The 72,089-nt window shown below is 34.5% G+C and overlaps 1 protein-coding gene across 1 annotated transcript; it reads left to right on the top strand.

The window, feature by feature from the left end:
- Positions 1 to 43,422: 43,422 nt before the first annotated feature.
- Positions 43,423 to 47,170, top strand: LOC129880711 (GDSL esterase/lipase At2g04570-like). The gene is made up of 3 exons (XM_055954881.1): positions 43,423 to 43,875; positions 45,250 to 45,748; positions 46,744 to 47,170. Exons 1-3 carry the CDS (start codon positions 43,471 to 43,473, stop codon positions 46,935 to 46,937), a joined length of 1,098 nt encoding a protein of 365 aa, XP_055810856.1. The 5' UTR covers positions 43,423 to 43,470; the 3' UTR covers positions 46,938 to 47,170.
- The last annotated feature ends 24,919 nt before the right edge of the window (positions 47,171 to 72,089 follow it).

Here is a 72,089-nt window from a genome sequence, read left to right as displayed (position 1 = left end):
CTTTCAAACAGTCAGCTAGTAGTCTCAGGTTATGTTTTATTCAGATGATCCATTTATCTATTTAGTTGGTTTTGAATTTAATACATCTTTCATATTTAGCTTCCACATTAAATATTTTACAGTTATTATATATAAACATTTTAGTGTCATGTCAGATCATGGATTAGCTTGGAGTCATTTGTGGCTCTAAGCACCGTGTTACGACTAGGAATAAGTCTCAGATCGTGACAGTGGCCTTGTCGCCCTTGTTTGTATATATATATATATATATATATATATATATATATATATATATATATTTTGGATTGTTCACCTATTGAAATTATTTTCCCATCTTGTCCTCATTTCATTCTGTTGTGGTCAACCGGCCCTACCAAATGTCAGTCTCGCATTTTTAAGGATTTGGGCGTGCCATTAAGCCTAAGCATGGATGGAGTGTTATATCACCCCACATTAGTTGACTGTTGAAGGAACGGATTATTATTCCTTTTTTATCGGTTTTGCTGATTCTCGCCCATGAGATAGTTTTTGGAGCCAAGCTATGATCAAGTTATATACTTTTATTATCAAATTTGCAAGTTTTCCTCTTTTTTTTCTGCATCATGCTTGAAGTTTTTTTCCCTCCCCAAGAATTTTCATCTTTTTACTCTCTTGATAATTCAAATCCACAAATTTAGAGTTGAAGGTGAAGGATGTTTACTATCTGACAGACCCTCTCGTTTATGCTTGAGTTAAAACTAAGTTGGTTCCTTCTCTTTTTTCCCTTTACTACATAAAATTTAAAAATAATCTGTCTATGCGCAGTAGTAAACTCCATTTGTTTTATGGCATTTAACCAGAACATAAGAGATATTATTATTTTAATAATGGCAGAAACATAGAAGTGCAATTTCCGATTAAAATTAAAGAGTCCGGAAGCAGTGTTGCTGAGAAGTGAGAAACTACTGAACCAGTCATTTACGTACCTTCTTAATTAATTGTCAGTTGCCAGAATCAAACTTTATTGGACCTCCCACTGCCAAATTTTTGTTAACATTTTTTCGTAGAAATACTCAATACATTTTTTTTATATTATTATTATTATTATTTATTTATTTACACTGTAAAATTATTCAAACTAATAGAGATAAAAACAAAAAAAAAGAGAAAAAAAGATAAATAAAATCATTGGTCATGGAAATAGGTGCATATCACCTTGTCTATGTGTAGCATATATATATATATAGTGATGCTCAAAGTTATTAAGTGGAGAAGAATCCATTAAATGCTGCAACTAATTGATAATCTTTTAAGTTTTCTTTACTCTAAATACATAAGCATATATGTATAGTGATGCTCAAAGTTATTAAGTGGAGAAGAATCCATTAAATGCTGCAACTAATTGATAATCTTTTAAGTTTTCTTTACTCTAAATACATAAGTTATAACTGTGAAGAATATAGTAAAACATCTCTAAATAAAGTGTTGGACCATGAAATTATTTTGTAGAGGTATATTTAATCGATAAATTAATATTTATTAATTTAAAAAGTGTTTTTGAGATTCAATAAAGTCTCAAGAAATATAAATAAATTTACTTATGAAAATAATATTCATGAACTTGAGGTCATGATTAATGATCTTAGTTGCCGCAATGAAATAGATATCAATAGCCTATTGAATTATTCGGATGAAAAAAATAAATATCTAGTAGGTCCAAAGCTTAGAAGAAATTGTAGATGTCATCGGAGAAAACAATATTGATGATGAATTTGAAGAAGATACAATACTTTTTGAAGCCAGTTACGTGTAAGAAAACATTTATCCCATCTAGAACTCTTCACAATTTTTGGTGCAGATCGTGAAGACAACACTGAAACTTTTGAATGCAATAAGAAAAGTTAAAGATGAGCTTCAACTAGATTTAAATTTTAACAAAAAATAATAAGCACTAGAATCATATTTCACTAAATTGTCTTAGATATTTTTGTGATTTTAAAAAATTATTCATTTATAATATTAATGGGGTCATATATTTATATATGAATCTTTTAAATATATATTATCTTATTATTTTATTGAAATCAATAAATTTTTCAATGACCCAAATCAAAAATGAAGAACAGTAATATTTTAAAGAGTTTATTAATTTATCGAGTATTAATTTAAATATGCTATGTACGTACAAACATGTCCAGCCATTACTTTTGAATGGAAGGAAACAAAACGTGGGGTATTTAATTCTTTTGTTAGTTTGTTAGATAATTATTGTATTTATCCATATTGAGAAATGGAGAAAAAATGCCAAAGGGGAAAAAGATAAATAAAATCTTTAGACATAGAGAGTGTCATATCATTTGTTTATATCTAATTTTATTACTTGGGTCAGTCGGTGAATTGATAAGTTTGTCCTTTTCTTTCAACTTTTTTTATTATTTTAATTTATTTGTTTTATTTTTTTTTACATGTTATGTATTTATAAAAATAATATTAAAATAAATTTAAAATATTAAATTGACCGGCTGACCCTAAGCATCTCAACATTCACTCTTATATTAAAGTGTAAAATGTATTTGTCTTATCTTTCTCTTTATATGTTATGTATTTATAAAAATAGTAATAAAAATCAACTTAAAATATTAAAAATATGGTTTACTATAGAAATTTCACCCGCAGTGCATAATTGGAACCGTGGGAATAGTATATATTATTCAAAAATTACATTAAGAGTACTATAAATGACAATAATTAAAAACTTAAAATATTTTAAAAAATATTAAAATGTGATTAACTCTCAAAATTTCACGGAGAAACACTTTAATATTTTTTTAGTAATTTGATCCTTTTTACAAAGAAAATACAAACATTCTTAAAGAGTGATTAATTTGACATAAGACATTAAAACAATTGTCACAGAAAAATACCGATATACTAGCAGCAAATAATATTTTACTTCAAAATTTTATTTTGTCTAAAATAGTTTAAGTTAATCAAAATTAATTTTCGGGTTTTGACCGATAGGTGTGTCATTTAGGGCCTAGATGAGTAAGAATTTTGAGGTCTCAAATTCAAATCATCAAGAAGTTGTAATTTTAGCATGTAGAATTCATAGACTTTGTATCTGTTATTTGAATTAGCTTATAGTCAAGACTTACATTTCGTAAACATCATTTATTCAAAAGAAGAGTGCAATAATCAATAACATAAGCCTTAATATATAACGATATTAAATATTACTGCAACAATTTTTAAAACTTTAGACTAAAAAAAAAGAGATTTATAGAAGCAAATCTAAAGGTTAATTGAATCAAACAAAGAGATACTTAAATTGAACAATTTATTACAACTCACATTATACTATAATGATACTTTCCTTGACCAAAAAAAAAAACATGGAGTAGTTGTCCGCAAAAATCTAACAATATGCATACAAGAAAAAAGTGAGAAACGAATCAACTCTGGTGATGGACCAGGTTACTTTATCTATTTCTTCAAGGTTTCTTAGCAAAGATTAAACAGTGTAAAAATAACAATGCGATAGTTTTACATGAAAAGCACCCAACTCACAAGGATAAAAATGTTGATGTTGCGTTTTGAAAAGGAGAAAAGGAGCAATTATCCCACATCAAAGAAAAACAAAATGGATTATTGTTTTTATACTTATAAAATAAAATTTGCTCCTTTGATTTAATACTCTACTAAAAATTCAATTCCATATATATTAGAGGAAAGGTTAAGAGATAATTTTCTTGAAGATCTCTTTGGGAATAGTACTTTAGGAATTGAAGTATGGATAAAATTATTGTGCATTGTATGGTGTAATAATTTTTATATAGTGAATATTTTTCTGAAAGGCCTGTGATTTTTCTTCAATTGGGGAATTTTTCACGTTAAATCTTTGTGTTGTTATTCTCCTTAAATTTCTCTATATTTTCTGCTTGAAGGCAGTTTGGAAGGGACAAGACTTAGTCGGTTATTTTTCCCAACAAGTGATATCAAAGTTTTTGGTGTGTAATAATTCTTTTGAAATTTTAGTATGCTCTGTGGTTGCAGCTTTTTCTGATCTTCCACATCAGAAAAAAAGTTTTAATTAGAATTATTATTTTCAAACAAAAGTTTTTTCCTGGTGGAGTAGCAAGTGGAGTCTAATTCCGGTGGAGTTTGTTATTTTGGTAGAGTTGCTTTGGGATATTTGTATATTTGGTAATAGTGGAATAAGTACAATCTAAAGAAGTTCTGGCTAAGGAAAGAAGAACTAATTTAGTGGGTACTTTTCATTACTATTGTCCATTTATTAGAACTGATAAGCAAGGTGGAGACAAAATTTAAGATTGAGAAATTTGATGGAAGAATTAATTTTGGCTTGTGGCAAGTGCAATTCAAGGATGTGTTAATCCAATCTGGATTACACAAGGCGTTGAAAGAGAGATCAACTAGTGAAAAAGATGACAAGGGTTCAGAAAAATCTAAAAGCAGTGGAGATTCGAAAAAATTCAAAATTAATGATGAAGAATGGGAAGAGCTAAAAATGTTCTTATTAATGTGATTGGATTGTCTACAACAAAGGAGTTGTGGGAGAAACTTGAAGAATTGTACCAAACCAAAGCAAATGGATGAAGGTACAATTATTTGTGATCATCTGAGTATCTTGAATGGAATTATTTCTGAATTGAAATCTATTGGAGTGAATATTGATGAAGAATACCAGGTACTTCCACTCATTTGGTGTCTTTCATCTTCCTATAAGCACATGCAACCCATTTTAACGTAGTGGAAGAAAATTATGATTTTCTCGAAAGTGACGAGCAAATTGATTTCTGAGGAAAAAAAATTGAAGAATAGAGATGAAAAATCTTTAAAAAATTCAGGTTTTGTTGTTAAAGGAAATGGAAGCAAAATAAAAGTTTCAAGAAGAAGATCGTTTGCTGGGATTGTGATCAGCCGGGACATGTTAAGAGTAAATGTCCAAATAATGAGGTTAGTTCGGCTGGAAGCTCCAAAGAAAATGTTGCCAATGTTTTCTCTCCTTAGAAGAGGGGGATGATATTCTTTTGTAAGAAAGATGAAAATCCTCATTGTATGAATGCAACCTTTAGAATTGCCATGGAAGAGGATGTTTAATTGGTAGCTGGTCCAAAAGTTTGCACATAGACATTGATTGATAGGTGATGCAAGGTGTATGGTGAAAACAATGTCGATGGCTAACGAATTCTCAAGAAATCAAAAAGAGGTTGCACTATAAGTTATTAGCAAGTTTTTCGATATGAGCTGAAATTGAAATTCTTGAAATTGTGAAGTGATTTCAAATGAAAATTCTTGGATTGATTTTTTAATCTAAATGGATGTACTCTTTATGGTAGGGGTATGATAATTCTTGATATTAGAATTATGATCGTCAGTAACAGACAATGTGAAGGTTGCAGCTGTGCATGGTTGGCCTAGTTTTGAATCAGGTGGAGAACTGATTCTGTTATATGTAGCTGGACAACTATAAAGGATCAACGGACTGCATTTTTCTTCTCTTCAAAAGGTGGAGATTTGTTGATGTTGCATTTTGAAAAGAAGAAAAGGAGCAATTATCCAACATCGAAGAAAAACAAAATGGGTTACTGTTTTTGTACTTATAAAATGAAATTTGCTCCTTTGGTTTAGGACACCACCAAAAATTCAATTTCTTATATATTAGATGAGATGTTTAGAGATAATTCTCTTGAAGATCTCTTTGAAAATAGTACTTTAGGAATTGGAGTGTGTGGGAAAAATATTGTGCATTGTATGGTATAATAATTTTCATGTAGTGAATATTTTTTTGAGAGGCCCGTGATTTTTCTCCAATTGAAGAGTTTTCCATATTAAATCTTCTGTTGTTATTTTCTTTAAATTTCTCTGTTATTTTCTGCTTAAAGGCTGTCCGAAAGAGACGGAAATTAGTCAGTGCTTTTTCCCAACCAAAAAATCACCAACTACATCTCTGTAAAATTTGTCATAACTTCATTAAAACATTGAACCTCAAACACTCATTCAAATAACAAGCTTGCAAACAAGGATCTAACTCTAATCCGTAGCAAAACAATCTACCCAGATTATTGAACCCTCTTCAAATTATTCCCATTTTGAAGTTAAAATATCTAAAAGATTTTTTCCCTAAGCAATGCTAGCTTCTAGGAAAGTAGTAAAGGTTCAACAACGTCTATTCAACTTCACAAGACACATTCAGAGAAGGTAATGCCCTAACAGATTATCTAACTAATATAGCATTCACTCAGGAAGAAAAGTGTCTATTCGATAGCTTTCAATGTTTATCCATATTGTTTGCCTCAATTTAGATAGACATACTTAAATTGTTGTGTAATTTACATAAATCTTATAATGTCAAGAGCTAATTATATTATTTCTCTACTTTTTAAAAAAATTACAACAACCCCTTAAAATTTATGGATTTCAAATACATCACTAGACTTCTAGATACATCAGCAGACATTCGGTTACAAAAAAAGGGATGTATCTGAGAGCAGAGAAATGAATCAGAGAGGTGATAGGAAATCCTAATACATAGGAGAAGAATGTATTCGAGAGAGAAGGAATGTATCCGAGAGGGGAATAGGGATGTATCAGCGAGATGAGAGTGATGTATCCAAGAGAGGATTTTTGAAAATCTTTAAATGATAGAAAATTTTAGAGAATATGATAAAATAAGGTGTGTATTTAAGTAATTTTTTCTAAATTATTTACCAAAACTCTATCACAGTGGCAGAGCCACCTTGTGTTGAGGGGTTCATCCGAATTCCCTTCGGTGGAAAATTATACTACTTATACATGGTTAAAATAATTTTTTTATATATATAAAGAAGATATCGAACTCTCTTTGACTAGCTCGTGTGTCTACTTATTTAAATTTTAAACTCTATTATTTAAAATCTTAATTCCGTCACTGCTTTATCATATTACGTATTATATATTCACCCCATAATTATCACATCTTCCATGATTGAGATGATCTATATAATTATTTTAAGGAAAAATCATATTTGTTTTCAAAAAAAGTACTCTAGTAATATTTATTTTTCAATTTCCGGGCTACTTCCTTTGGCTCAATTTGACTTGACCCTTTAAGAAATTTAGTATATGTATTCATGCATTGTGCGATCAATTGATAATGTAATTTGAATTAAATATTGATTTATTCACAACTTAAAAATTCAATCTATTATAAAATGATATTGTAAATTTTACATTAAAGAATGTTAGCATTCTTTTAATTAAAAAAAATATTTTTCTTAGAGAATATTAGCATTTCGCACCTTGACAAGTTATAATAGAATACTTATGAAAATAAATTAATATATAAGTTTAATTCATATTCTAAATTTGATAATAATAATTTTTAGCATTATTTAATTTATATTTTTAAAAATTATTCAAAATCATAAATACTCTCACACAATTCATATTATCTTCTTGTTAGAATAATAAAGTTATAAGAAAATTTAATCGTTAGATTAAAATAAAATATAATTAAAAAAAGTCCTATGATTATGATAATGCAAAACTTAAAACTACGAAGTTTTAATCACTTGAATCTCAAATTGTAGACATGCTATTCAAATTTTTCTAAAAATCATACATCAATTACACGATATTTAAAAATAATCATATAATTATGTGGTATATTAGTACGGTTGTGGATGTTTCTTTTTATCTTTTTTGTTTCAAATGAATTAATTTAAGTTTTTTCGTTCCTTTATTGTTGGAGAAATGCCCATTTATTTAAATTGTTTTTTTATGTAATTTTTCTTTTCTGATTTTTTTAAAAAACATTTCAAAGACTCCAAATCTTATTTTTCTTACCCTGCTTCTATTTTTTTTTAATAGTTTATTGTGTGAGTTTTCTCTTTTTAATAAAGTGTCATAATTTTAGACTATAATTGGTGAATTGAAATTCAAGAGATCATATGATAAGATCTTCAAAGTCCAATAGCATTTGAAGCACACATTTACAGACACGTATGATCGTAAAAATACGATAAAATCTTTAATCTTTTTCAATAGCATTTGAAGCACACATTTACAGACACGTATGATCGTAAAAATACGATACAAATCTTTAATCTTTTTCGTAGATTAGAAAACTGATTAAATAATTTCTCTCTTAAAAAAATTAAGATTGTTTAAAAGAAATTTAAAAAATATGCAAATGCTACAACAGTTTTAGCCATCAATATTTCTATAAAATCTTCTATTTTTATAAAATATAAATCTTTCGAAGGTTTGTCCTATAACTATCAATTTTTTGTAGATTATTTGGTACTTTTTGGGGGGTTAAGTTTTTTTTTAAAATATAAAATTGAAAAAAAATTAAGAATAATTTAAAATTTAAATAGATGTAAACAAATAAATTTAAAAATGCAAGTTTATCTATTAGGCATATTTTGTAGAAATACAGTTTTAAAAAACGTGTGTAACTTCTTTTTGAAATGTAACGGTCTGTCCTCATCGTTAGGAATAGGCCAATGGGGAAGGATTTCAGGTCAGAAAACCTCGGGTAGTAACTTCGAAAAAACTTAGCCTAAGCCAGACTTGGACGAATTCTGAGTCAGGTCAAGTTTAGGGTGATCATGTGAATGATGTGAGGTCAAATCTCTAATTTGATTGTAAAACTGATAGCCAAGACGATAAGGAGTATTTACAGCTTCACGAAATCACATTCGGGCGAGTAAAAGTCCTAAAATTGAATTTAGCGTGAAGGGTATATTTTAATACCTCTTGAAAAGAGGGTATGTTGTGAAATGGGGACTTGGAGATCAAACTTCGAGCTCTCTATTTCCGTGCAACCCGCCAGAGCGGGGCGACGTGACTTAAGTCGGAAAAAAATAATCCATAACGATCTTTTTCGACAAAAATAGTTCCTAAGACTTTAGGAGGCGACCTAGGGCGATTTTTATCAATTTCCCACTGATGTTTACACTTAAGATAAGCATTTTACTCCCTAAATTCATTCTTTAATTCCTAGAACCTAGAAACTACGGTCGGTAATCGGGGGAGGGTTTGAACTAAAAACTAATTATGAGAAATAGCTCTAGGGTGAGGTTAGGATCATGGGTTTGGCCTAGGATGAGAATTGTTTTATATTTCATAATAATTAGGCCAGTGTGTTGATCTTTTATATGCATTTACTGTTTCTAGGCCAAGAACAAGAAAAATGAACCTGGAAAGGGAAGACTCTTGTATTGTAAAGTTATTGAAACTTGAATTTGAGGTAGGTGATAGTCTAGTTTCCCGTATATGTTTCATATGCTTGTTAAATAGCTTCATGATATTCATGTGTATATGAATAGGGAAACATGCTAGGTTAGGTGTGAAATGATCACTTACTGACCTGTTTTTGTGATGAACTTGTTATTGGTGGTATAATGCTATAAATACTGAATGTATTTGTGATTGTGGTATGTTCGGATCGGGTGTCACGTTCTGAAACATAATTGGATTGGGTGTCACGTTCTGACTCATAATCATATCGGGTGTCACGTTCCGACACAATGTTGATGATTTGTAGGTCCCTTGAGGACCCTTGTGTGAAGTTATGGCATGTAGAAGATATTGAGTTGTGATATTGCTAAATATGATTAAAATTGAGATTGGTTAACTTATTTTGTGTATGTATATGCTTATTTTGTTGAATTTACTTGTCGATGATATGCTTACTGGCTAACCACGTGATCCTACCTACACACCATTATTTTTGTGTACTGATACTACTCTTGCTCTGCCTTTTGTTGAGTACAGGGCATATTCCACCGGCTTCGGAGATACCTCATTTAGAAGAGTAGAAGCTTGTTCAAAGTCCAAGGGTGAGCTATTTTGTCATACTGCCATGGACTTTCTCATTTTCTAAGTCCTTCATCCGTGACTCAGATGTTCAGACAATCGTTTAATATTATGACTTCTTTTGGGAGTGTCATTTTTCTTATATTGACATTTGATTCGAGTTTTGGTATGGACGACTTTCAGTTTCTATAGTATGTTTCCCCATTTCTCTTGATATTTAAATTATTTTGCTGAGTTTATGGGCAGTCAGTCTTATTCTAATTTTATTACTGCTTCCGCAAGTCTTTAACTGTTTTATCTTATAAGTTTGATAATTTGGGCTGTAAATATGATTCTCCCACTAGAGGGTTAGTGTAGGTTCTAGTCATGACGGGTCGGTCATGACAAAGTTGATATCAAAGCCTAGGTTCATTTATCTTGTCATACCAAAACGATTCTAGTAGAGTCTTGCGAAACGGTATGGAGACGTCTGTACTTTTCTTCGAGAGGCTACAGGATTTTAGGAAAAGTTTCATTATTTTCTTTCCTTTGTGCTATAACTTTATTCCAATTGGTATCTGGTGATCCAAATTGGTATCTAACTTCTTTCACTCTTTTCTCCACAAATGGTCAACTTTCGCTATAAAGTGTCAAGCCCGTTGCTCTAGTAGAGCCAGAAGTAGAGCCAGTTGTTAGAGGGCATAGTAGAGGAAGAGGAAGGTAAGGCAGGGTCAGAGGTGGAGCAGCACCTACCAAGGCAAAAGTTCCTATTGAGGAGGTGCCAGCAGGTGAGGCCCCTCCTGCTCCCCGGAACAAATTAGAGGTTAGAGAGGAAGACAAGCATGATGAACAGGAGGAGGACATCCAAACTGGGGATGTTGGTATTCCCCCTCTAGTCCTTATACTAACCAAGCAGATCATGGCATTCTTGAATGGGTTGGCCGACACAGGAGCCATCCCCAGCATGCCTGCAGCACCAGCTCTTGTTGCTCGTCCTGTTGCTACTGCAGCTCAGCTAGTAGATAAGGTGGCAAGCACTAATACATTCTTCATACCATTCATGGGTCCAGTAATGATCGGTACTGAGCATGACATGCTCACTAAGTTCCTCAAACTCAACCTCCCAGTCTTCCATGGTACTGAAAATAAAGATTCTTATGAGTTTATTCTTAATTATTATGAGAGGTTTCCCAAGTTGGGTTTAGTGCACTAACATGGAGTAGAGTTTGTGACTTTTCAGCTGCAGGGTGAGGTCAAGAAGTGGTGGAGGGCTTATGTAGAGTGTCGTTTGCCTGTGTTGCCCCCACTCACTTAGGTTCAGTTCCATGCTCTTTTCCTAGAAAAGTATGTGCCCCGCACTTTGAGGGATAAGAAAAAGGATGTGTTTATGGCCCTTGAGCCAATGGCCGCTTATAAGGCCAAGTTTCATGTATTGTCCAATTATGCTACTCAGCTGGTCACTACAAAGGAGGAGAGGATCAGGTTATTCGTAAAGGAGTTGAACCCCGAGTTGCAAGTACTTTCTATCTATATGAATTTGTCTAGAAGAAGTTTCAATAAAGTTACAGACTTTTTAAAAAGGTTAAAGGTGTGAGAAAAGATGGGCAAGCCAAAGCTTTGGCTAAAAAGCCAAATAGCACAGGAAATTTCCAGGGACTCTATTTTAGAGGGTCCGACAAGCCAGTGATTGCAGCCTGACCAATTCAGTCAACATTGTTCTCTTCCACTATCAGTTTTTCAGGTACTCCACAACAGCATTCGACCCATAAGGGTTAGGAAGCATCATTTCCAAGTAGACGCCCATCTTTTGATCACAACTATTTTAATGGTGAAGAGCCATGCCATATACGGATGGAGTGTTCTTACTCTTGCAGGATAGTTTCAGCACCCTAGTAGGCCAGAGCAATGGTCCTAGCGGCTGGGAAAAGTAATGGTAGAGGGCGTCCACAGATTGGGCGAGAAGGAAATTTTAGAGCTCATGGGGGCCAAGGTAATGGTGGTGCCAGTCAAGAAGCAGCCCACACAGGTAAGGAGGTATCCTGTCAAGATGACCTAGCTTAAATCTATGCATTTTTAGGCAACACCGAGGCAGAGGTGTCTGATGCAATTATCACAGGTATTATTATTGTCTGTGACTGGATGGTTACTATTTTGTTTGATCCAGATTCCACTTATTCCTATGTGTCTGTAAAATATGCCTTGAATTTTAAGGCAATGTGTGATATATTAGATGCCTCTATTCATGTATCTACCCCTGTTGAAGATCACTCATAGTCACTCATGTGTATCGTGCTTGTTTTATTGTGTTTATGGGATACCAGACTTAGGTTGACTTAGTAATCTTATACATGACAAATTTTGATGTAATCTTAGGCATGACTTGGTTGTCCCCCTACTTTACCGTTCTTAATTACAATGCAAAGACTATGGATCTAGAGATCCCGGGGAAGGAAAGGTTAGAGTGAGAAGGGATGTACAAGCCTAAGCCAACTAAGGTCATATTTTTTCTCCAGGATATAAAGATTGTGGGGAAAGATTGTTTGGCCTATTTGGCCCATATCCGAAATATAGAGGTAGATCTACCTGACTCATGACTTGGAGTTAGCAGCGGTAGTGTTTGCACTGAAATTCTAGAGATATTATTTGTATGGCGTCAAGTGTGAGGTGTTTACTGATCGCTGCTTCTTACAGCACGTGTTCACCCAGAAAGACTTGAATTTGAGATAGCAAAGATGGATGGAGTTGCTTAAAGACTATGATGTCACTATCTAGTATCATCCAGGTAAGGCTAATGTGGTAGCAGACGCATTGAGCTGGAAATCGGTGAGCATGGACAGTCTATTCTATTTGGGGACCCTTAAACGGCCTCTGGATAGAGATATTCAGGACTTGAAAACCAGGTTCATGAGGCTAAGCCTCAAAGCAAGGTTGGATAATGACCGGAGTTGATATAAGACCCACATTTATAGAAGAGATCAAGACCAAGGATTTGAGAATGTGAACTTGAATGAAATTAGAGGAAAAATTTTGATGGGCAAGGCTCAAGACTCAACACTTGATGCAGGTGGGGCGCTTCACTTTAGGGGAAGGATTTGTGTTCCCCGAGTAGATGGACTAATTCAAAAGATTATGTTCGAATCTCATGGTTCACGATACTCTATTTACCCAGGAGTGACTAAGATGTATTAAGACTTTGAACGGCTATATTGGTGGCCTGGTATGAAAAAAGACATAGCTAAATATGTAGCCAAGTGATAGAACTACTAACAGGTGAAATATGAGCACCAAAGACCTTCATGTTTTCTTCAAAGAATGTCCATTCCTGAATGGAAGTGGGAGAGAATAGCCATGGACTTCGTGGTGGGACTTCTCAAGAATTTGGGAAAGTATGACTCCATTTGGGTGGTTGTTGACAGTTTAACAAAGTCAGAACACTTTATTTTGATTAGAGTGGACTACAATGCATAACAGCTGGCTAGAATTTATGTGAAGGAGATAGTAAGGCTAGATGGGGTTCCACTTTCTATCATTTCAGACCGTGGTACGCAATACTCTTCCAAAATTTGGGGTAAGTTGCATGAAGAGTTAGGTACTCAACTCACTTTCATCATCACTTTCCATCCACAGACAGATGGGCGATCATAGAGGACTATCCAAGTGCTAGAAGATATGCTGAAAGTATTTGTGATCAATTTTGGGGGACATTGGGATAAGGTTTTGCCTCTGTGTGAGTTCTCCAACAATAATAACTACCACTCCAGTATTGATATGGCACCATTCAAAGCCCTGTATTGGAGGGCATGCAGGTCTTCCATAGGGTGGTTTGAAGCTGGGAAAGTGGAGCCATTGGGGTAGACTTGGTGAGGGATGCTCAGGATAAGGTAAGAAGTATCCAAGCTAAGCTTCTAGTAGCTCAAAGTCATCAGAAAGAGCATGATGACCAAAAGGTAAGGGATATGAAATTCTTGCCTGGTGAGCAAGTACTTCTAAAAGTGTCTTCCATTAAAGGGTGATGGAATTTGGCAAGAAGGGCAAACTCAGTCCTCGCTATATTGGCCCTTTTCAAATTCTTGACTCTGTAGGGCCAATGGCGTACAGATTGGCCTTATCGCCTAACTTGTCTGGGGTACATCCGGTGTTCCATGTGTCTATGCTGAAAAAGTACCATAGAGTTGGGGACTACATCATTAAATGGAACTCGGTGTTATTAGACAAGAAACTTTAGTATGAGGAAGAGCTAGTTGCAATTCTTGATCGTGATGTCTGGAAGTTGAGGACTAAAGAGATCAATATGGTTAAAGTGTAATGGAAACATCATTCGGTAGATGAAGCTACTAGGGAGACTGAGAAATATATGTGAGACAAGTATCCTCAACTGTTCGACGAAACAGGTACTACTTTATTTTTACTTTTGCCCTATTTTCCCTAGTTAGTCACTCGAGGATAAGTGATGGGTAAATTGGTATCTATTTTATGGACCTATCCACATCGTTAGTAATAGACCAATGGGGAATGATTTTGGGCAAGAAAACTTCAGGTAGTAACTTCAAAAAAATTACCCGAGGCCAGACTTGGACGAATTCTGAGTCAGCTGAAGTCTAGGTTGATCATGTGAATAATAGGAGTTCAAATATCTAATTTTATTGGTTAGTATAATAGCCAAAATGATACAGAGCATTTACGGCTCACAGAATCACATTCGGGTGCGTAAAACTCCTGAAATTAAATTTAGCGTGAAAAATATATTTTAATACGTCTTGAGAAGAGGGTATGTTGTGAAATAGGGTCTTGAAGCTCAAACTCCGAGCTCTCTATTTCCGTACAACCCGCTAGAGCGGGATGGTCTCACCAGAATGGGGTAGACTTGACTTAAGTGGGGGGAAAAACCCCAGAATGGTCTTTTTTGGCAAAAATAATTCCTAAGGCTTCAGGAGGCGACTTAGGGCGATTTTTATCAATTTCTCATGGATTTCCATACTTCAAGTAAGGAGTTTCCTCCCTAAATTCATTTTTTGATTTCTATAACCTAGAAACTATGGTTGGTAATCATTGGGGGAGGGTTTGAACTAAAAACTAATTGTGGAAAATAGCCCTAGAGTGGGGTTAGGATCAGGGTTTGACCTTGGCTGAGAATTGTGTTATTTTTCATAATAGCTAGGCCATTGTATTGCTACTTTATATGTATTTACTGTTTCTAGACCAAGAATGAGAAAAATGAATCCGGAAAGGGAAGACTCTCGCATTGTAAAGTTTTTGAAGCTTGAATTTAAGGTAGGTGATAGTCTAGTTTCTCGTATTTGTTTCATATGCTTGTTAAATTGCTTCATGATATGCATATGTATATATGAATAGGAAAACATGTTAGGTTAGGTGTGAAATGATCACTTGTTGGCCTTTTTTTGTGATGAACTTATTCTTGGTGGTCTAATGTTGTAAATATTGAATGTATTTGTGATTGTGGTATGTTTGGATCAGGTGTCACGTTCCGACACATAATTGAATGGGGTGTCATATTCCGACACATATTTAGACTGGATGTCACATTCCGACACAAAATTGATGGTTTGTAGGTCCCTTGAGAGGACTTTTGTGTGAAGTTATAGCATGTGGAATATATTAAGTTGCGATATTGCTGAATATGGTTAAAATTGAGATTAGTTAACTTATTATGTGTATGTATATGTCTATTATGTTGAATTTACTTATCGATGATCCGCTTACTGGCTAACCGCGAGATCCTACTAGTATACCATTGTTTTTGTGTATTGATATTACTCTTGCTCTATCTTTTGTTGAGTACAAGACATATTCAGCCGGCTGCGAAGAGACTTCGTTTAGAAGAGTAGAAGCTTGTTCAAAGCCCAAGGGTGAGCTATTCTGTCATGCTGTCGTGGACTTTCTCATTGTCTAAGTCCTCCGTCTAGGACTCAGATGTTCAGACAATCGTTTAATATTATGACTTCTTTTGGGAGTGTTTTCCTTTTCTTATATTGACATTTGGTTAGAGTTTTAGTACGGACGACTTTCAGTTCCTAGGATATTTCTGCATTTCGTTTGATATTTAAATTGTTTTGCTGAGTTTATGGGAACTTAGTCTTATTCTGATTTTATTCGTGCTTCCACATATCTTTGACTGTTTTATCTCATAAGTTTGATAATTTGGGCTGTAAAAATAGTTTTCCCACTGGAGGGTTAGTGTGGGTGTCAGTCACGACGGATCAGGATCGTGACATGAAATTGTTCGTAGGATTTTGAATTCTAAAATATTTTCTATTTACTTATTTTTGATTATCTGAAAACATAAGTTTATTCTATAAATATTAAAATCTTGCATGTGTGTGTTTGTGATTTAGTGGTGATATGGGGGACAAGGTACGTGTGTAATTTTATTTAGTTATTTTGTTACCTTTTTTGTTTCTTTCTCTTATTCTTTTATTCTTTTTTAAAAAATTAATATAAATATATACTTTATGTTTTAACTTATATATGTACTTAATATTTTAATTTAATTTAATTAATCTAATTATATTTTGTGTTTTAATTTAAATTAATATTTACTACATTGACTACTAATTAAATACCATTATTATGTTTTATGAAATATGAAATTTTAAATATTCAATATTAATTTTTTGTACTTAATATTTTAATTTAATTAATTAATCTAATTATTTTTATGTTTTAATTTAAATTCAATTTTACTGCATTGACTACTAATTAAACACCATTGTTAGGTTTTATGAAATATGAAATTTTGAATCTTCAGTCATTCACTAAAGCTTTTGTTCTATTGAGAAAACATTAAAATTCCCATCTCCAACCATTTGCATAGCTATTACAAAAATGTTATCCCTCCTATATTAAGGTTAGCACACCAAAAATAATAAATATGAAAATAAAAAATAGTATCCAAGTCCACAGAATTCACCGTGTTCTTAAAAAATTTAATCCCCTCACTGTATCCGAGGTTAAGGATTATTTCCTCCCAAGATAAAACGGATAAACTATTATAGAATTAGCGGTATTTCAAACTTCAATAATTTCAGCGAATTCAAAAGCCAGCAACAAAATCACACAAAGACTCAACTTTATTTGTAAGAAAATATATGCAGAAGAGGGATAATTCAATGTTTTAAAAATGAGAGAAAAATCTTCTATTTATAGATAACAAAGGGTAGTGTGAACATGTCCTTATTATGGCTTATCGAAAAAGTCACAATCCTTCACAAAAGTCACAACCTTTCACAAAAGTCGCAACTCTTCAAAAAAATCACAACTTTTGTTGAAAAGTCACAACCTTTTGGAACGGTTACAACCTTTTGTAAAGGTCACAACCTTTTGTAAAGGTTCATTTCTTATTCACACCTTTAAAACCCAACAATCCCTCACATGAATAGGGAATGACTATTGTTAAAACATATGCATGAAAAACTATGTGATTTGTAAGTAAGAATTAATTGCATCTGGATAAGTAGGTTTCCCTTTGAACTTTCCATAGTGAACATATATCGGATATACTCGGTCAATCGATAGATTTGATATCTTTGAACCGTCGAGCTTTGGTGTATACCTAGACAACATAAGTCACACAATCAACCCTTTAACTATTTTTGATTCTCATTGTTTTGTTCGTTTCAGCCATGAACATTTCTTGGTTCATAAGTGCGTAGAGAACTGGCCTTACTGGATTCTCCTTGAAGAGGCTTACACTTCACACTTACATAGGTGATATCTAAACGTGTTATCCCATAGAAACACCATTTGATATGCCCTGTATCAAACTTAGATATCATTAAAAGGTCCTAATGTCTTATCCTTGTTACTGAACATTGTCACATCATGAGAATGGAATATAAAAATTATTTTGACAATGTTGAATCGTCATCAATGACTTTGTTTGATCTCCTTGAACCTAGATCGTGGGATCTCCAGTCTTCTAGGTAGAGTTACCACCATGATGATTTGTCCTCAGCCATAGTCCCATTCCCTTTGATGATCGCTCAACTCCCTCTCTAGCTAGGACTTTTGTAAGTGGATCCGAGATATTATCTTTTGACTTTACATAGTCAATTGTGATAATTCCACTAGAGAGTAGTTGCCTAATGGTATTATGTCTTCGTCGTATGTGACGAGACTTACTATTGTACATAACGCTCCCAGCTCTTCCAATTGCAGCTTGATTATCACAATGTATGCATATAAGAGCCATTGGTTTGGGCGAAAATGGAATATCTTCTATGAAATTTTGAAGTCATTCTGCTTCTTTACCAGCCTTGTCTAAGGCTATAAACTCAGACTCTATTGTAGAACGAGCTATACATGTTTGTTTGGAAGATTTCTAAGATACCGCTCCTCCACCAATGGTGAAAACGTATCCACTTGTAGATTTAGTTTTAGTTGACCCAGTAATCCAATTTGCATCACTATATCCTTCAACAACTGCTGGATACTTATTGTAATGTAAAGCAAAATTTTGAGTATGTTCTAAATATCCCAAAACTCGTTTCATTTCCATCCAATAATTTTGGTTGGGATTACTCGTGTATCGACACAATTTACTTATAGCACAAGCTATGTCTAGCCGTGTACAATTCATAATGTACATCAAACTTCCCAACACTCTTGCATAATCCAACTGAGCTGACTTTCACCTTTATTTTTAGCAAGATCAAGGTTCAAATCAATTAGTATTTTTACACTTTTAAAGTTTAAGTACTTGTATTTTTCAAGTACCTTTTGGATATAATGAGTTTGAGACAATGCTAGACCTTGAGGAGTTTTGTGAATTTTAATTCCCAATATCAAATCGGCAACTCCTAGATCTTTCATATCAAATTTACTAGAAAACATACGCTTAGTAGTATTTATGTTTGCAATGTCATTAATCATTATTAGCATATCATCCACATATAAACAAATAATGACAACTTTATTTGGAGTGTTTTTAATGTAAACACATTTATCACACTCATTAATCTTAAATCCATTTGTCAACATAGTTTGGTCAAATTTCGCGTGCCATTATTTGGGTGCTTGTTTTAGTCCATAAAGTGACTTAACAAGTTTGCAAACTTTATTTTCTTTACCAGGAACCACAAAGCCCTCGGGTTATTCCATGTAAAGTTCTTCCTCTAATTCTCCATTTAAGAAAATTGTTTTAACATCTATTTGTTTTTACAGGTGAGTATGTATCAAAATAATCAAGGCCTTCTTTCTGTCTAAATTCTTTGACGACAAGTCTTGACTTATATTTGTCAATAGTTCCATCAGCTTTCATTTTTCTTTTGAAAATCCATTTTGAATCCAAATATTTGTTTCTTGGAGGAAGATCAACCAATTCTCAAGTATGATTGCTCAAAATTAAATCAATCTCACTATTGACAACCTCTTTACAAAAAGATGAGTCCGCATCGGACATAGCTTCTTTGAATGTTTGAGGCTCATTTTCAAGAAGAAATGTTATAAGATCATATCCAAATGAAGTAGATGTCCTTTGACGTTTACTTCGCCTTGGATTCTCTTTATTAGGTACATTCTCCTTTGGTTCTTCTCGAGCTCGTTTAGACCATTCATTAGATACTTCAAATCTAGTTTTATAGGGAGAGATATGTTCAAAAAATTCAACATTATCTGATTCTATTACCGTATTCTCATGAATATCCTGATGTTCGGACTTGTGAACTAAAAATTAATATGCTTTACTATTTGTAGCATATCCAATGAAAACACAGTCCACAGTCTTAGGTCCTATTGTGACTCTCTTAGGTTTAGGAATTTAGATTTTGGCTAGACACCCTCACACTTTGAAATATTTTAAGTTTGGTTTTCTTCCTTTCCATTTCTCATATGGAATAGACTGTGCTTTGCTGTAGGGAACTCTATTGAGTATTCGATTTGCTGTAAGAATGGCTTACCCCCACAAGTTTTATGGTAAACCTGAACTTATAAGTAATGCATTCATCATTTCCTTTAAAGTTCGATTCTTTCTTTCTGCAATTTCATTTGATTGAGGTGAGTAAGGGCAGTAGTTTGATGGATGATTCCATTTTTCAAACATATTTCTGCAAAAGGAGATTCATACTCTCTACCTCTATCACTTTTTATCATTTTTATCTTTTTATTCAACTGATTTTCAACTTTAATTTTGTATTGTCTAAATGCTTTTATTGCTTCATTATTACTATTTAACAAATAGACAAAATAATATCTAGTGCAATCATCAATAAAAGTTATAAATATTTTTTTCCCATCATGAGTTGGTGTTGACTTCATATCACAAATGTCGGTGTGAATCAATTTTAAGGAACTGGAATTCCTTTCAACAGATTTATAAGGATGCTTAGCACACTTAGATTCAATACATACTTGACATTTTGATTTATTGAACTCAAAGTTAGGCAATACATTTAAGTTAATCAGTTTTTGCAAGGTTTTATGATTGGCATGTCCTAAACGTGAATGCCATAAACTATTTGACTCAAGTAAGCAAGAAGAAACTTGAACTTTATTATTATCAACAATCATTACATTTAGTTTGAAAAGACCATCAGTGAGGTAACCTTTTCCTAAATACATTTCATTCTTATTGACAACTACTTTGTCTGAAATTAGAACACACTTGAATCTATTTTTGATAAGAAGACCGGCAGAAACCAAGTTCTTTCTTATTTCTGGAACATGACAAACTTTGTTCAGCATCACCACCTTGCCGGATGTCATTTTTAGGAATACTCTATCATATCATTTAACCTTAGCCGTTGCAGAATTTCCCATATAGATAGTCGCATCAGGTGCGACAGGGGAATAAGTAGCGAAGGCATCTCAGACCGCACAAACATGCGACGTAGCTCCTGAATCAAGCCACCATTCTTTGGAATTTCCTACCAGGTTGCATTCAGTCATCTTTGCACATAAGTTTTCAACATCCCCATTTGTATCAACCATATTGGCTTGAACTTTCTTCTTTTCCTTCTTGGGAGCACGATATTCCACAGCCTTATGTCCAGTTTTTCCATAGTTGTGGCAGTCTCATTTGAACTTCTTTTTGCTAGGATAGTTCTTTGGTCCAAAAGATTTTTTTCCTTTTTTTTTTGATTTATTTGGACCATCCTCAATAATATTTACTCCCATAATTATTGAGTTTCCTCTAGCCTTCTTTTCGACAGCCTTATTGTCTTCCTCGATCCTAAGACGAACAATCAAATCTTCAAGAGTCATCTCCTTTTGCTTGTGCTTCAAATAATTTTTGAAGTCTTTCCATGAAGGAGGTAGTTTTTCAATAAACAGTGCTACTTGAAATGTCTCATTTATGACCATACCTTCAATGCATAATTTAAAATCACTACTATTCAACAATTTTATCAACATAACTATTGAATTTGATCATACATTCTGCCAGGAGATCACGAATAATGACTTGTAATTCTTGGACTTGAGACATCACAGTCTTGCTATCAACCATCTTATAGTCCAAATATTTTGCAATCACAAACTTCTTTAAGTATGCATCTTCAGTTTTGTATTTCTTCTCAAGAGCATACTAGAGTTCTTTAGAGGTTTTACAAATACTGAAGACGTTATACAAGTCATCTTCCAATCCATTGAGTATGTAGTTCTTGCAAAGGAAATCAGAATGTGTTCATGCCTCAGTCACAATAAACTTTTCGTTGTCAGGAGTTCCTTTTTCTAACACAGGAACATCTTCATTTATAAATCGTTGTAGATTGAGTGTAGTCAGATTGAAGAACATCTTCTGCTGTCAATGTTTGAAGTCAATACCAATAAACTTTCCAGGCTTTTCTGTAGTAGTCATTTCTGTAGAAACTGGTGTTCTACTGGTTGAAGGCATTGTGTTTACTTCAAAACTTGATACATTTATATCACCCATTTTGTTTGTCAAAACAAAAGTAATGTTAAACAACATAATAACCAAATAAGGATTTTTGTTCAACTCGATGAAGTTTTTATATTCTTCAAATCGAAAAAAAAATAAAAACTCAATTAACTTGATGAAGCTTTTATTTCTTTGAACCAAGTTAATCACTGGAATAGAAAGTCTTTCGATTTTAGTCTCCAGCCCTTCAAACAGAATATAAGATGAAGCAAAAATATACAACTTGTTTCTAGTTTAACGATGAAGTTTTTATGTTCTTCCAATCGTAAACCGAATGAATCTTGAACACTGATGAAGTTTTTATACTCTTGAAATCAGTATTAGATTCAAACAGAGTAGAAAATCATAAAAGTCCCTAATTGTTTCAATCTAATTAAAACCAAACAACAAAAATAAGAATTCTTAGTGGATAAAAAGCTTTCTAGGAAAAAGATATAAAACTATTGCCATTTTAAGCCCATTCTTGACACCAACAAAAAAAATATTGAACTACCATCAATATTATTATTTTTTTCCTTCTGAAATATGAGCAGTCACGAAGTGCCTTTATAAATTCTCATTCTTAGCAACAAAGTGCACTTGTTCCAAATTTCTTAAATACTAATTTCAATCCTTTGAAAGATACCAGTAACATTTGAAAAGCCACAAAAAAAATTACTAGTAAAATTAAATGACACAATTAAAAAAGTTTCCAGTGGCTTCACCACACAACTTTGCCACATTAACCATTTTTGTTGTCATTAAGATGCAATTTTCATAATGAGAGATTATCAATGTTGATATTTAATAAATTTCTTAAGATTGTTATCCCTTTTATATTAAGGTTAGCACACCAGAAATAATAAATATGAAAATAAAAAATAATATCCGAGTCCACAGAATTCACTGTGTGTTCTTAAGGAATTTAATCCCCTCACTGTACCCGAGGTTAAGGATTATTTCCTTTCAAGATAAAACGGATAAACTATTAAATAATTAGCGGTATCTCAAACTTCAATAATTTCAGCGAACTCAAAAGCCAGCAACAAAATCATACAAAGACTCAACTTTGTTTGTAAGAAAATATATGCAGAAGAGGGAGAATTCAATGTTTTAAAAATGAGAGAAAAATCCTCTCTTTATAGATAACAAAGGGTAGTGTGAACATGTGCTTATTGTGGCTTATCGCAAAAGTCACAATCCTTCACAAAAGTCACAACCTTTCACAAAAGTCGCAACTATTCTAAAAAGTCACAACCTTTTGGAACGGTTACAACCTTTTGTAAAGGTCACAATCTTTCATTTCCTATTCACACCTTTAAAACCAAACAAAAAATTCAAATCAAAAGATAAAAAAAATCATATTTACAAATCAATTAGCGAACTATTAATTGAATAATAATAATTACCTGCAAGGGCCCACAGAAGTAATTTTGTCTTAATCTAGTCATCTCCCAACCAGGTTGTGATATTTTCTTGACAATCCAGCATGCTTACCGTGGTATTGAAATACTCCAATTGGTATATCTCGTATATAGAAGCCATGTATCCATTGCATTCCTTCCTAGCAACTACTGTCCATAAAAGTTTAAGTATGGTAGCCTTGTTCCATATGTGATAGTCGATTAGATTTAACCCCCTGTTTTCCTTAGCATACACAGCTTCTCCCAGGCAATGAAGACTTTCCTGGAGGTTTCACAATTTCCCGTCCAAAAAAATGTGTGACAAATACCAGTGAACAATTTAGTGATTTTCTTTGCTATAAAAAAAAACCCAAAACCATTATTTTTGCATTTCGAATAAGATACTTTTTATCAACTGCACCCTGCCACTACATGACAAGAACTTAGTTGTAACATCCCGATAATTTCTAAGCTAAGATTCAAATTATTCTTTGTATGCTTATAGGCCGAACTCAATGATTTCTAATTTGTATATGTATGATAAGGTCCATTCATATGTGAGATAAGTGTATCAGATGTGTTTTAAGGTCATACGGGACTTCTAGCACAAAATCGAGTTCAAAGATTTCGTATCAATTGAATTTTGGTATAAGACTTTACTTGGATCAACTTTAGTAGACCATATCTCTCAGAATAAAAAGAATTATGTGTCCTATTAAATATCGGATTAAGGATATTTTAGTCTTGTTTCCAACACAATAAACCGACCGTCAATCCAATACTTCTACACAAAGTAATGACGATTTTACTACAGACTGTCTTATTGTGCGCTGGGCTGCACCCCAGCCTCACGATAGTGCACTAAGGCAGAGGCTACTACATTTCTTTGCACTGGATGCACGCCCAAGATGTTATCTGTGCGAAAGTGCATGTTCGAAACTCTATAAAAGACCCTAAAGTCGTGGTTCTCCTCCCTAGTTTGAAAATTTACCCTAGAAAGAAAAATTCTCAAGAAACTAACTTCCTCCGAGGTTCATCTATCATCCAAGGTAATATTTGGCCATAGAATATTGATGATTTTTTCATCTAATCATAAACTAATACCTTCTATGCATGGAATCAAAAGGCTTTCAAGAAAATCCACCTCTAAGGTTCAAGAAATGAATTTTTGGCATCTTTTTCTCCAAAGACCAGATTTTCTCAAGAATTTAGAGTGTGTAAGGTATGTAAGACTATCTCTACTTGTGAAAACACTTTGTTATTCCCCATGAACTATGCTTCTATGTTTTCAAAGTATCCTCTGTGAATAAGTTAGGGTAAGAACGAAAGTTGATATTCTTGAATTATTTCTTGATTTTTTATGAAATCTTCCATGAAATTTTGAATGACTATGAAAGTAACAATTTTTATCTTGAAAACTAAGTCTAATGATTTCCTAATAACTTCTTAATGATTTCTTTATGTTTCCTTAATTCTTCATGAACATATCTTTTATGAAATCTTCCATGAAAGTTACCTTGATTCTTCCATGTTTATGTAATTGACTCCACAAACTACCAGTTATAGATGCATGAAAAGTCATGTTCTCATGAAGAATCTTTATGAACTCATGAACTCTACGATATCCTCTATTCTCTAAATTAGATTTTATTCCAAGAGTTTGTCCCCTTTTAACCATAAATTTCAAAAGCATGAATCTTATGAATTTCTACCTAAAACTGTGAACCCTATAATTTATGATATGGTTTACATAATTTTAAATTATGAACTAAGTTATATGAAATTTAATTGTTTTTCAACGATTTTCATCTTATGAACTATGAAGTATGTTTCTCATGATCTTTGCAAGCTATGTATATAATTTATGTTATGGCTTGTGGAATTTCAAGACAAACTTGCATATCTAATTATACAAGATATGCATGTGATTCATGTTATGAACTATGGGCTCTCAAGCCAAATATATTCTCATGGGTGTTATGCCTAAGTATGATATATGACTTTAAAGTTATTTTATGATGATTTTTGGATAAATAGTGACACCGAGAAGGCATAGGTTTAGATAATGAATGTCTAAAACTACGTATGCCAGTGTAGGTTAAAAATCATACCATTGGTTTGGACGCCTCCTTTATATGCCCCTGGTAAGGGCTTATTATGGATCCACAATATATGTATGCCTCATACCCTGGTAAGGGCTTATTATGGATCCACAATATATGTATGCCTCAAACCCCAACAAGGTATGTGGTAACTTAGCTGATCGGACTGAGATCAGAGTTCATGTGCTCCCATGGTGGTTATGTCGGGTTAACCTAAAAAGTATGATATTTTATAGTTTTTTTCTTACAAGTCTTGTCTTATATCTCTCCACATGTCCATTAGCATTCTTTTTTGTTTTGTATATTCATTTGACTCCAATTGCTTGATGATCTTTGAGAAGAGTTCTTGGTTGAATTTTAAGAGGTTACGAAGATAGTTTGGTATTTTTGAGTGAGATAATTTATTACGACTAAAATAGAATTTGGGTTAGAGAGACCTCAAATCTATATCTTGGCAGTTTCATTGAGCCTGGAACGTCAAATTTAGTAGGATAAAATATTCAATTTGAGTGCTTGAATCATGAATGAATCCCGAGGAGTCCTTCGATAAAATGTTTTGCCTTTGTGTTGTTGTTGCTTCTTTGATGATACCTGGGGTAATTTACATCATGGTCTCGTGTCCATGTGTCACGATTATATAGGTATACATTCGTATGCTTTGTGATCACGAGGAGGGTTCTGCGATTGTGCAAGGTCTGTTAGGTAATGAATCTCTATCGCATGGTCCAATGTCATGATCAAGAAGGTCAATTAATGAGTTTAAAATATTACACACTGCGATCGCAGGGCTTCGGGTCATGATCACGAAGAGTTAAATAGACTTAGGTAATAGATTGCTCCAAAGTTGAGATTTCTTCACATTTTTCACCATTATTGAACCCTAAAAGCTCGGTAGGGAAAATTTTAAAAGGTTTTTTCTCAAGATTCTTCATTTGGATAAGTATTTGTGACATTGAATCTTAATTCCCCATGATTGAATTCATTCATGATTTTAACAACAAATTCTTGACTTTGAACTTCAAAGTTTGGAGGTTTTTCAAGAACTCAATTTTTTTTGATAAATAGTGATTAAGGGATGATTTCAACTCATTTTTCAATGGAGTTTTTATTATTGAGTTCTAAAACCTTTGTATAACGTGATTTTATATAAATTTCCAAATTTACCCCTAGTTTTCCGAGAATGGATTTTTGGGTCATTTTAAACCCGATCTTAAAAATTAATAATTTAGGTGTTGATGTTCTTATATTCTTATTGTGATTTTATATTTAGTTAGATTATATTGATTTAAAGGCCCAACGGAAAGGGAAAGCTCAAGTACCGGGTTGATTGATTGTGTGTTTGAGGCAAGTGGACTTCTTAACTTTTTGTTAAGTATATAGAATCTCATATTCCCTATTGTGTGTGTTGGGAAGTAATGGGATTTAGTGAAGAGTTTGAAATTTATGGTGACATGGGAAAGAGTAGTGAAGATGAGGGTTAGGAGAGGCGTGCCTATTTCAGAGAACTAGTTTGGATTTATGCCGGAACGATCAACTACAAAAGCCATCTATCTTATGAGGAGACTAATGGAGAAGTATAGGGAGAGGAAGAGGGACTTGCATATGGTATTCATCGACCTAGAAAAGTCTTACGATAAAGTTCCATGAGAGATACAATGGAGATGTCTGAAGTCTAAAGGTGTACCTATAGCGTACATTAAGATGATCAAGGACATGTATGAGGGTGCCAAAACCAGGGTAATGGTAGTAGGAGAGGACTCGGAGCACTTTCCTATCGGGATGGGGTTGCATCAAGGATCAACTCTCAGTCCGTTTTTATTTGCCTTGGTGATGGATAGATTGATGCAACAAATTCAAGGTGAGGTTCCATGGTGTATGCTTTTCGTGGATGACATAGTCCTGATCGATAAGACTCGTAGTGGAGTTAATGCTAAGTAGGAGGATTGGAGACATACCTTGGAGTCTAAAGGGTTTAAACTGATTGAACCAAGACAGAGTACTTAGAGTGCAAATTCAGTGAGACACCTTAGGAGGTTGGCGCAGAAGTTAGGCTTGTAGACTAGGCCATCCAAAAAAAAGTAGTTTCAAGTACCTTGGGTCTATCATGCAAGGAACGAGGAGATTAATGATGATGTCACACACCATATTATGGTAGGGTGGATGAAATGGAGGCTCGCTTCCGGTGTGCTATGTGACAAGAAGGTGCCACCATAATTTAAGGGCAAGTTCTACAAAGTGGTGGTTAGACCAACTATGTTATACGGGGTGGAGTGTTGGTCGATTAAGGTCTCTCATATTCTAAAGATAAAAGTTGCCGATATGAGAATGTTGATATGGATGTGTAGGCATACCAGAAGCAACAGGATTAGAAACAAAGCTATTCGGGACAAGGTAGGAGTAGCCTTGGTGGAAGATAAGATGCGGGAAATGCGACTGAGATGGTTTGGACATGTAAAGAGGAGCGACACAGATACCCCATTATAGAGGTGTGAGAGGTTGTCCATGTATGGTTTCAGGAGAGATAGGGGTAGACCGAAGAAATATTGGGGAGAGGTGATTAGACAGAATATGACGCAATTATAGCTTACCGAGGACATGACCCTAGATAGGAGGGTGTGAAGGACCCACATTAGGGTAGAAGGCTAGTAACACTATAATTTCTTATGCTTTAATTTCTGTTATTATCTATTACTTTTTGTACTTTGATTACTCTATTTTATCCCTATCGTTCTCGTTAATTGCTTTTTCATATATGTCTTATCTAACCTCTTTTATGTTTTTATGCTTATATTGAGCCGATGATCTTTCAGAAATAGTCGTCCTACCTTGGTAGAAGTCAGGTTTGCATACACTTTACACTCCTTATACCCTACATTGTGGGATTTCACTGGGTTGTTGTTGTTGTATGTTCATATTGAATGATTCTAATGATTAAAAATGGGTAATGAAAAGGCAATTTGATGGCATCTTGATGTGTAATGTGTTATGGATGATTTGAATGGCGATATTGGCTATTTATTGGTGATATATCATAATTGTATTGATATGGATTGTGTATTAATATGGAATTTATCAGCTTTTTATTATTTGTGTGAACATATCTATTTACATTGATTTTGGAACACTATGATGAGATCTATTTTCATGACTATGTTGAGGGGAAATGGTTCCGGTGATGGTGAGAGGAAATGGTTCCAGAAATGTCAAGGGAAAATGATTCTGACAAATGATGAATATATCTAGAAGAAATAATTTCAACGGATACATGGACCTTATGAGTCCCCAAATGGTTTTGGCCTGATATTCAGTAGATGCGTATTATAGGAGAGACATGTATCACTTTATTTGATATTTCATTTCATTACATTGCACATCATTATCATTGTGAACCTCTTGAGTGCTTGTAATGGATTTTGTGGTTGTTGATTTTAAAATAATATATTGGTGTCTTGTGCAATCTAAAGTGTTGTTGTATGTGCTATGTACTTTACTCTATGTGAACAGTTAGGTTGGGCTAATCCTATGCAGGTTGTAGTTGTGGAGGTTCAGTTGGAGTGTCTAGAGTACATGTGTTCTATATTACTTTACTTAGAGTTAGTTCTTTGCTTGATAAATATCTTGTTGTTTGGTACTCACTCCTTTGTTTCTACATTTATGTAGGTTACGAGCTCAGATTATCATGATTATTCTTCTTTTATTCTATGTTTGAGGCTAACTGTGGAGAGTTGTGAGGTAGTTATTTATCATCTCGGCAGATACCTCTTGCTCTGTTATTATATTTTTTGTTCTGTTCTAGAAATAATGACATTGAGACTTTTATTTTTTTTAATCTTTTGTATTACATTAGAGACTTTTGCATATGAAAACCAAAATTTGGGGCTCATATCTGAATTATATTACGCTATCTACCATACCAAAAACTATATTAGACTCTCATTCTATTTTACTTCCGCATTTCCTATTTTTGATTTGGGTTTAGGCTAACTTGCATTGGTGGGTTGAGATAAGTGTCATCACGTCTACTTATGGTCATGACAAAATAGTATTAAAGCCTAGGTTCATAGGTCTCACATATGTACAAACCAAGTTTAGTAGAGTCTCGAGGAATGACACAGAAACATTTGTTGTTTATCTTTGAGAGGCTATAAAAACTATTTGGAAACTTCCTTTTGTTCTTTCATTCTTATCGTCTATGGTTAGTTTTGCTAGTGCTCAATTATCGCATGTCCTTTTGACAGATGGCTAGGATAAGAGCTACAACTACAGAAAGAGAAGGAGAGACAGTCCCCTAGCTAAGGGCAGAGGTCGTGCCCATGTAGTGGAAATAGTGAGAGACCATGTCATAGGTTCCTCTTCTGAGCCAAAGGTTGATGTTAGAGAGGAACATGTTCCTCTAGAGTACACAACCACACCATTGCCTCAAGATACTTTATTAAGGGTGTTGGGGGTACTCGAGAGTTTCACTTAGGGTGGTGATGTGATAGGCACACCAGAGGGTTCTTTGATTAGAGTGGGGGCACAGACCCCAAAGCAGCGATAGGCTTTAGTTATTCAGTATCGGGTGGGGCAGCCACCAGTAGGTCTTAGGGTTGAAGGGGATCTTGTACTAGCAATTTAGGTTCAAGGTGCACCTGTGGTTGTGTTGACCGAGGATGAGCAATGTAGGTACGGGAGGTTTAGAAAGACGGATCCACCTCAATTTCAGGGTTGAAAGAGCGAGGATGCATACGAGTTCTTACCATATTAGATAGTTTCTAGAGACTTTAGGGCTAGCTGAGTCTCATGGGGTTCGTTATGCTATACTCCCATTACTCGGGGCAGCCAAAGAGTGGTGAAGAGTTTATTCGGGATCTTTACCAGTTAGGTCTACACTATTGTTTTGGTATTTATTTGCCAGTGACTTTTATATCCATTTCATTCCTTGAAGCGTGAGGGAGGAGAGCCGATTGAGGTTTGAGAGTTTAAAGTACGATGACTATATAGTTATGGAGTATGAAAAATGCTTCTATCAATTATCCAAGTATGCCTTAGCCATCCTTCTCGATGAGGCTGAGAAGACCCGTAAATTTGTCAGAAGGTTGACTTATTCTATTTGTATGGCCCTGTTTAGATCAGCTTGAGAGGGAACTTCCTTCTAGTTCATAGTAAGTTCTGCCAAGAAGGCAAAGTGGATGGATAGGGAGGAGTATGAGGACCATAAGAGGACCCACACTTTAGGTCAATTCTCAAGAAGAAGGGGATCCTATTGAGGTAATGGTTCCTTCCAGTATCGGGGACCAGTTCATGCATCTATGTCAATATCCAAGGGTAGTTAGATACCTCTTAGGTCCAATAGTGCAAGTCAGGGTTCTCATAGTCCACAACAACAGTCTGTGGGATAAGACAGTTATAATGGTTTATCTTGTCCATCATAATAGTTCTCTGCTCTGAGATCTTATTATGGTTTTGGAACTCCAGTCACTTGTATCAATAGTGTTGTTTGCAAATTCATACAGGGCCCCAACATAGTCATTTAACTCTAGTTCGAGGACCAACACCTACATTAATAGGTTGAGGTAGAGATCAGACAAATAGGGGTGGTCGAACTCTAGGCAGAGGTACCCTTCAGGGCGTAGGTAGAGGTATGAATTAAGCTTGTAGTGGTAGAAAGGGTTAGTGTTATGATTTTGCAAAGAGACTTGAGGCAGAGGCTTTAGATGCAGTCATCACAGGTATTATCCTGGCCTTTCACTTATCTGCGTCTGTGTTGTTTGATCCAGGATCTACATTCTCCTATGTGTTTACTTACTTTTCTTTTGGGTTTGATTTGGTATGCGATTGTATGTCTATGCCTATTTATTTTTCTACACCCGTGGGTGAGTCCTTAGTGGTAGATCGAGTGTATTGATCTTGTCTTATCTTGTTACTTTGGTGGGGTATGACACGTAGGTAGACATGATCATATTAGGGATGGGAGATTATGATGTCATTTTGGGTATGGATTGTAATGACCTCCAAGGTCATTTCCATACTTTTGCATGCTTTTATAGTTTTACTCCTTTCTGTAGCTTCTTATAGCTCTTATGTGATGTTTGGACTAGTGACACACTCCCCAAGGTGTTCGGTTGAATTTTGAGGTATTTTGACTATTTTTGAGGCTTAAGTCTTGAAAGAGTTGACTTTAGTAAACATACAGAGATTCGAGCATCATATGAAAATTTTGATGGTTCTATCAGCTTCGCAATGTCCATTTTGGTCTAGAAGGAAGGTTGATTTGGGTTTTGGATTCTTCATTTTAAGTTTGTGTGATTTTTCAATTTAACTTTAAAGTTCTGGCTAAGTTTGACTTTGGTCAACATTTTGAGTAAACGCAGTTGAATGAAAATTCCATCAGTGCGGTTAGCTCTGAAATACCAAATTTGGTCTAGAACGACCTTTGGTTCGGTTCTCGAGGTGCTCAAAATGAATTTAGGCTGTTTTTGCATTTTGAATGCTTTCTTTGGAAAGTGTTGACTTAGGTTAATATTTCATTGAAACGACCTCCATTGGAAAATCCGTCAATTCCATTGAGTTTGAAATATTGTTTTCAGATGGATAGAATAATTCTTTTATGTTCTTGAGGTTCTGAATGAATTTCTAACCCCTATCAGAGAAAAATCGTATTCCTTAAAGTTCAGCACCAGTTGAACTCTGGTGCATACCACTTTTCTCTTTGGATTCACGAGCCAGGGTCTGCGATCATGAATGGTAGGGTCATTTTTCATCACAATCGTGATGAACAAATTCACTGGCTTCAGTGAATTAAATGCCCATTTTCAACAGTCTAAGTCCCATTTTAGGACTTAGAAAAAATGTGATTTGGAGAGAAATTCTTGACCATTTTTGATCATTTTTGTTCCTGTGTGTCGGAAATTCTTGCGGGGACATTCCGAGATCCTTTCTCACCCTAAAGACCTTGTAAATTTTGCGTAAATTCATTTTTTCCTTGTATTTTTGACTATTCTAGGGCTTGATATTGGTGGGTTGTTTTGAACTCTTTCGATGCTTGAAATGTGTCCATTTTGGGGGCATAAGTTCCTTGAGCTATTTGGGACCTTGTTATGAAGTTGTTTTTTTTGATTTCGTGCATGAGTCCCAATCTTGACCCATTTTTTGTTCCATTTTTAATTATAGTAATATGGGTATCGTTGCCTTTATTTTGATGTGTTCTTCGATAGTTTGATAGAGTGGCATTATTCAGAGGCGTCCCAGAAGGGAAAAGCTTAGGTTTAGCAGTTCGTGTGCGGTTTCAGCTTTGAGGTAGGTTATAGCTTCCTCTTGTTAGACTTGGCTCAGTTGGAATTACTATATTTTGGGTGGTAGCGTGTGATTAGGTTTGTGATTTAGGTGTTGATATTGTATTGAGTAATTTGGAGCTGGTAATAATCATTAGTATCTTGTTTGGGTTTTAATCGTTGGAGCCTTTGTCTATGTGCTAGATTGACTTGTTTACATTGTCTAAAATTCTTAGAACTTGCTCCTATGTGATTTGAACTTAGGATGCCGCTTGTTTGACTTGTTTGGTTTTGGTTGGCCACTTGTTATGATTTTGGCTTATGCTTATACTTTTTTTGTTTATGATATTGAAATGTTGGGATCGAGGTCATGCTTTTAGTACACCGAAGTCTCAAGTTAGTGATATGGTGTCTTTGACGGGATTTTATCTAGCTTAAGTGATATATGATTTTGACATGCTACTTGTCTTATTTAACTCGTCGGTGTTAAAAAATTTTTTACAAGAACGAATAAAATGTGAGATTAAGACTTTTGGTTGATGAATAAATATGTGAAATTTAAGAAAATACGATGATATCTTATTTATGGTATTTCATAGTTGATGAGATTGAGGTATGATTTCAGGCGGACCTTTTATTGACTTTGGGCTACACTTTATTTTATTTAATAAGCTCCAGGTGTGAATTTAGGGTGACCTATTGATACATATTCGAGTTATTATTTCGATGTTGATGAGCTCGAGGTATGATTCTGGACGACTCTTTTTATTGATGAGCTCGAGGGTTATTTCTAGTGTTTTGATGATACTTTTGGAGGATATGAGTCATAACTACGAGTTTACATTTGTGCATTCTTGCGATATTTTATGAGTTGAGGTTAATGATGTGATTACATGATTGGTTAGATTTACTTGACTACTGTATGATCTTCTCGCGCCCTATTTTCCTATAGTTGTGGTATTATGCTTCTCTCTTATTAGTATTAGTATCATAGTGCTGCTTATTATATATTTATTCTTTCTGAGCTCAGTCGGCCTATGGTACCTACTGAGTACCCCATGTTTTGGTACTTATACTACACTTCTATATTTTTTTGATGTAGCTCAAAGTTTAAGCCACCCCCAACGTGCGCCTGATCATCTATAGTTGTGGCAGATTCGTATTGTGGTGAGCTGCCGACGTTCAGAGACTTGCTACATTTTTTCTTTTGCACTAGCTTGTATTTTGTATTTTAGAAAGTTAGTTCTGCATTATATATTCATATGTTGTCAGTTTTTGTACTTAGTAGCTCTAGTATAAGTGACACCGGTCCGGGGTTTGTTCTTGTTTCATTCTATTATTTTTGGTCACTTTTGGGCCTTTTTGTATATTTTGAATTGTATTACATATCTATACAAGGGCCTGATTTCATTTGTTATATTCTTCTTGCTTCCTCCTTCTTATGCTATAGCTTATGTATTTAAATTGAGGTTTGATTTTGCATTATTTTAGTTTGGCCTGCCTACTCAGGGGTTGTAGTAGGCACCATCATGGCCCAAATTTGGGCTGTGACATGGATTGTTTCTCTCCTTACAATGCCATTCTTAATTGTTATGCTGAGACTATAACCTTAGCGATGCGTGGTGTTTCGAGTGTTGAGTGGAAGGGTACTAGTGGTTCTTACCCTAGTAAGGTTATTTCCTTCGCCCACACTCAAAGATTGATTGAAAAAGAATGCCTTTCTTATCTATCCTTCATTCGGGACACTAGTGTTGAGCTATCTTCCATGGAGTGTATTCCTGTAGTTTAGGAGTTTGCAAATGTATTTCCTACTGACTAGGTGTTCCTTCAGATAGGGATATTGGTTTTTCTATCAATTTGGAGTCGGGAACTAAGCCTATTTCTATTCCTCTATACTGTATAGCTCCAACAGAGTTGAAGGATCAGTTACAAGATTTATTGAGCAAGGGGTTGATTTGCCCTAGTCTATTACCTTGGGGTGCATCGATCTTTGTTGTAAAGAAGAAGGTTAGGTCTATGAGAATGTGTATCTACTATAGACAATTGAACATAGTGACTATAATGAAGAAATATCATCTTTCCCGCGTTGATGATTTGTTCTATCAACTTCAGGGGGAGGCATTGTTATTTAATATAGACGTGAGGTCTGGTTATCATCAGTGCATCAGATGTCCCTAAGACAACCTATTGGACTAGGTATGACCATTATGAATTCTTGGTGATGTCTTTTGGGATGACTAATGCTCCTACGACATTCATGAAGTTGATGAACAGAGTCTTTCATCCATAATTGGGTTTCTTCATGATCATTTTTACCGATGACATCTTGGTGTATTTTAAGACTAAGGAGGATCATATTCAACATTTGAGGATAGTTCTTCAGAGATTAAGGGAGGAAACGTTGTATGCAAAGTTCTCCAAGTGTGAGTTCTAGCTTGATTCAGTGGCATTCTTAAGACACGTGTTGTCCAAGAAGGGCACTAAGGTGGATCTAACCAAGATTGAGGCAGTTAGAGGTTGGAAGAGGCCTACTTCTCCTACTGAGATTCATAGTTTTATGGGGTTAACCAATTATTATAGGAGGTTTTTATAGGGCTTCCCTTCTATTACATCCCCATTTACTAGATTGACTTAGAAGGGTGTGGGTTTCCATTGGTCAGATGAGTGTGAGGAAAGCTTTCAAAAGATTATGACCTTTATGATTTCGATGCCTACTTTTACACTACCCGAGGAGGGTTTGGGTTTTACCGTATATTGTAATATTTTAGGAGTCAGCTTAGGTGATGTGTTGATGCAAAAGGGATAAGTGATTGCATATGCTTCTAGACAATTGAAGGTTCATGAGAGGAACTACCCCACTCATGATTTATATTTAGCGACAATGATCTTTGTGTTGAAGCTATGACGTAATTATTTGTATGGTTTTTATTGTGAGGTACTAATGATTATATGAGTCTTTAATATATATTAAGTTAGAGGGATCTGATCTTGAGGTAGTGTAGGTGGATGGATCTGTTAAAGAACTATGACATGCCTATTTTGTATCAACCAGGAAAGGACAATGTAGTGGTGGATGAATTGAATAGGACGCTTCTAGTATTGGGAGTCTTGCCTCAATTCTAGTTGAGGAGCTACCGTTGGCTAGAGATATTTAGCAACTGGCTAGCAACCTATTTTGTTTGCAGAGTTCGGAGGATCGTGGTTTTCTTGCCTTTTTTAGGCCCGATCTTCCTTAATTAAGCATATTAGAGAGAAACAGTTTGATGATGAGAAGTTATGTATTATTCGGGACAAGATGTTGAGTGATCAAGGTAAGGAATTGACACTCAATTCTGAGGGAGTGTTGAGGATTGGGGACAGGATTTGTGTGTACAAGGTAGGTGAGTTTGTCAAATTGATATTAGATGAGGCCCATTATTTTGAGGTATTATATTCATCCGAGAACGGCCAAGATGTACCACGATCTAAGTCAGCACTATTGGTGGTGTAGTATGAAGAAACATTGTGAGGTTCGAAGCTAGGTTCTTGACTTACCAACAGGTCAAGTGTGAGCATCAGCAACCTGGTGGTATGTCTCAAAGGATGACCATTCATACTCTAAAATAGGAGGTTATCACCATGGATCTCATGGTGGGTTTGCCTACTAACGTGGATGGTTATGATTTTATTTGGGTGGTTGTTGATGGATTGACCAAGTTCTCCCATTTTATCCTGACTAAGGTAAAGTACGTAGAATTTTTTGCAATTTTTGAAAAAAATACCATTTTACTCCTCTTGATAGTTTTTTGAGTCACGTTTGATCAGTTTGCGAGGTTGGTTTTGTAAATTTGGTTACAAAATTGTGATTTTTGAAAGTTTTGGTTTTTGAAAGGTTTGAAGTTGTTAAAAGAGGTTTTTGGTAACAACTAAAGTTTCGAGTCTCAGAATGGAATTTCATCAATTTCATCGGCTCCAAAGTTCAAAATTTAGTCTTGGAGTATTGATGTTTTCTATTTTGGATTGTTTCGTGGAACGGGGCCCTTGAGTTAGATGTTTAAGTGAAATTAGGTCAAGAGTTGACTTTAGTCAATATTTGGTGTTTAGATGTTCGAATTGGATTTTCGATAATTCTACTAGATTCAGGGGATGATTTTAGGCCTAGGTGAGGTCTTGATTGAAATTTCAGAGGTTCATAGGGGAGTTTGGCATTTTTGGGTGAAAGTTAGTTTATTGCGACTAAAATGGGTTTTAGATCAAGGAGACCTTAAATCTGTGCTATGACAATTCGATTGAGTCAAGAATATTAAATTTAGTAGGATAGCATATCAGTTTGTATTCTCAGGATTCCGATTGAATCTCGAGAGGTCCTTCGATGGAATTTTGTGCCTTTGTGTTTCTTTTGTTGTTGTTTGTTGATGCCTGATGAAATGTACATCGCGATTGCATATCCATGTGTGTGATCGCTTAGGTGTACGTTTGTATGCTTTGCAATCGCTAAGGGAGAGGGGATTTTGCATCACGAAGGGTTTGTTAGGTAGTGAATCGTGATCGTGTGGTTCAGTTTTGCGATCGTGATGGTCAATTAATGATTTTACGGTATTACGCATCGCAATTGCTGGGTTTAGGTTGCGATCACAAAGATTTAAATTGACCTTGGCAGTAGATTACTCCAAAGTCGAGATATTTTTCCATTATTCACCATTGTTGAACCCTAAAAGCTTGATAGAGGTGATTTCGAAAGACTTTTTCAAGATTATTCATTTGGGTTAGTATTTGTGACATTAATATTAATCCCTATTATTCAATTCATGATTTTAACATTAAATTCCTGGTTTTGAACTTCAAAATTTGAGGGTTTTTCAAGAATTTAAATCGTTTCAATAAATGGTGATCAAGGGCTGGTTTCAACTTGTTTTTACTATCGCGAAGGGTCTGTTAGGTAATGAATCACTATCGCGTGGTATAGTTTCACAATCGCGATGCACAATTAATGATTTTAACATGTTACATACTACGATCGCAGGGCTTCGAGTTGCGATCACGAAGAGTTATATTGATATAGGCTATAGATTTCTCCAAAGTCGAGATTTGTTCCCATTTTTCATCATTGTTGAACCCTAGAAGTTTGGTAGGGGCGATTTTAAAAGAGTTCTTCAAGATTCTTCATTTATTTGTGACATTGAATCTTAATTCCCCATTATTGAATTCATGATCTTAACATCAAATTCTTGATTTTGAACTTCAAAGTTTCAGGGTTTTTCAAGAACTCAAATCTTTTTGATAAATGGTGATTAAAGTCTAATTTAAACTCATTTTTAATGGAGATTTTAGTATTGAGTTCCAAAACCTTTGTATAACGTGATATTATATAAATTTTTAAATTTACCCCTAGTTTTTTGGGGATGGATTTTCGGGTTGTTTTGAACCCTTGTATTCTTATTGTGATTTCATATTTGAATAAATTATATTGATTTGAAGGCCCAATGGAACGAGAAAGCACAAATATCGGGTTGATTAATTATGTGTTTGAGGCAAGTGGACTTCTTAATCCTTTGTTTAGCATATAGAATCTCGTATTCCTTATTGTGTGTGTTGGGGAGTAATGAAATTGTGGTCGCATGTTCATATTGAATGATTCTAACGATGAAAAAGGGGTAATGAAAAGGCAATTTGATGGCATATTTAAGTGTGGTGAATTGTGGATGATTTTAACGGCAATACTAACCCTTTATTGCTGATATATCATAATGTTGTTACGGATTTTGTATTGATATAAAATTTGTCATCTTCTTATGTTTTGTGTGAACATTCTTATTTGCATTGATTATGAAACACTGTAATTAGATCTATTTTGATGGCTATGCTGAGAAAAATGGTTACGGTAATGTTTAGGGGAAATAGTTTTTGTGATGTTGAGGGGTAGCAATTCTGGCTAATGATGAGTATGTTGAGGAGAAATGGTTTCGGTGGATACATGAACCTTGTGAGTTCCCCATTGGTTCCCACTCGATAATCAGGGATGTGTATCATAAGACAAATATGTATCACTTTATTTAAAATTTTATTTCATTGCACATCATTACCATTGTGAACCTTTTGAGTGCTTGTTATGGATGTTGTGGTTGTTGATTTTGAAATACTGTATTGGTGTCCTATGCAATCTAATTTGTTTTTGTATGTGATATGTACTATATGTCTTGGTAGGATGAGACAAACATCATCACATCCACTTTGGGTAGTGACATCTCTTAGCTTGCATCACAACCTTATTTTTACCTTTATCCACAATAGGCAGAATCTTTGATGGAGGAACTATCTCCTTAGCAATAGACAAGGGAGCCATTGTTTTCTTCTGATAAGTCATAATATCAGTAGTTTTTTCAGCTATTTTTCTCCTTTATTCCAATTTTGAATTGGTTGCTTCTTTTTCCTTTGTTGCCCCAGTGGTGGAGGTAGTTTACTGATACAAGTTCTATTCCCAAATTTTAAACAATCCTAATAGTACAATGGTCATCATTTCAACTTTCTATTGTTTAAATTGATTCTCGACAATTTCAATATAGATGTGACCTGATAAAACATGAGTAAAATATGTTTCTATCACCATATGTACATAAAAGATTCGTTCTCCATGAACAATAAGTCTATTTATGTAGACAAGTTTACCTAAGGAACTTCCTATTCTTCTAAGATTCTCAGCAGCCCAATATTGAATAGGCAAAACAAGCTCAAATTTAAATGTTCTACGTTAGTTCTTTGATCAATTAAAACTCTGATACCCATTGTTGAAGCACCAGTGGTCGGAGGTTGAAAGTGTAAAGACTCTTGGAATACATAACATAACATGAAATCAAGAGTAGACATAAATGCGGAAGATATTATCAAACATAGAAATCTCAACAAAAGAAAAATCCCAAACATGATAGTCGAAATATATAAGAACATACTCGTCTAGTCTGACAATGCCTCTACTAATGTAGATGAGGGCGTAGGAAAATCCATAGATCAGCCAAAATTTAAGAAAATGAAATAGTCTAAAGTAAAGTAAATGACATATTGGGTTCTCCCTCGAATCATGAGGACTCACCAATAGTAGCAACTTTAGAGGGCGAATCTGTATCAACCATGAGAATTGGTAGGAGCGTCGTGACCTATATTATGAAATAATGTAAGCAAAAGTATGCATTAGCATGGAGTGTACTAAGTGTGGATAATATATAATGGATCACGTAAATCATTACAATGCAATGACCAAGCTAAACATAATAAAAAACTTTATGAGCATCATTCAAATCATAAAACATCGTCAATGAAAAACTTATAAGAACTCATAATAAACATAGCTTAGAGAAGTCATAAAACTTTGTGAGAGATACCTTTAATCGACATAAACCATGAGAGCTATATCATGGAGTCCAGTGTCCTTTCCACACCAAAAAAGGTTGTCCTACTTTCCAGCTAAGGACCTTTAAGATGAGCTATATATGGATCTACTAGGTTCAGCTTAGACTATCCATTTAGGACATCCTATGATGACACATAGTTATGAATCTGGATGATTACTCCTAGTCCAGTCGGTGCTTAGTAAACTCTCAAAAAGAATACCAATCAAAAGCATAGCATAGTCATGAAAAATGCTAATAAGCTCATATGACCAAAGTCATCATAGATATTTTACAAATCATAAGAATAGCTCCTTAAACCATATCATGAACCTCGACCTAATCAAGCCAGAAGAGATACTTAATTATAAGTATCTAGATCATGATATGCTTTTCATATAAAATTACACTTAATTTGAAAGTGGCTAGATAATGAAAAATCTTCATGACGAGATTACTTCCCTTCCGAAGTAGACCTTTACTTCATAAAATCATATTGATGATTTATCTAAAAGCATCCTTGAAATCGTAGTTCATAAATTCACGATGCATGCATAATCTCAAATCATATCTCATAATCATAAAATAGGCATAATTCATGGGTTCATGTGAAACATCTGAAAATCATGTAGTTAACATCAATGCATGCATAGCAAGACCATTGAAGTTGAGTAAAATCATAATTGAATGAACCCAATGTTAAATCATCAAAATCTAATTTTTAAGAAGAAATCGTAAAAGAGAAATTGAGAAATCTTTGGGACTCCATGGATGGTAAGGAATACATGGATGAAATTCCTACATACCTTACTGAAATTAGCCTTGAAACCTTGATAGGATACTTGACTTCTTGAAACCCTAGCCTGGAGAGAAAGATAGCCTTGGAAGAGTTTTCTAGAAAGAAGATTTTTGATTGAAAGAACTTGAGAGGAAATGAGGGGAATTTGGGTATTTATAATTTGTGGAAACAAATTTAAAACAAGAATTAGAAGTGTGGGAAAAGACTAAATTACCTCTGAGAAATTAACTTAAACACCCCCTTTATGGCACCATCCATGGACCATGAAAGCTTATATGGTTTTTGAAGTGGTCTGTAGAAGTTATGGAGAGGAAACTAAGTTCAACACTTAAGTCTACGGGCCCTATCCACGATCTGTAGAACATAGTATGGTCCGTTCGTCCAATCGCGAACTAAATCCCTAAATTCTGAGCCTCCCTTATACGGACCCTTCTACAATTCGTGAATATTCCCACAAGCCGTGAAGTACTCTCGTTCAACTTCCCTTGATTCAGGTTTCTTGAAGCTGGTCTATGGCAGGGTCTACAGTTCGTGAACTTTTATACGGACCATACAACCAACTGTAAACCTTGCCCTGAAATCTCTCTTTTCTAAATTTCCTTCCATAGGTGCCTTCCACGGACCATGGAACCTCATACAGTCTATGAACGATCTTGTAAAAAGCAAAAGAATTGCAACTTTTTTTTCTTTCCTCTCCAACTCAACTTCCCAAATTCTGAGGTGTTACACAAATATTTCATCTTCAACTATAAAACTTACAGTGCTTGAAGGTCTTTAGGTTGACTCGTTGTGAAAGTCCTCATTGATGTAATTTCACTTTAATCTACATCAAGACATAGATTAACACTTAACACACAAATTAAATTAAAATATTGTGAATTCAAAATAGTAGTAGCAACATATGAGAGAGGTCAAAGCAAGCAAAAAACATTATAAATCTTCATAATATTTAGGGTCTTACAAAATCATGTATGAACAAGATTAGTGATCGGATAATCTCAAATCCTTGTAAATGTGTAGAGCTCGACAATGACAAATATCAACACCTCGTGTAGGTTCCTCCTTGATTGAATTTTATCCTTCCTTTGTAGGAGAAACACAAAATCAGGGGTTTGGGTTCTCTAAGTAGAAAAAGGAGAGGGAGATAGGTTGTAGGATTGCATGAGTGGTGTTTCTGGTTGTTTGATGACAAAGGACAATCAAAGACGGAGAGACAGAGGTGTTCTAGGTTTTGGTGGAAGAGGGGAGAAAGAGTAAGGAGGAGATAGGGAAAAAAGGGTAAGGGGTTTGTGCGGTGATGTATGCTTGCTGGCTTGTGGTCGAAAAAAATGAAGAGAGGCGTCTAGTAGTGAGAGGGAAGAAAAGGGATGAGAGAAAGGAAGAGGGGTATGTCATCTGGGTGAGAGAAAAATGAATTAGGTTTAGGGGGTTAAAAATGGAAAGAAAATGGGGATCAAATCTCAACCATTGGATTAGTGAGATGAACGATTTTGATTAGATCTAGGTGTGGATAGGAGAAAATTGGAGCACAATAGACCCAACTTGTGAGGCCAATATTGATCAAAGAACAACTAGAATTGTCAAATGACTGAAACCCCCTCCCCAATATTCTAAACTCTGACTTATTGTATACCGTTGTTAGTGAACTGACAGCGTCAACTGGAAAGGGGCTTTTCCGGATAAAATGAAAACTTGATTCATGTAAAAGGAGAAAGATTTTCCATTCCTTAGCCGGAAAGATTGTGATGGTAGTCGCAGAAATAGATAGCGTGGAAGGGGAGGATTGTTTAGAAATGACAAGGGCTGATAATTCTTGCTTACTTCATCCCTTTGGGAGAAGGAACAAATAACTAGCTGAAGCAACAATCTTATTGTTTGGACTAAAACGGTGTGATTCGAATGGATACAGATTGTCTACAAGGGAGATTGATTCTCTACTCATAACTAAATGCATCATAAATGAGTGAAGAATTCCATGAGAATAAGAAGCATCGTAATGGAGATAAAGAAACTAATTGAAGAGCATGAATTTGACATCAACTATTGCTGCAGAGAAACTAATAGGCGTGCAGACAAGCTAGCAATTCTAAGCCGTAGTTTTAATAGAATCCATGTCTTCAACTCCTATTCTTTATCAAACCAATCAAGTGGAGCCTTATTGGTTAGGTTGGCTTAGAGTCTCTTCTTAATGATCATCAACAAAATTGATAAGCTAAACTCAAGATGTAAGTTTTTGGATATGCAATAATCAATGAAGACAAAATTTAATTAAAAAGAAAAAGGAGTAGTATTAATTTTTCATTAAAAAAGTAGTTCCCTATACATATCAAATAAAGTACTGAAGTTTTACTCCCTACGTTTTATTTTGTTTTCTGTATTAAAAATATATATTTCATTTTAATTGTCCATTTTAACAAATTAAGAGAGTTCTTTTTTTCATATTATCCTTATTATATTAAATAATTACATAAAATAAAGATAATCAAATTTAAAACTGCAAAGCATCATTAGTAAGGTTAGTTTAAAAAAATACAATTCTAACTAAAATTTTCTTGAGGTGTGTGCTAAATAATATGAAACAGAGTCTCATATATATTAATTGTCCGTTTTCCTTTTACATGTCACTTAAAAAAAGTACAAATAAAAAAATAGTTTTACTAATTTGCTTTTTAAAAAATCTTTTTTGGAACTTTACAAACTTATTTAATCTTTTAAAAAGAATTAATTATAAGAGTGATAACTTTTTTTTTATAATTGTGTAAATTGACAAGTAATTTGTACTACTAATATGAAACAGACGTAGTTGATTTTTTCATCACTCGTACTCATTAATGATACACCAACAAACTCCTGCCAAAGACCCTCTTTCCCACCTATTCACCTGTATAAAGAGTGAAATGCTTAACCCAAATCCAAATAAGCTTAAACAAAAAAATAGATCACCCATGGCTTACAACTTCATTCCATGGCTGATTATAATTTTTGTCCCTTGTGCTCTTGGCGGAAAAGTTCCAGCAATTATCGTATTCGGCGATTCATCCGTAGATGCTGGCAATAATAACCAGATTTCTACTATTCTTAAGAGCAATTTTGAGCCTTATGGGCGTGACTTTTATGATAAAAGGCCAACAGGAAGGTTCTGTAATGGGCGTATTCCGCCAGATTTTATATCTGAGGCTTTTGGTTTGAGACCATTTGTGCCTGCTTATTTGGATCCAATGTATAATATAACTGATTTTGCCGTTGGAGTTTGTTTTGCTTCTGCTGGTACTGGTTATGACAATGCCACTTCTCAAGTTCTAGTAAGCTTCAATTCATATCTACTTGCTATACCATTTATATATTACTCCCTCAATTCAGTTCAGTTCAGTTTCATTTTATGTGATACATTCCTTTTTTTTTTACCTTATTATAATTTGAAATAATTTAATGTTAAAATTTTATTTTTATCTTTAATGAATTTATTTACAATCAAACAAATATATAAGAATTATTTTAGACTACAAAGTTCAAAAATCTTACTTTTTAAAAATATTGTACCAAATCAAAAGGTGTCATATAAAATAAAATAGAGGAGTGTTCTCTTTGTTTCAATTTCTTTGTGTGATTTGACTTTATACATAATTTCATAAACTAAAAGAGATTTTTGAATTTTATGGATTTTAACTAAAAGTGGATAGGATATCAAATGTGTTTTAATCATATTGTCTTAAAACATGTCATTTGAAAAGTTAAATTTAAAATATTATCAAAAAAGTTAAAAAAAAAAAAAAAAACATTTTTTTTAAGGAATCGAAAAAAGAAAAAAGTGACGCAAAACAAATGAAATGGATAGTCTTTGTAAGAGTTTTTGTTCAGATTTTCATCCATATTTGTGTTATTCCCCTTTTAAAGAAAAATATGGACCTCTATAAATTGAAGATTATTTTTTCAATATTATAACATAATAATATCTATAATATATTTGTTTAAGAGTGAGGAAATTATTTTTTCAATAAGTTTTATGCTTTTTGAAATTTAATTTTAAATATAGAGATCACTTGATTAAATCATATCAAATATTATGTATTTTTATATAGTTATCTATCGTTTAATTTATCATTATCATAATTTGTAATTATTAAATTTCACATGATGCTCTATTATTTTGATCCCAACCGTATTATCCATGGCAGAACTTAAGTTTACTCGAAATAATATACTAATTCTGTTTATTTTTTGTGGTCCAGAATATAATTGTGTTTGTTGGGTGAATCATAAATAGGACATATAACCACTCTCCGTGCAAACTGGGTTTCCTTAATTTAGGAAAAAGGAAAAACGAGGACCTTTTTGGAGCATTTATAGTACTCTTCCATCTTAATTTATGTTATGTAATTTAATTGAGCGCAGAAAAATTTAAAACTAATTTTAAAAGAAGTATAATTTTATGATATTTTTTATCAAATAAGTGAGACTCAATATGAATAAAATAGTGATAGTATAATTAAATATTTATCATATAAAAAACAGATTGAAAAAAAGTTTGTTATATAAATTGACATAGAATGCATTATGTATATATAAATCCGCCTAAATTGGTTAAAGTAGGCCTATTATCGATTATTTTGGTGAGTGATTATACAAGTATAAATATTCTTTCTTTTTTATATCTGATAAATTGGCTGGTTTGACAGAATGTGATACCATTGTGGAAGGAAATAGAGAACTACAAGGAGTATCAAAAGAAACTAGAAGCATATGTAGGGAACAAGAAAGCAAAATACATAATACATGAAGCACTCTATCTTGTGAGCATGGGAACAAATGATTTCTTGGAGAATTATTATTCAATACAAAGCAAACGTGCATTTCAATTCACAGCAGAACAATTTCAAGGATTCCTTATTGAACTTGCAGAGAATTTTATCAAACAAATTTATCATCTTGGAGCTAGGAAAATATCATTAACAGGACTTCCTCCTATGGGTTGTTTGCCTTTAGAAAGAGCAACAAATTATATAAGAGGAAATGGAGATGGATGCAATGAGAAATATAATAATTGTGCTTTGCAGTTTAATGGGATGTTAACTGGTTTGGTTCACAAGTTAAATAGGGAGCTTCCTGGGATTAGAGTGGTGTTTTCTAATGCATATGATCTCATGCTTCAAATGATTAAAAATCCTTCCTCATTTGGTAAGCTTTTTTCTTTAAATTATATGGTTGCTCCTCTTTAATTTTATCTTTTCTTTTGTTTGTTGGTAATTGAACTTTAATTAATCACCAAAAGTGGAATTCTCTTTTTACTTTGTTATGTTATTGTAAATCACCAACGATTCTTTGTAGTATTAATACAATAACATAACAAAGGAAAATGTTATGATAAATTAGAGATAAAAAGATTGTTTTTGAAATTCCTCAATGTACTGTTTTTTATTTGGGGTATAGTATAGAGATGCATGAATAAGACGAGTTTTTTTTTTTTTTTTTTATTTGGGGTATAGTATATGTTTTGAAGCTTGATTAAGTAGAATTTATATCGAAAATTTTCATTTTAAAAAGTAAAATGTTCTCTTTATTCATGTAGTTTTTTTGCTTTAATTTTGCTATTTGTTATCATTTGTTTTTTTAATGTGTTTTGATTATACGCTATTTTGTTGTTGTTGTTCTTTTTTCTTAATGCTCAGTACTATTTTTTTTATTAGATATCATGGTTTTTTTTTTTATCGTTGTGCTTCCTTTGCCATAACTATTTTGATTTAGTAGAGCCAAGAATTTTCAAAAATAATTTCTCAACACGGTGTCCTGCAAAGGCACCACCTAAAAGTGACGCGTGTGCAGTGAAACTTTACATGGACCCTCTTGAATAAATTAACAAGTAGCATTGTTTTGTCCAAAAGGGAAAAGATACAGATATTACATTATCAAGTACAATTATTTTAATGCACAAATTCTCTAAAATGCCAAAAATGTCCTCCATTTTTATGCTGGCACGTCAACTAAGAGCTGCCTGCTTAAGCTGCTCTTTGTGACTTCTTATATAAGAGAATAAGTAATTAAAAGTTACTAACTACATTTATTTTGTAATTTCTAAAAGGTAATTCCCCATTTGTTACATATCCTTGGATGGATTACAATTGATTATCTAGATCTTCTAATGAATTGATTAATTTCTTTTACTTGCAAAACAGGATTTGATGTGGCAGGTGTAGCATGTTGTGGCACAGGACTATTTGAAATGAGCTATTTGTGTGACAAGTTAAATCCACTCACATGCACTGATGCAAATGAGTATGTATTTTGGGATTCTTTCCATGTCTCCCAGAAAACTAACCTCATTATCACCAATTTCTTGATGAAAAATGTCCTCAATCAATTTTTATAAGATCATGTAACTTTGTACGATCATTTATATCTTGTCTTGTATCTAATTTAATTTACTGGAATGTACTATCCGGAATTTGAAAAAAACAATATATATATATATATATATATATATATTTATTGTATATATTGGTCATATCATGATGGCCGTTATATTTGTACTCTTTATTTCGACACGTTAAGTAATGTAATTTGTCTTGGATTCTTGTTTGTCTTATAAATTTGTATTTTGAAGCTGTTATTTCTTCGCTTAAGGATATTACTACAATTATTTTTATTTTTTTGAGCCAATTTTTTTTAGTCATGATCCAACTCATCGGGCCGTGCGGACACCTATTTTAACACCTAAATAGGAGAACCTTCTATCCCCTAAACGAAAATATCATGCGAAAATTTAACTAAATACAAATAATAGACTAAAAACGTTATGGAGTCGCTATATATCAAATTAGACTCTGTGATTTATTTCAATAGACACTTTGACGCCCTCAAGGATACTAGTCTAAACAGGTACACGAGTTTTTAAAGATACAGTGTATAAATAAAGTAATGACATAGCTCCCACCAATAGGAAGGAAAAATAGAAGCTGTTGGAGAATCATCTTCGTTTTCACCTGTGGAACATCACTGATGCTGCAACCATACTATGTTAAGTGGCATAACAAGAGTAATATTAGTATAAACAACACGCACCGGTAGATATCATCGATCAATCCGATACACATCGCATAATATAAAGAAATCAACAAGAATAAAACATGCTCTTAGAAAAATACACCGCCAAATATTTATGCACAAATTCATACCATTCCCATTAACCTTCCAATGTTCTTCAAGACTAACACTTATCCCTTCTAATTGGCCCATTTCCAACTCTAATTTAGATCAAGGCCTAGCCCTTCTATCACATAGGAGAGTTTCTGAAATACAGTCACCACTAACTCTATCTAACCAATCTACTACCTTTCTGCAATCTTTTACACCAGCACTTGGCCTTATAATCTTTGACATCTCACTTGTAAGAGGGAAACATTTAGGTGGGCTAAGGCTCCTCTTTTAATCATACTGGCCCGCAATGGTGGTACCTAACCTGCTATGACAGCCTCGACATAGCAGGATTTCTCCTGCCAGGGCGGCCTGTCCAGAGGTAGAACCTCTGAATTCTCTCCCAATCCCTTTTTTTACACATGTACCAATAAGACATTATCAATATCTTATTCTAAATCACTAATCTCACTAAACAACACATCAACTGCTATCCACTTGTTTATCCACGACCTTATACCTACAATACAGACGCATCTAGCAACCATAACATAATCTGAATAGGCATATACGAGAACACAATATAAATTTACCATTTTAGGAGCAATATACAGTTTCACAGTGTCAATCTCAAATATAACATTCTACATGGTAACACTTGAACCTTCTATCCTTCTTTGACAATTATTACACAAGATAAGTATGCTTAATTATAATCGCATCAATTTCTCTGTCATCACACACATAATCAAGATCAATTCACAGATAATAGCCATATAATGGTTTTTTCATAGAACCCATACCCAAACTGATAGTTTATACTAGCGTGGTATCCGATCCAATATATATATCAGAAAGTGACACTCAATCCAATACATGTGTTGAAATGTGACATCCGATCCAATATATATGTATTGAAATGTGACATTTGATTCAATATATGTGTCAGAATGTGACACCCGATTCAATATATATATGTGTCGGAACGTGACACTTGATCCAATACATGACAATCACAATCATAATCATAATCACAATCATAGTTCACACCGAATGTTTTATATACTTGCAAAATCAAGTAATAGGTTCATTGTATGTAATTAATCACACTAGTCATTTCATTAAGTTTCATTTTATGTTTCCTTTCTTTAACAATATTTCATCAAACCTTCTTTATTCAAGGTATCACTTTTGATAGAGCGAGTTCAATATTATGGTTTTCACTATCTTGGGATTGTAGGCCAATCACAATAACATATCAGTCACCCAAATCATAATAGTTAAATGCATAAAACACTTTACAGCATTACTCAATTACTAGCGATCACTATTAAGAGTCTCTCAGTGATATAGACTAAATCATAACCTACAACCACATGTAATCAAATAGGTTCATGGCATGAGATTTATCAACACTAAGCTGTTCACAATTAATCTTTATTTCATGATATGCATCACTCAAATATTTTGCAAGGAATATCCAGCATGAACACACATAATTATTTTTATAAACACATTCCTCTATATGCATCAATAGCCCATAACCCACAAGTCTCAGGATCTCATCATAAATCAACAATTGTCTACATTTAATAACGCAAGAGTCATTGATATTCTAAATAGTTTTCACCAATGTTAACACTCAATGTTTGGACCTTTATTACTAGTCACATAATAATCATGACCCACATCATATATTACCACTTTAAACAACAATTAACAATCATTTAACCATCCAGACTCCATGCCCAAAGGCATAGGTATGAAATCTCCCATCAATCTACATTATATTAAATGATGGGAACAAATTTATAACTACTCAATTGAGAAAACCTATCTTACTTGGGCACCAAGAAATTGTAGAAAGCTTATAACACGATCCCTAACTTCCGTAAAGAGAATCAATGGAGACAAACTTGAAATTTGTGGGTTATAGCCTTCCTTACGCTAGAATTTCCTTCTTCCATTCTCTCCAAGCCTAGAGCATCTTTTGGGGGGTTTCTAGGGTAACCCTCATCTATGTTGGCACTTCAGGAAAGAAGGAGATAACAAAAGTTTGCATTTTTTAATTCTGTCCCATCGATCCCGCCATGGTGCCTCAACCCGGACAGTGTTTAATAAAAAAGTCATAACTTTTTATTCTGAACTTCAAATGAGGCAAATTGGTAGATTTAGAAAAAAAAATTCATAGATCTTTAATTTGATATGTCATGGTCCGCCTAATCCATTATAGACTGAGATATAAGATCGTTTGAAGTTGACTTTAGCTCAAACTCAAGTCCGAAACTAAATTGGAAAGACACTTTCAACTAAACTCTAAGATAAGTGCATTGTACGACTTAATTCACAACTAATGCACTCACATATCAAAGAATTAATCCTAATTTTATAATGAATCAGATTCATATACTTTTACAACATATATTTTTAGTAATGACGGAATATGTTGTTACATTTTTACATCCCTTGGAGTACATTAACAATTTAATTACCATTTAGGCTCTCAAATGGATCAAAATTGTCTGACCAGTAGAAAATTAAATTAAAATCTATTATTTCTTAATCCAATAAGACTCATTTTGGGGATCCAAATTTCAATTTGATTTTTCAAGAGGTCCCACAAGAATATGACGATCAATAATGCCAAGATTGTTATAAAATAAAGATTATAAAGTAAATACGAAATTGGTATACGAATGAACTGATTTATCATTTAAATTTGAACTGATATAAAAATGAACTAAACTGAATTCTCTTTTATAAAAAAAAAGTAAGTTGTTGGTTAAAAGGAGAAGCCCATTGTATGTCATCCGCAACACATCGTGGCACCTCTTCCTACTGGTAAGTTGTTTTCTTGAGCTACTTATAAGCTATCTGCTTGAACTACTTGTAATGTTTGTTTGATTGTAAGCTTATCCCTAAAAGTGTTTTTAAATGGTTTTTACAATATGGTTATATATAAAATTTCCTTGGAAGTTCATTAAGAGATAATGTGTCTTATTAAACCTTATTAAAAAATTTAAGAAAAAAAATCTAGAAGAAAAAAGAGTACATATATTTTACTAGTAAACAGTAAGCATTATATGTTGTCTCATTAAAAATATTACCAGATAAATTCAATGGACAAACTCTTAGTTAAGACAAAAAGAGTGCAACACATATTTTACTCCATCTAATAAAGGCCACAATTCAATAGTCCATGTTTCCACATTTCATTTTTGTATACAATCTTCTCAAGAGTTGATTTTGGTAAGAATTTGATGAATAAATCTATTGAATTATTGTAATAATCCATTTTCGGTCGTTATGGATAGCCAATGGTGAAAGAATTGGGCCAAAAAACCTTTTAGGTAGTGACTTCAAAATTTTACGTTAGGCCAGTTTAAGATGGAATCTGAGTAAGGTGTTGTCTACGACAATCCGGGAATGTATTGGGAATAATGTCTAGGCTTGGGTTGGTTTTTCTAGTAGCCAAGACATTAAGGAGTCCATAAGGCCTTTTGAAAATCGAAATCGGGTGAGTAAAACTCCTGAAATTGTACTTGGCATGAAAGGGTTGGTTTAGAACACCAAGGATTAAAGGTATGTTGGGAAATAAGGGATTTTGGGGAGGTTTCAGAATCTTTGATCCGTAAAAGCCGCTATAATGGGTGTGATCCCTCTATAGTTGGACAATTATTTAGGCATTATAGCGGGTATTCAGGCATTATAGGTGGGTATTTAGGCGCTATAGTGAGTTGGTTCGCTGCGGTGGTAGGATCGCTATAGTGGAGTAAGTAGAGTTTTATTCAAAAAAGTCCCAAATATATATTATTTTCTGCAACTTCATTCTTGGAATTGAGAGGGGTGGTTTAGGGCATTTTCAATACGTTTTTTACCAAAATTTTAGGTAAAGGTAAGTTCATTATTCCCAAATTTTGTAAATTGATTCTTAAGCCTTAGAATCTAGAATATTAATCTTAAGGAGAGTATTTACTTGATTTAATAGTGGAAAAAACCCTAGTTTGGGCAGAATGAATTGGGGTTTAGGATTTGAGTGTAATTCAGGTATAATTAGGTCATTATCATTGATTGCTTGCATTTTTTAAAATTATTTTAGACAAAGAACAAGCCAAGGCACTTCAAAAGGAGAAAACTCAAGTTCTGTAGAGTTTTTCAAGGATTGATTCAAGGTAGGTGATGATTGTATGTTTTCCAACTTATGTATATATGGATGTGTACTTCTTTACAGTATCACTGGTGCAATGCATATTGGAAAACCATAAGGGGTAAAAATATGAAATGGCACCATGTTGATAATCTCATGTAGTGAACTTGTTTTCTTTACTTTTGGTTTCAACACTTATGGCAATGCATGTTGGAAAAACATAAGGGGTAAATATGAAATGACACCATATTGATAATCTCATGCAATGAACCTATTTACTTTACTTGTGGTTTCAAGTATTATTGTTCATTGTGATTGTGATTTTACATGTTGTTTGTGATTGTTGGTTGGCTCGAGTATCATGGTGATACAATTTACTACAATAGTTGGCTAAGGTAGCACGCCGATGCGCTAACAGTATATATGTGGGTTCCATGAGAGGACAAGGTATGTGCATTTTGTGATAACGTGGGACATGTTTCATGCATTGGTTGATTAAGAATATTGTAATTGGAAATATGTATTAAGTTGTGAGTAGTGATGTATGTTGGCTTGTTTTACTATTTTGTGGTTACTTGATTTCATTCATGTTTTGAAACAGGCCATGTGATCCTACCAGTACCCGATGATTGTATACTGATTCTACACTTCCTGTTTTCTTTTTTAGTTCATGGCATTCAGGCGGTTGATACGCGATATCAGTTAAGGATGCTTGGCATTCTAATCCAAGGGTCAGATACTCTCCTGGATGCCATAGATTGTTTCTTATATCTTTCTCCTTATTTTCGGACATAGACACTTTAGACTATTAGTTTATGATTTCTAGTTTTCAGGGTTGCAACTCCATTTTTGACTATGTAGAGTTTTGATACTATGAATTTTCAATTCTAGGGGTTATGTTTCACATACTAATTTTGATAATTGACCGAGTTTATGGGAACTTGGTCCATTATTTATTTTAAATGCTTTTCTTAGTGTTTTTTAATAATAATTGTCTTTATTAAATGATTTGATGGGTTAAGTATGGCTAGAAATTGGTTCTCCTATTGGAGGGTTAGTGTGAGTGTCACTCACGGCGGGTTAGGATCTTGATAAAGTTAGTATCAGGGCCTAGGTTCATTGATCTCATTATACCAAAAAGAGTCTAGTAGAGTCTTGTGGAAAGGTACGAAGACACCTGTACTTTTTCTTGAGAGGCTATAGGACTTTTGAAAAACTCTTTCTTCTTATTCGCTCTATAACTTGATTCTAGTTGGTATATGGCGATCCAAATTGGTAGCTAACTTCCTTCACTCTTATAGCTACAAATAGTTGATATAATATTTAATAGTATGAGAGTAGTAGCTCTAGCATTAGATCTAATAACACGAGGTAAAGGCTGAGGCTGAGGCCGAGGTCGAGGTAGGGAATAGGGAAGAGGAAGGGAAACATCTGCTAGGGTTAGAGATTAGATAGAAAATATACCCAGACAACTAACCCCTCCCTTACCCTAAGACCATATTAAGGAAGAGATGGGTATTCAGGTTGAGGAGGAGGCAACATAGGTTGGGGGTACAGGCCCCCCTCTTATGTATTCTAAATCGATTTAGTAGGTATTGGAATTTTTGAATGAGGTGGCAGGTATTAGAGCCACTCTCATTGTGCAGGCTACTCAGGCTCTAGTTATTCACCCTGTTGCTACTATGATCCCTAATGTGGATGAATTATTGGGTACAAATGCATTCTTTTATACACTACTAGGTCCTGTGATGACTAGAACAGAGCATGAGATACTAATCAAGTTCTTAAAGATGAAGCCTCCAGTTTTCCATAGTTTTTCAGAATAAGGACGCCTTTGAATTCATCTTGAACTGATATGATAGGCTACATAAGCTGGACATTGTGCATCAGCATGAGGTTGGGTTGTTGACTTTTCAGCTTCAAAGTGAAGCAAATTGGTGATAGAAAGCTTATGTGGAGTGTCGATCATCAGTCTTGCCTCCACTGACTTGGACTTATTTCAATAATTTGTTATTGAAAAAGTATGTGTCTCTTACTTTGAGAGATAAGAAAGATGAGTTTATGGCCCTTGATCAGGGAAACATGACCATAACTACTTATGAGTCTAAGCTTCATGCCTTGTCCCGTTATGCTACGCAATTTATGAACACTAAGAAAGAGAGGATTCACTTTTTTGACAAACGTTTGAGTTTTAAATTGCAAGTATTGTTTGTGCACATGACCTTTAAAGGTAAGAGCTTAAATGAGGTATCAAATCATGTTAAAAGAATTAAGGGAGTTTGACAGGCTAGGAAAGCTAAGACATTGGCTAAGAGGCCCAAAAATATGGACAGTTCAGTAGTTCCTACTCCAAAGGTTTTGGTCAGGTATATTTAGCCCATCCGATTCAGTTAGCTATGCTCGCTTCTACGAGTGGTTATTTATGGGCTCCATATCAGTATCTGGCTCAAGGTGGTCAAGGAGATTCTTATGCTTCATCCAATTGGACTTCACTTGAACACAATTGATTTAATTATGGTGAGTAGGGACACTTCAAGAAGGAATGCACTCATAGATAAACAGTTGGACAGGTTCAGTAGAAGACTAGAGTAGTAGTCCCAGTAGGTGGAGGTAATAATGGTAGATAAGTGAAGACGTAATTAGGGAGGCCAAGGAAATGATAATGCAGAGAGAGGAGCGACACAACTAGGTAGAGGGGTTGCTCATAATAAGGATAGAGTTCAATATTACATTTTTTTCGGGCAAACCAGAGACTGAGGCATCAGACACCGTGATAACATATACTATTATTGTATGTGACCAGATGATTGTAGTGTTGTTTAATCCCCCTGCTACATATTCCTGCATATCTGTTAATTTTTCATTGAATCTTGACTTGATGTGTATATTCTTAATGCCCCTATCCATGTATGTACTCTGTTTGGAGAGTCTGTAGTCGTTACATGTATATCATACTTGCTTTGTTTTGTTTGTGGATTTTCAGACTTGGGTAGACTTGGTCATTTTAGATATGGTTGATTCTGATGTGATTCTGGGTATGACTTGGTTTTCTCCTTATTATACTCTGCATAATTATAATGCTAAGATTGTGACTTTAGAAATCTCAGGAAGAGAAATACTAGAGTGGAAAGTGGTATACAAGCCAAAGCCAGTAAATATCATATCCTTTCTTTGGGCTAGCAAGCTAGTGGGCCTATTTGGCTCATCTTCGGGATGTTAATGCAGATTCCCCTTCCACTGAGTCTATTTCAATAGTTTATGAGTTTAAGGAGGTATTTCCTACAGATTTTCCGGGTATTCCTCTATATAGAGATATATACCTTTTTATTGATTTGGAGTTAGGCACTCGCCCAATTTTTATTCCTCCTTACTGCATGGCTTCCACAAAGTTAAGAAAACACAAGACTCAGCTTTAAGAACTTCTAGACAAAGGATTCATTCATCCTAGTGCCTCTCCTTAGGGTGATCCTTTATTGTTTGTAAAGAAAAATGATGGTGGCATGAAAATATGCATAGATTACAAGTAGTTGAATAAGGTCACCATTCGAAATAGGTACCCCTTACCTTGTATAGATGATCTATATGACCAGTTATAGGGTGATTTAGCATTCTCTAAGATTGAATTGAGGTTGGGGTACCATCAGTTAAAATTAGGACCAAGACATACCTAAAATGCCTTCAAGCCTTAGTATGGAAACTATGAGTTCCTAGTAATATCATTTGGTTTGAATACTGCACCAACCACTTTTATGAGCTTGATGAATAGGGTGTTTAAACCATTCTTGAATTCTTTCATGATTGTATTTATAGATGATATCCTGATCTATTCCAAGAGTAAGGAGGAGCATGCAGACTATATTTGTATCATTCTGGGTATCTTAGAAAAAAAAGTTGTATGCTAAAATTTTCAAGTATGAATTTTGGTTGTCTTATAATTCCTTCTTAGGGCATGTGATTTCAAAAAAGGGGTGATGGTACATCTCCAAAATATTGAGGTAGTCAAGTATTGGATCCGACCTATCTCTGTTATTGAGGTTAGAAGTTTTGTGGGATTGGCTTTCTACCACCATGGATTTGTGAAAAAATTCGCTTCTATTGCTACATATTTGACAAGATTGACTTAACAGGAGGTACCGTTTCAGTGGTTTGACAAATGTGAAGAGAGATTTCAAAAACTCAATACTCTTTTGACTACAACGCCTATTTTGACATTATCGTGAAAGGTAAGGACTTTATTATTTATTGGAATGCTTCACATTCAATCTTGGCTTACGTTGATGCAGGATAAGAATGTAATAAACTATGCTTCAAGGTAGTTAAAAGTTCATGAGAGGAACTACCCGACACATGATTTGGAGTTGGTAGAGGTAGTGTTTGCTCTTAAAATTTAGTGACACTATCTCTATAGTGTCAAGTGTTAGGTGTTCAAAGATCATCACAATCTTTAACATATTTTCACTTAGAAATATTTGAATCCGATGAGAGAAGATGAATGTAGTTGCTCAAAAATTATGATGAGACCATTCAATACCATCGGAGTGAGGCTAATGTGTTGGTAAATGAGTTTGAAGACAGTGAGCATGGATAGTTTGGCTTTCTTGGGGGGCTCTAAGAGACTCTTAGCCAGAAAAATTCATGATCTGGAATTTAATTTCATTCAATTGGGTATCTAAAAGAAGGTGGAGTGTTAGCCAGTATCGATTTTAAGACCATCTATATGGAGGAAAACAATGCTAAGTTGTTTAAGGATGAGAACATTAATATGCTGAAAAATAAAGTGGTGTCTGAGGAAACCAAGATGCCACTGTCGATGCAGGAGGTGTGCTCTATTTTAGAGGGAGGATTTATATCCCTTGAGTTGATGAGTCTATCAAGAGTGTGCTGGCTGAGTCACATGGTTTAATATATTCAATTTATCCAGGAATGACCAAGATGTGTCGAGATTTGAGGTGAGCTTTATTGATGGACCATAATGAACAAAGACATTGCTAAACCAAATGCCAAAACTATCAGCATGTACAGTATGGGCATTAAATACCTACTAGTTTACTCCAAAGGATGCTTATTCATGAGGGAAGTAGGAAAGGATAGTCATAGAATTCGTGGAAGGGATCCCTAAGACCCTGGGAAAACATGACTCAATTTGGGTCATTGTAAATAGGTTGACTAAATCAGCCACTTAATCCCAATTAGAGTGGATTAAAAATCTCTACAATTGGCTAAGATTTATCTCAAGGAGATAGTAAGGTTGCACGAGGTGCCCTTTCTATTATTTCAGATTATGGTACTCAGTTTACTTCTAAATTTTGGGGTAAGTTGCATGAGGCATTGATAAATCAACTCATTTTCATTACAACCTTTCATCCAAAGAATGGTGTTCAGTTAGAGAGGACAAATCAAGTATTGAAATATATGCTGAGAGCATGTGTAATTGACTTTGAGGGCCATTGGAATCAATTCTTATCCTTATGTCAGTTCTCCTACAATAACTATTACTACTCCTGCATTAGTATGCACCATTTAAGGAACTCTATAAAAGGGGATGTAAATCGCCCATAGGGTGATTTGAGAATGAAAAGGTGGAACCTTTGGGTGATGATCTATGAGGGAACTCAATAGATGGTAAGGAACATCCAAACTAAGTTGTTGGAAGCTAATAGTAGACATAAAGAATAAGGTAAGGGATATGGCTTTTTAGATTGGTCAAAAAGTGTTGCTGAAGGTATCACCTATGAAAGGAGTCATGCGATTTGGTAAAAAGGGTAAGCTTATCCCTCGTTACATTGATTTGTTTGAGATTCTTGACAATGTTGGGTCAATCGAGTTCACCCAGGTTCGCATATGTCTATGATGAAGAAGTACCATGGAGATAAAGATTATATCATCAAGTGGGACTCATTATTATTAGACAAGGATCTGTAGTATAAAAATGAGTTAGTTACGATTCTTGATCAGGATGTTCAAAAGTTAAGGATAAAACAGATCAAATTGGTAAAGGTTCAATGGAAGCATCGTCCAGGTTGAGGAGGCTACTTGGGAGACCGAGAGGGATATGCAGGACAAGTACCCTCACTTATTTGAGGAGTCAACTACTCTTTTTCTGAATTACCCCAACTATTCATGTTTGATCATTTGGGGATGAGTGATTGATAAATTGGTATCTATTGTAATAATTTGTTTCAATCATTATGGATAGGCTAATGGTAAAAGAATTGGGTCAGGATACATTTTAAGTAGTGACTTGAAAATTCTAGGCTAGGTCAGTTTTTAACGAAATTTGAGCAAGGTGAGGTCTAGAGGAATCCGAGACTGTATTGGGGATAATGTCTAGGCTTGGATTAGTTTTTCTAGTAGCCAAGACATTAAGGAGTATATAGCGCCTTTCAGAAATAGAATTGAAGTGAGTAAAACTACCAAAATCAAATTTGGCACGAAAGGGTTTGTTTGGAACATCAAGGATTAAAGGTATGTTACAAAATAAGGGCTTTTGAAGAGGTTTTTGAGTTTTGATCCTGCACAAGCCATTATAGAGGGACAACTCTTCAGGCTCTATAGCAGGACAACTATTGAGGCGTTATAACGGGTATTCAAGTGATATAACAGGGTATTCAGGAGCTATAAGTGTTGAATAGCTGTGGTGGCTTCACTATAGATACGTAGGTTCACTATACTGGGTAAGTCGAGTTTTATGCAGAAAAATCCCAAAAATATCTTATTTTCTGCAACTTCGTTCTTAGAATTGAGAGGGCTGATTTAGGACAGTTTCCATCTAGTTTTCACCAAATTCTTGGTAAAGGTAAGTTCATTGCTCTCCAATCTTGTAAATTGATTCTTAAGCCTTAGAATCTAGAATATTACTCTTGGGGGAGGATTTTTACTTGATTTAATATTGAGAAAAACCTTAATATGGATAGAATGATCATGAATTGGCCTGGATTTTAGGATTTGAGTATAAATCAAGTTTAATTATTCCATTATCATTGATTGCCTACATTTTGTCATTGTTTTAGGCCAAGAATAGTCAAGCCCTTCAAAAGGGGAAAACTCAAGTTTTGTGGAGTTTTCAAGGATTGATTCGACGTAGGTGATAATTGTGTGTTTTTCAACTTATGTATGTATGCATGTGTATTGCTTTATCGTATCACTAGGAAATTCATGTTGAGAAAATATAAGGGGTAAATATGAAATGCAATCACATTGATAATGTCATGTAATGAACCTGTTTACTTTACTTATTGTTAAAGTGTTATTGTTCATTGTGATTGTACATGCTGTTTGTGATTGTTGGTTTGTTGGGAAACTATGACAATATAATTACTAACAATGGTTGGCTTGGACACCATGACGGTACACTAATAATTTATTTGTGATTCCATAAAAGGATTGGGTATGTGCATTTTGTGATTATGTGGGACATGTTTCATGCATTGATTGATTCAGAATAATGTGATAGGGAATCTATATTATTATTGTGATTGAGAATATTTATTTAGTTGTGACTATTGATATATGTGTTGGCTTGTTTTACTATTCTGTGGTTACTTATTTACATTCATTTTTTGAAATTGAACGTACGATTCTGCCAGTACAATGTGGTTATGTACTAATTCTATACTTGGTCTTTTCTTGTTAAGTAGAGGGTATATTCAGGCGGCTTATACGAGACCTTAGTTAAGGGATACTTGACATTTGAATCCAATGGTGAGCTACTCTTCTGGGCTGTCATGGATTTTTCCTTATATCTTTGTCCATCTTTTCAGACAAAGACACTTTAGACTATTAGTTTATAATTTCTAGTTTCGGGGTTGCATCCCCATTGTTGACTATTTAGAGGTTTTGTACAATGACTTTCAGATTATAGGGGTTAATTTTTGCCTATTGTTTTTGGTAATTGATCGAGTTTATAGTAACTTCGTGTATTATTTATTTTAAATGGTTTTCTTAGTATTTTTCTATAATTATTGTCTTTATTAAATGGTTTGTTGAGTTAAGTTGGGTTCAAAATTGATTATCCCACTGGAGGGTTAGTGTGGATGCCACTCACGGCGGATAAGGGTCGTGACAATTATCACTAGAGCTAATTTATTGTACATCATTATCACCATTTTTCTGGAGATAACTTGTGAAGAATAATTTTTTGTGAAATATTTTTCGTTCTATTTCCTTCTATGAAGCCCCCTTTTAATTGACTTATGCATACATCATTGTCTTTATAAAAGACCGTGGTACTTTGGTATCACATTTTAGCCACATCTTTCTTGTATAAAATGTATTACTGATCTCAATCATACATATTCTTTACTTGTTTCATGAATAGCTAGTCATATCACCATTATTTGAAGAAGTAGCAAGATACAATAGATTACCTTTACAGATTATCATGATATGTATTGCAATTCCTCTATATGTGAAGAAATAGTCTATTCGAGATGGAATTTAATGTGATTCAGACAAATAACTTGCACATGATTAACAATATATGCAATACCTTTCTTAGTATAAAATAAACTTATATCAATAGTTTTCTTTAGATATCACAACATATATTCAATTTTGTTATAATATCTTCATACAGGGGAAGAGCAATATCTTGCTTAGCAAATTAACAAAAAAATTTGTGTCAAATCTTGTAGAATTAGCAAGATACATAAGTGTATTGATCACACTAATGTATGGTACTTCAGAAGCAAGGAGCTCACCATTTTCTTCTTGAGGTTAAAACGAATCTTTACTCATTTCAAGTGATCGAACAACTATTGGAGCATTTAATGGATATGTTTTGATGATAAATCATTTCAAACTTCTCAGTATAGGTAGATTGCAATGATCAATTTGCAGTTTACAAAACCAAATTGTCTTTCCAAATTTCATTTTATTTCAAATTCTTTTTTAGATAACCATCTTTTAAACCTCTACTGAAAGTTCTAATCATATTTATGCCATCAACTTAAATAACACGTATAAAAAAACTATTATGTTGTTTTCTCAGTAAACATATATGGATAAATATCAAGGGAAAAGGACATGATATATTTCTCAACTTTGAGATTTATAATTTATATACCCCTTATTATAAAAATGGCTTTCATATACCTCTGCTATTGCACAAATTTTCCATATATACCCTTTTGGTCTAACAAGAGTGCAAAAATTAAATTAAAAATAAAATTTTGATCATTTATTTTTAACAAATTATTTTTTGAATTTATTATTTTGATGGTCAAATTTACTTTTTACTCATTTCTTATAAAATTTATCATACATGCCCCAATCTATTTTTTCTTACCGATACAAAAAATAAATTGCGATAGAGCCACAAAAAAATAATTTCTAATTTTTTTCTTTCTTTTTTCTCTCTTTTTTCATTCACACCTTTTCATTTTCTTTTTTCATATTCTTACATTAAAGAATGATAGAAATAAATAAATAAATAAATAAGAATAAAATATTCAAATAATAACAAGCAAATAGATCTATAAGGGAGATAGTTAAAAATAAAATAAGCCGTTGAATCAAAGAAGTAAAAAATAATTTTTATATGAGAAAGATCAAATATACCTAAACTAATTTGCTAGAAAGATCATATATAATCCCAGATGAATTTTTTAACATAAAAAATAAAATGTGTTTTCACTTCTATTAGATGAAAAGGGTATATGTGAGCCACTTTTGTAACAATACAAATATGTGGGAGCCACTTTTGTAACGGTAGCGATATATGTGAGCTACTTTTGAAATAGAAGTTATGTCAGTTCTAAATTATAAAGTTGAGGGGTATATTAAACATTTTCCCCTTATTTATATAACCTTCATTTATCACGTACTCTGCGCATAGCGGGAGCTTAAGTGCACCGGGCTGCCCTTTTATCACGTACTCACTGGGGTGATTATACCACATGCGCTAGTTGTTTTAAATCATATAATGTGTTTTGTAATTTGATTGAATACATTTCTTGAAACTTTGAACTATTTATTTAAGGAATTTTAAATCCTTATGAATTTTTCACATAAATTTTATGTAATGACCCTCATAGTCATTTTCATGTTTCTATTTTCATTTTGTTGTTTAGAGCATTTCTATAGAGACCCTAGGTCATTTATGACCTGCTGGCACTGGTAGCTCGGTTGCCTGGTCATTAGTTTTGATTTTAGGTCCATTTCCCTATTTTGGAGCTTTTATAACTTGAAAAGTTGACTTCGATTATAACTTCAGGTAAACGACCTCAGAACGAAATTCTGATAGTTCCATCAGCTTTGGAATGAATAAATTAGGCTAGTTACATGGTCGACATGAGTATCGAGGCAATCAGTATGAGTTCGGGTCATTTGGCGCTTTAGAATTTGAAATATGGCCTAAGGTTGACTTTGGTCAATGTTTTTGTTAACACGCTCGGATTGAAATTTCGTCAGCTTGATTGGCTCTAGAATGTTGAGTTTGGTCTAGAATGACCTTTCATGCATGTCGTGAGGCTTTCTGTCTCATTTTGAGCCCTTTTGTGGTTTCGGTTTAAATTGGTGCTTGGGTGTGAGACTCACTTTTCGTCGAAACGACATCCATTGGAAATTTCGACTGTACTATTGAGTCTAGAATTTATTTTCAATCAAAATTTATATATGATTTGCATTCGTGGGACTCCAGATGAGTCTAGAGCATAAAACAAAATCAAATTTTGGACTGTGCTATCACTATATATCGCGATTGCTATTCACCGCGAATTTTTCAGATTTAAGTCCCAACTTTGACAAACTATTTCTCCACCATTTTGACCTTAATTTCAGTGATTCAAAGGTTCAAATTCAAGGGATTTTGAGAGGAACGCGTTGTTACGATCCTAAGATAATTTGGGAACATCGTTTGAGGTAAATTTTGCAGTTTACCTGCTATTTTTTGTTATTTTTGGAGTGAAATTTTGAAGAATTTTGAGAAGTGATTTCTTGGCCAATTTAGGTCTAACTTGAACAATTAAAAAACCTATCTCGCATGGAATTTCAAGGAGAACATGGTGATGCTATCAAAAATTGATTTGATTGAGGTAAAAATCATAATTTTAGCTACTATTTTTGTTGAATTTCAGAGTGGAATTTTGATAAACTTTGGGACTGGTTTCTTGGACGTTCTAAGTCTGATTTTGGAAAATCTTGGTTCTAAATTATGGGGTTTTTCATGAGGAGCATCATGGTGTAGTTGGTTTTAGCTGTTCATTTTGGTGATTTTTGCATTTGTAGCTACGAACCTATTATTAATTTTGGCCTAGAATTGAATTTTGATGAATGAACTAATTTATGAAGTTTTCGAGACCCAAATTGTATCCCAATTTCAGATATAAGTTCGGGTGGTTGATTCAGATCTGTTTTTGGAGTTATTTCTAAAACTTCTGGCGCGAGTGCCATAATTCTCAATTTTGACTCTAAAATTGGCCCATCTCTCAATTTGATAATTTTAATGTCAAAATGACCATATTGTCGTTGTGAGTCAGTTTTTGATAGTGTGGAAGAATTCCAAGGCTACACGGCAAGGAAAATCTCCAGCAAAAATATTTGAAGGAATTCTAGGTTGGGTAGCTTATCTATATACCTTAGGTACTAGAAATCATGTTTTAGGCTTTTATATGGTATTTCAGGTATTTGAAAGTATGTGATCTATTTTGTTAAATATTAATACTACAAGTGGCGTCGAATTATTATACTTGGTATTGTGGAACATATTCGCCTTAGTATAAATTGCGTAACTTGATTTAGATTCCCCGGCGTCGCTACAGAGGGCTAAGATTGTAATGACTATGAAGGTCATTTTTGGATTTTTTTGCAAAATGATAATTTTTTCCATCCCTCTAGTTGCTCCATCTTTACTGATTTTTATCGAGTGTTGGTTTTGGAAAAATTCTACGAAAAGGTTGGATTTTTGAAATTTTGAGTTTTATAAGCTTTAAGTGTATAAAAGTGATATTTTAGGCCAACCAGAGCTGCGAGTTTCGGAATAAAATTTCATTGATTCCAATAGCTCCGGAATGAGAAAATTGGTCTAGGATAGTTTACAAAGTCAGAATTGGGCCTATTATGAAGAATTGAGGTCTTAAGTTGAGAATTTGATGAATTTTAGGCTAAGGTTTGACTTTGGTCAACTTTTGGAGTTCCGATGCTCGAAATGAAATTCTAACAACTCCGTTGGATTCAGAGGATGATTTTTGGTCTAGAAAAAGTGTTAGTTGAATCTTAGAGTTTTGAGCTCATTTTGGTATTTTGGTGGCCTAAGTTAGTATAGTTATGACCTTTTAAGTTTTAGGTCAAGGAGACCTCAAATTCGAATTCTAATAGTTTCATTGAGGACGGAGCGTCAAAATTAGTATAGTAGCATATAAAATTTGTGCGCTCGGGATTCCGAACAAATCCCGAGTGTTTATTCTGAGAATTGAGACTTAGTGATTGTGTTGTGTTCTACAATCTGGTGTAGGGACTTTTTTTATTTGCGATCATATACGCCTAGTCGTGACTGTAAAGGTTTTGCTGAGCTAGTCATCGTGATCGGAGGACCTTTTCACGATTGCGATGGTCAATTAATGAGTTGACCAGAATTCCTTCATTGCAATCGCAAGGAGAGGTGTCGTGATCGCGAAGGGCATTAACTGGGCAGACTAAAAATTCCCAAAAGTAGAGATTTCATTCCATTCCATCATTTTTGAAACCTAGAAGTTTTGTTGAGGTGATTTCTTGGGGGGGTTTTGAGGCAAATCGATTGGGTACTTAATTTCTATTCAATTTCGTCATTACCCATCAATTATGTTTTGTTTTAAACCTCTAAATCATGGATTTTTGAACTCAAACCTTGGGTTTTTTTCAAGAGACTAAAATGTCAATTGTTTGATGATTCTAAGTTGGTTGTATGTCCAAATTCGATTCTATTTTCACTAATAGTTTCTAAATACCTCAATGATCATTTTTATGTAAATATTTCCAGATATCTGTTAGTTTTTTTGAAATTAGGTACTTTGGGCTGTTCGCGTCAGATTTGGACCCAGTGTTAAAAATATCGAATTGGTACTATTAGACTAGTATTCTTATTGGAATTGCTTATCTGAATAAATTATCTTGATTTAGAAAGTTGGCATAAGGGTAGAGCTCAGATTCCGGCGTAGTTCGAGATTGAAATCGAGGCAAGTGAATTTCTAAATTTATGTTTAAGCTTTTAGGATCATGTATGCGTGTTTTTACATGTTTAAAAGTGATAGAAAGTCATTTTAGAGATTAGTTGTATTTAGTTGATGTTTAAATAAATTGATATGGAAGAATAGGGTAATAGATGACAAATGAGAGAATTTATACATATGTGTCCGATATGAGTTAATAATTGACTTATTATGAATATTTGAATATACTGACATGATATGAGTTCTGATTTATTGATATTATCATTCCATCATTGTATTTTACATGGACACTGCCTATTTGCATTGGTTCTGATACTTTGAGGTGAAATTTGATTCCATGATTATACCGAAGGGAAATGGTTCCAGTGAGAAATGATTTATGCCGAAAGGAAATGGTTATGGCAATGCTAAAGGAAAATAGTTCCGGTAATGCCGAAGGGAAATGGTTCCAAAGATAGATGAGTTATGCCGAAGGGAAATGGTTTCGGTGGATGCATGGTCCATGTGTGGCCCTCATGGGTTCTGGCCTGCTAGTCAGCGGATGTGTATCATTTAAGACAGACATGCATCACTATATGTGACATTGCGTTGCATTTCATTGCATCTTTTCCATTTTGGACTATTTTACCCCTTCTATCTCCTTGATCTATATTATTGATTATTGAGATCCTATGTGAATACCTGAGTTGTACTATTGTGGAGGCTTATGTGTATACTTATATTGCGCTGTTAACACTATTTGACTAGCTAATTTTTGTGTTGGTTGTAGTCTGGGGGTTGGATGGTATGACATGAGTACGTATGTTTTATTAGCTTAGCTTAGTCTTAGTTGTTTGCTTACTGGGTACCGTGTTGGTGGTACTCACCCTTGCTATCTAGTTTGTGTAGGTTTTGAGCCAAGAAAGTGATCCTGTTCTCTCATCTTTCATCCTTGGCTTACCGAGGAAATTTGAGAGGTAGTTATTAATGCCGGCCATCTTTCCAACTCTTCTTTATCTTTTACTTTGATCTATTTGAGATACAAAGGTTGAGAACTCTTTTTAATTTAGTTTCTCATATTAGAAGACTTGTACATGTGACAACCAGTCTGTGAGGGCGATTTGTAATGATTAAGGTCTCCATTTTTGACATTCAAATTGCTTATTTTAATTTGTTTTCGCTTTTACTTCTACATTTAGTGGCTTAACTGACTTGTTAGGTAAGGAAGGATAAGTGCCATCACACTCTGATTTTGGGTCGTAGCAAATGGTATCAGATCTCTAGGTTTATAGGTCTTACGTGTACAAGTAAAGTCCTAGGGATCGGTACGGAGACGTTTGTACCTATATTTGAGAGGCTATGAAGACTGTTAGGAAAACTTGTGTTATTCATTCTTCTTATCATCCGAGGTTATTATCGTAGTGCTGAGTGTCATGTATTATTTTGGCAGATGCCAAGGACTAGAATTACAGTTCCTGGTAGAGGGGAGGCAGTCCCTATGGTTGATGTCGGGTCCCCATCTAGGGGTAGAGGTAGAGGCCGAGCTAGAGGCCGTAGGCGTGGATAGGTCACAGACAGAGGACGTGTCTGAGGAATGACACCAACCAAAGGTTAGGCTAGAAAGGCTTATCCAGAGCCATGTGTTGAGATTGGTGGGGACTAGGTCTTCCCGAGGTCATAGTGTCATTGTTTCAGGATACTTTATTGAGGATGTTGGGAGTACTAGAGGGCCTTACTCAAGGCGCGACAGGGTTCATAGACAAAAGTTGGAGCACATACTCTAGAGCAGCATCAGACTCCCATGGTTCAGGGTCTGATGGTTCAGCCACCCATTGGTCTTATGGTTGATAAGGGTGGATCGCAGTGAGAGAGAGCTCAGGATGTACCCACAGTTGTGATGATAGACGACGAGCATCATTGATATAAGAGGTTTTGGAAGATGGACCCACCAAAGTTTCAAGGTAGGAAGACTGAGGATGCACACGTGTTTCTAACTCCATGTAGGGAGTTATTAGAGACAATGGGGTTAGCTGAGACACTTAGGGTCTGCTATTCTACACTTCAGTTGCGTGGGCTAGCTCGAGAGTGGTGGAGGGTGTATTTAAGTGCCAGACTAATGGGTCTAAGCAGTTTACTTAGTATGACTTTTCTACTGCCTTCTATGACCACTTCATTCCTTGGAGTATGAGGGAGGAGTGTCGGTTATGGTTTGAGAATTTAAGGCAGGACAGCTTCACAGTTGCTGAGTAGGAGACTTATTTCTATCAGTTGTCGAGGCATACTATGACTCTCCTTCTTGATAAGATAGAGAGGGTTCACATATTTGTGCAAAGGCCGACCTATTCTATTCATTCTTTAGTGTTTAGAGCTACTTGAGAAGGGACTTCTTTCCAGTCCATTGTGGGTGCCGTTAAGGAGGCAGAGTTGATAGAGAGAGAAGTTCGGGGACCCCAAGAAGGCCCGTTCTTTTGGTCAGTTTTTGGGTACCTTATCTGGAGGTAAAGGTTCTTACAGAGGAGGTGGTTCTTTTCAGCATAGAGGATCAATTCATGCCTTCATTCTAGCTTCTGAGGATGGTTAGACACCGTGTGGATTGTATAGTGTGGGTCAGTGTCAGCAAGTATCATAGCCAAAGACGATGGGTTGGGGTAGTCAGATGAGTTTATCTAATTCAACACCGCAGTATTCGATACAGAGATCTTGATATGGTTGTGGGGATCCTGGCCATCTTATTCATTATTTCGAAATATAGGTTCGCATCATTCCATAATGCACTTATTCTACTCCAGCGAGAGCATCATAACCTCTGGCCTGTGGTCGAGGTAGGGCTTAGGTAGATAAAGGAGGCCGTTCACTTGGTAGGGGTGCTGGTGGAGCTATAGTACCACAGGGTGGAGGTAGATGCACCATGCAGACTAGAGGAGGTAGGGGAGCTTAGTGTTATGCCTTTTCAGGAAGACTTAAGGTCAAGGATTTAAATACAATAATTATAGGTATCGTCCAGTTTGTCTCCAACCTGCATTTATGTTATTTGATCCTGGATCTACATTCTTCTATGTATCTTTCTATTTTGCATTCGATTTTGATTTGACTTATGATCGCATGCTCGTGCCTGTTCATATTTCTACACTAGTAGGTGAGCCCTTAGTGGTGTATCAAGTGTATCGATCTTGTCTTATTTCATTAGCTGGGTATGATACTTGGGTGGACATGATTATTTTAGAGATGGTAAACTTTGATGTGATATTGGGTATGGATTGGCTTTCTTCTTATTGTGCTATTCTTGATTGCTATGCTAAGACCGTGACTTTAGCGACGCCTGGTGCCCTGAGGGTTGAGTGGAAGGGCACTAGTGGTTCCTATCCTAGCAAGGTCATTTCTTATCTTCGTGCCTAAAGATTGATTGATTGGGGCTGTATGTCATATTTGTCCTTTATTCGGTATACTAACATTGACTCACCTCCCGTAGAGTCTATTCCCATGGTTAAGATATTTGCCAATGTGTTCCCTGCCGATCTTCTGGGAGTTCCTTGATATATAGATATTAATTTTTCTATTGACTTGGAGCCGGGCACTAAGCCCATTTCTATTGCACCTTATTGCATGGCTCCGACAGAGTTAAAGGAGTTGAAGGACCAGTTTTAGGATTTGTTGAGTAAGGGGTTTATTTTCCCTAGTGTGTCGCCTTGGGGTGCACCAGTTCTGCTTGTGAAGAAGAAGGATGGATCTATAAGGATGTGCATCGATTATAGACAATTGAACAAAGTGACTATCAAGAACAAGTATCCTCTTCCTCGCATAGATGATTTGTTTGATGAACTTTAGGGAGCGGCCGTGTTCTCTAAGATTGACTTAAGATTGGGGTATCATCAATTGAGGATTAGGCAGTCGGATATTCCTAAGATAGATTTTCAGATCCGTTATGGTCATTATAAGTTTCTATTTATGTTATTTGGGCTGACTAATGATCCGATAATGTTCATGGAGTTGATGAATAGGGTGTTTCATCTATTTCTAGACTCCTTTGTGATTGTATTCATTGATGACATCTTGGTGTATTCCAAGTCAGAGGAGGATCATACTTGTCATTTAAGATCGGTGCTTTAGAAGTTGAGAGAGTAGAAGTTATATGCAAAGTTCTCTAAATGCGAGTTTTGGCTTGATTCGGTGGCATTTTTGGGGAACGTAGTGTCTAGGGAGGTTATTAGGGTGGATCCGGCCAAGATTGAGGCAGTTAGAGGCTGGACTAGACCTACTTTTCCCACTCAAATCTGGAGTTTTGTGTGATTGGCTGGTTATTATCGGCGTTTTGTGCACGGTTTCTCCACCATTGTGACTTGTTTGACTAGACTGTGTCAGAAGGTATTAGATTTTCATTGATTCGATGAGTATGAGGTGAGCTTTCAAAAGCTCAAGACCTTATTGACTTCAGCTATTATTTTGACCTTACTCAAGTAGGGTGTAGATTTCACTGTGTATTGTGATGCTTCTTGTGTTGGTTTGGGTGGAGTTTTGATGAAGAAAGAGATGGTAGTTGCCTATGCGTCTAGACAGTTGAATACTCATGAGAAAAGCTACCCTACCCATGATCTAGATTTAGCGGTGGTGGTATATATTTTGAAGCTATGGCGTCATTACTTGTATGGTGTGCATTATGAGGTATTCACTGATTACTAGAGTCTTAAGTATACCTTCAGTTAGAGGGATCTGAATTTAAGAGAGTGTAGATGGCTCGAGCTACTAAAATACTACGACAAGACTATCTTGTACTATCCGGGGAAAGCCAATATGGTGGCCGATGCTTTGAGTAGGAAGGCTCCTAGTATGGGGAGTCTTTCAGTGATTAGTGTCGATAGTAGGCCTTTGTCTAGGGATGTATAGAGGTTAGCTAACAGTTTTGTCCAATTATGGGTATCTAAAGAGAGTGGAGGCTTTATTTCTTTCATTGAGGCTCGATATTCACTAGTTGAGAAAATTCAGGAGCGACAGTGGGATGATGAGAAGACGTGTCTCATTCAAGACAAGGTGATGAAGGGTGTAACGACCCGAACTAGGTCTGAGTCATGACATGGCGATCCAGATGTGAGGGGTCCCAAACATAGGCTATCTTAGCATACATCGCAGACATAAGGTAAAGAACATGAAAAGATAAGCAGAAATAATCATCAAGTGGGGAATGGTATTAAGGGAAATCAACGCAATAGACATCCAAACCGGACTACATCATAAACAGTCTAAACATGCCTCTTGTCTAGTTTTTGATGGGGGATTAGGACAAGATCCTAGCTCACCCTAACATTAGAAGAAAGGTCAACATAATAGCAACATGAATAAAAGTCATGTCCTCGATAAAATGAGGACTTACCAACTCTTTGAGAATCTAGGGCAATCTCTAGCCACGAATAGGATGGTCGTGAGTGTCATCCGTCCCTATATTACATTTGATGTACTAAGTAAATAAGTGTTAGTACGTTTGAATGTACTAAGTATGTAAGGTATGCATGAACAAGTAAAAGAACGTAATTAATAGTCCATAAGATGCACAACCAATCATAATGAACATGAGTAAAGCTTAAAAGCATTTTAAAACATATGAAACTCATGTTTAATGCATATCATACAACTTCAACTTTCAACTCATACTTAACTTCAACTTATGTGAGATAAGACCTTTAACCGACATCTAAGACCATGCGAGCTATTACATGAAATCTGATAACTCCTGCATCGAGACAGGAGAGGCTACCTTGCATGGGCATAATCCATAGGTAACTCATCTCAACTCAACTCAACTGTGCTATCCACTAGCAAGGCTATGAAGGCAACCTATGTGGGAAAAGTAGTTTGGGATTGTAGGTTGCTAGTAGGATTCTCTTAGGGAACTAATTGCGTTACCAGACCAAACCTCTCCTAGATATCCTCTCTGTGCTTAGTTAATATTCCAATTGAAACTTGTAAAACATGATCATTACATAATAAGGAAAGGTAGTAACTGCCTATCAATTCATTTTAAAAACTTGTAGGAATAGCTCATTAACTTAGTGATTTATAAAAATCTATTAACTCGGTGAGAATTATAATACATCTTTAAACGTGATTGTATGAGAATTGGACTTATCACACCATAATAAAATCTTGATCTTAGCTTTGATCATCATAATAACTTCGTCTTTCAAAATCATAATCTCAACTTTAATTCATAAAACTTTCATTGAAAATCATTTAACTCATGATCAACTCATAAAATCATCTTTAACTCATAATCATAGCATGAGAATAACTTTATGCATAGGCATTCATAATTCAACTTAAAATCATGCAATTCATATGAGAACATGTATATAATGATCATTTATAACATTTAAAAACATAATATAAACAACCCAATGCAATTCATCTAAACTAGGGTTCATAATCAATTGAAAATTTTATGAAAACTTTAAAAAAAACTTTGGTACTTCATGGGTGTAAAGGGACAATGATTCAATCCCAACATACCTTGCTTGAACTCACAAAGAATTGGGAAGAAACTTTGGAAGAAATCCAAAATTGTAGTTTGAATTTGGAGAGAAACCTTGAGAGAATTGAGCTCCTTACCTTAGAAATATTTGGAAGAATGTCTTGAATAGGAGGAGAATTTGAAGAATTGAATATATATGGCAAAACATCAGATTTTTCTCCGTCAGATCACCATCTACGCGCCATTAAAGTAATGACGAGTCATCTTGGATGACTCGTACTGCAGGTCTGAGGATAATCCAAAAAATTCGAATCTCTAATGTTTGAGAATAGGTCATGTTTACGACCCATCAAAGGGTCTACGGGCCGTTCCTTGGGCTTATCCTGCAGGTATCCAAAACCTGCAATTGGAGGGTCTCTAAAGTTTTGTCACGAGTCATTCTTAGACCTGTAACAACTTTGACAACTCGTCCTGGCAAGTCGTAGAACCTCTCTTTAGGGAAACATCTTATTTTGCTCGAGGGGTCACTCTATGACTCACCCTTACGAGCTGTAGGAATCTCTATGAGCCATAGAGTGACACGTAAACATGGGTAGGTTCAAAAATTTGGGATCTTTCTCCTTGGTTCCAACTCTCCAACTTCCAGAGTCTTACAAT

The sequence above is a fragment of the Solanum dulcamara genome, chromosome 2 (genome assembly GCF_947179165.1).
Source record: "Solanum dulcamara chromosome 2, daSolDulc1.2, whole genome shotgun sequence".
NCBI classification, from domain to species: Eukaryota; Viridiplantae; Streptophyta; class Magnoliopsida; order Solanales; family Solanaceae; genus Solanum; species Solanum dulcamara.
Note: the sequence above shows the minus strand (reverse complement) of the source record. Positions and strands in the feature narration are given on the sequence as shown.

Bases quoted from the DNA above. Each gene is read 5' to 3' on its own strand.
- LOC129880711 (XM_055954881.1), top strand. From the start codon at position 43,471: ATGCTTAACCCAAATCCAAATAAGCTTAAACAAAAAAATAGATCACCC. The intron at 43,876-45,249 runs GTAAGCTTCAAT...CTGGTTTGACAG, and splicing joins ATGCCACTTCTCAAGTTCTA to AATGTGATACCATTGTGGAA. The intron at 45,749-46,743 runs GTAAGCTTTTTT...CTTGCAAAACAG, and splicing joins TAAAAATCCTTCCTCATTTG to GATTTGATGTGGCAGGTGTA.